General features: G+C 40.4%; 2 protein-coding genes across 5 annotated transcripts in view; both read right to left on the reverse strand.

The window, feature by feature from the left end:
• Positions 1 to 2,582: 2,582 nt before the first annotated feature.
• On the reverse strand, positions 2,583 to 36,873 carry mef2ca (myocyte enhancer factor 2ca). 4 transcript variants are annotated; one of them, XM_084745895.1, is made up of 11 exons: positions 36,642 to 36,873; positions 32,778 to 32,898; positions 23,698 to 23,857; positions 19,909 to 20,112; positions 6,820 to 6,963; positions 6,543 to 6,726; positions 6,393 to 6,437; positions 5,547 to 5,713; positions 4,249 to 4,378; positions 4,039 to 4,162; positions 2,583 to 3,584 (listed from the first exon to the last, which is right to left on the reverse strand). In XM_084745895.1, exons 3-11 carry the CDS (start codon positions 23,749 to 23,751, stop codon positions 3,236 to 3,238), a joined length of 1,401 nt encoding a protein of 466 aa, XP_084602021.1. In that variant the 5' UTR covers positions 23,752 to 23,857; positions 32,778 to 32,898; positions 36,642 to 36,873; the 3' UTR covers positions 2,583 to 3,235. The 4 variants fall into 4 exon arrangements, with proteins under 4 accessions (XP_084602021.1, XP_084602020.1, XP_084602018.1 ...); XM_084745894.1 differs by having other exon boundaries at positions 6,543 to 6,729; positions 36,642 to 36,872; XM_084745892.1 differs by having other exon boundaries at positions 6,543 to 6,963.
• Positions 36,874 to 46,974: 10,101 nt separating this feature from the next.
• Positions 46,975 to 51,162, reverse strand: part of cetn3 (centrin 3) — a 5,637-nt gene continuing 1,449 nt past the window's right edge. Inside the window, exons 2-5 of the mRNA XM_084745732.1 lie at positions 50,892 to 51,027; positions 50,242 to 50,356; positions 49,891 to 50,082; positions 46,975 to 47,512 (exon numbers count right to left, since the gene is read on the reverse strand). Coding sequence (XP_084601858.1) covers positions 47,469 to 47,512; positions 49,891 to 50,082; positions 50,242 to 50,356; positions 50,892 to 51,027 — 487 coding nt within the window. The 3' untranslated portion in view covers positions 46,975 to 47,468. The remainder of the gene's footprint in view (positions 47,513 to 49,890; positions 50,083 to 50,241; positions 50,357 to 50,891; positions 51,028 to 51,162) is intronic.

Consider the following 51,162-nt stretch of genomic DNA (forward strand, 5'->3'; position numbering starts at 1 on the left):
ATGTCCCCTCTCATTTTGTAATTCTGTAAACATCAAACTGTATTTTTCCTTTTTTAAACAACTTAACAGAAAACAGACATTAAAGTTTGGATTTCATATTAAATCTTAGCGTTTGAATGTTGGGGTCAGGGGTCAGAAAAAATACATATGAGGAGGAAAAAATGTTTTATTTTACTTTTTGAGAATCAAGTCAAAACATCGAGAATAAATTTTATTCTCAGGCGCATAAAAAATATTTATTCTTCTGTAAATTTGAGCAACTTCATTTTTGTTTTGTTTAAAATTAGACACTTTAACTTGTGATCCTTTCAAAACAAAAAAACCAAAACAACCTTGAAATCAGATCAACAACCTAAATTCAAAGTAAACTAGAATATTTGTATTTCCTGAAGAAAATGTTTGTGATTCTTTCTCATTTTATGTTTTATTCTATTTTAACTTCTATCTATTTTTTGTGTTGCATTTCTTTTGTCTTTAAGTTGCCTTATTATTGTAAATAACTTTATAAATAAACTTGTCTTGGATTTTCTTTTGTTTTCTTTTTTATTTGTTCTGGTTTTGTTCCATCCCTCATTATTTATAATGAATTTACTGTAATGCAGTTTATATTGACGTCTTTGTTTTAACTTTCTCCCACACAGGCTTTTATTCATATTTAATTCATTTGTTTTTAAATATGTTCATCTGAATTGGATGTCAGATAATTATTGGATCCAATATTCACATTTTTAAGATTATTAACATAATGTTGGAAAGTTATATTTTAATTACACACGCTTAAAGGAAGTTTTTTCTATTTTTGCATCATTTCATTTTTAAAACCTTGGGGCAATATTTTGTTTATTATTAAACTTTTCAGTTAACTTTAAGAAACGCTGTTGGCAGCTCCCTGTGCTTACAAATATAAGTTTGACTACTTTTGTTTATTTATTTTTTTTCTTTATAAAGCATTTTTGTTCTCCCTGCACTTTTTGTTTTAAGATAATCCTGAAAAGTTCTATTTTAATCCGTCATAAACTTAAAGGCATTTCAACAAAGTTTTGTTAGTGCTTTTCTAAATTTTGACACCACGATTTTCATTTTTACTGCGAATGTCTATTGGTTACAAATATTGGTTATCAGTTTCCCTGATTATTGATAAACAGTGCCAGCCATCCCTGAACGTGAACATCTTTGTGTACGTCACATCTTTTATAATGGTTGTATTTTTAGAGTGTAAATAAATACATATAAATAAACAGTAAAAAGTAATCAGTTGTGGTTATTTTTTTTCAGTCATTCAGTAACAGATTGAAATCTTTTCGGCCTTTCTTTGCTTCCATACATACGTCCGTCCGTTTGTGCGTCTGGATTGCATTCACTGAAATCACATTTTTTTTCTAACACAGCTCTGAAAATAACTCACTAACTCTGAAAAGCGTCTTCACATCAAGTGAAAATTGTCCGAAGCTTCGTCTCTATGCAACCTGTTGCAAAATAACTTTCCGATCGTTCAAACTCAAAACCTCCTCAGTCATCTTTTCTCTCTCTCTTCTCTCACCGGAGCTTCATCTCTCCTTCTCTTCACTGGACTTCCTCTCTCTTTCTGCCCGTCTTTATCTGCCGCACTTAAACCTTCCATACAATCATATTTAAATGTGCTTTTATGTTTAAATGTGCGCAAATATGTTGAACCTGCAACACGGCGTGGGCTGCCTCTGCACGCCATGAAACACACGCTTCTACACTCATCGCTCAGAGTACCAGACTTCTTCACTTTGACCTTTTTTGTTAGTTTGCATACGTGTGCACATACATGAATGTGCATGTAACATACCTGTTATGTATTTTCACCCCCCCTCCCTCCCGAACACACACACAACACAAGCAGTACATGTACACAGACTGCAGACTGTCCAGCTGCTTCAGTACATGTTTGTCTCACAGATCATTTATCAAACTGCTACAATCTAAACGGACTTCAGTGAAAGACGAACGTAAGAATCCTTCACTCTGACTCCGACTCACAGACGTCACAAGAACAGTGATTTATGTTTGAGAAGCTTCTGACAAGTTGCACAAAACATCAGAGTTTCTTTTTCATTCATTAAATCATCCTGATTTCTCGGCTGTGCGTCTTCCATCAGCAGAATTTGTTCTTCTGCTTCTTTTCATTTCCGTTTCAGCTCGTTTCTTATTACAGTGGAAACCTCTCACAGTGACGGGGGGGCACTGGGTTTAGCTGCTACACATCATCCTCAGCGACACCATCAGCTGATGAATGTGGTTGTTGAAAAAGTCAGATGCAAACCTTGAAAAACACTTTTAAAACTTTAGTGTTTTTTTTTTAACTTTACTCCCACGATACTTTGCCTTGCGGTACGTTGCCGCTGCAAACTGAAGAAAGTCATCAATGCAGAAGTTTCTGCAGGGTTAATTTAGCTTTTTAGATGTTGGTGTAGCAGCTTACATCCTTACGTCCTTTAAACAGACTGCAGAAAGTTGTATCTGCAGCTGTCTGTGCATGAATCTATTTGGGAGTATAATCCAGGCTTCACACAGTGCCTGTGTTTGGGCTCCTTTTATCGCCACCTACTGGTCTGTGTTCAGAGTATAAACAAAAAGAAATGCTTTTATTATAGTGATCAATTTGATCTGAACAGATGTGATCATGTGATCTGTAAGTGGTTTCCACTGTATTTATTTAATGCCATTTAAATATTATGAATATAACAGATTGATGCTTTTTTCCTGTGTGAACTGCTACTGAAGCAGCAAAATTAAATAACATGTTTTTGTAGAATAAAATAAAACTTTTTTGTAAAAGAATGCATCAGAAGTAGGGCAAATCCTTGTCTCTGATTGGCTGTTCCATACATGTGACTCATATTTTGCTGTGAGTCGAAGGAAGTCGGCTGATAATAAAAGTTTTGACTCTTCATTTTCTGTGAAGAACTTATTTAGTGCGACTGTTAGGAGTTTGATAAATATCTGTTTCCTCTAGTGTACGAGTCCAGCTACAGTACATGTTGTAAATACAGCAGAGCATCACTGTATCCATGGAAACTGTCTGACTCCGCCTCCCTCACGTACATGTTACCATTACACATATAGCACACCCACTCAGTACAAGAAGAATATGATAATAATAGTAATAATAATAATAATAATAATAATAATAATAATAATAATAATAATAACACTATAAGGTAACTTTACTAACGCCCCGCCCCCTCAGGCTGCAGACCGCCTCCCATCATGTCGCCCATCCCTCTGATAGCCTCATCCGTTTCACTGACGGGCTGTGGTGCTCCTCCTGACTGGACAGGGGTCGCAGGAGGAAGCTGTCGTTGCCGTGGTGATCCTCGCGCTCCTCGCTGCCCTCGTACGAGCTCCCGCAGCTGGATGCACTGTCGGCGGGGGAGCGGCCCGACTCGTGGGGACCCCGGCCGGTGGCGGAGTATCCGGCCGTGGTCACACCTCCTCCGAGCCCGGTGCCGATCATGCCGACGCCCCGGTCTCTGGGAGGGGAGGCGGGCTCGGACTTGATGTGCAGGTGCTGATGGGCGGACGGGAGGTTCAGGTTGGAGTTCTGACACATGTTCCTGGAAGACAAAAGAAAGAAAAAGACCTTTAAAACCTCAGAGTTGCTTCTGTTTCCTTTACTGTTGTAAATCAGAGTCGATAACAGAAGAAAAGTCTGTGAATTCTGAAGTGGAGGGTGAGAGGAGGAAGTTAACCAAGCCGACATTAATCATGGACAACACCCTGCATGAGACTTCACTGGATACTGATCTTTCTGGTCTCTGAGTTGTCTCCAACTACAAGCACGTCCTGTTTTTGGCTCTGAGGAAATCAAACTTTTGAGAACTGTTGCACCACCACAGATTTTCACAGCAGGGTGAAGACGACGGGACTCTGAACCTCCAACAGGATCTCGATCTAGAAAATCTAGGGATCTGTGAAATGTGTCTGGGTCCATTCGACGTGCAGCTGCAGAGAGACAGAAATCTGAACAGGCTCTGAAAGACGACACCCGGCGCACAGACAGATGCTCACCCCATGTGTCCGAGAGCTGAGTGCTGCAGATTCTGAATCTGCTGCTGCTGCCAGTTTGTTACTGATCCAAGACCAGAACCTCCAAACCCAGACAGAGATGACAGGTCGCTGCCGAGGGAGAACTCTGAAGAGAAAAACAAACACACAAACATCGTGAATCAGGTCCCACAGGTGATCTGAGCCTCCAGTCTGTGGCTCTGCTGTAATCACCTGTTCCATATGAAGAGGAGAGCGTGGACGGATACCCGCCCATCCCCTGTCCAGGAAGAGTCTGAGTGGCGATGCACACGGCCGGAGTGGACAACGTCTGAGCGCTCTGAGAGTGATTTATTCTCTGGTTCTGCAGAGAAAAGACACAAATATCAGACTTTACACAGACACACACAACAATACTCAAGTAAAAGTACTGTGAAAATACTATAAACACCCTGCATTCATGAAGTATTATCAGTAAAATGTCCTTAGTTACATTCCAGCAGGGGACAAATGGAACAAACACTGACTGTTTGTGCTCAGATCAGCTGCTGCAGGATTTAAACTGATACAGTGTGCGGCTGCGGTTTTCTGCGCTGTGATTGGCTGACGGACGTTCCCTCGGTGAGGTATGGGGTCACTCTGCTCTGTTTACATTCACCACATTCCAACAGTTGTGCAGCTCTGCACAGTTTCAGCTGCTCCAGAGAACAAACCAGGACAGGGAGGGTCCACTCTACAACTACGTACATTTATTACAAGTATTTTAATTTGATCTGCTTCTACTGCACCACATTTCAGAGGCAAATATTGTCCTTTTTACTTCACTACATTTATCTGACAGCTTTAGTTACTAAAACAACTAAAATCTTAAAGGGAAACTTTGGAATTTTGCAACCTGTTTCCTCATGTTGTTGTGTCTGACTAATGGAAACAACTGTTTTTGAAACTGACCCAGTATTGAGGGAGACGCTGCAGGGGCTGAACCATTTTGAAAAAAAACATCTAATTGAGATTATTTTGACTGATATTGCAACTGGGGTCTGGATGACGTACTGCCAGTCTGATATATAGATTCTGGTGGATTTGAGGACACACAAAAACATGGGAAAATAGAGTCCAGGTTGAAAAATACTGAAGTTACCCTTTAAATAAAGGATCCAGCTCTGGTTTTAATCCTACCTAAGATCAGCCTTAGTTTTCTTGATTGACATCTAATACTTTATGATCTTTGCATTTGCATCTTCACCACAAAGAACACTGCCCTTTATCTTTTCATTCATTCATTAATCAATAACAAATAAATTAAAACGATCCTCATTCACTGCTCATGTCTGACTGCATCGCTCTGCTGTTTGTTGTTGTTGTTGTCTTCTTGTGTGTTTTACTCACCAACATCAGATCAAAATCCTCACACTGCAGGGCAGCATGAAAACACACACTACAGTGAGTCTCCATGCACGATGAAGGACTTTGCAGTTAAAAATGAGATAAAATAAATAAATGATGATGATGAAACAGATGAAGGCACTCACAATAGTGGGCATGTTGTTGCACTTGTTGGAGGGGGGCATCAGCGTGCGGAGGTCAGGTTTACGGCTCATGCTCATCGAAGGAGGACTCTTCTCCTGCATGTTCTTGGAGACTCCTCCTGGAGACAGCAGTCCCGGGGAGGTGCAGTGGTTACTGTAGCTGCCGTTTACTGCACACAAACACAGGTCGATGTTAAAATGTGTAGTTTTGTAGATAAAAGCTGAAAATGTCAGACTGTACTTCAGTCTGACATTTTCAGCTTAAATCAGTTGTTAAAGTTGTCGAGACTCCGTCTATCTATGCTGGCAGTGCACAGCTGATCTCTAATAAACTTTATAACACAAAACAACTTTTTGTTTTCTCGTGTTAATCAGTTCAGTTCACAGTTAATTAAAAAAAAAAAAAATTCACAAGCACAACAATTCTCTGCTTTCTGCTCCCACCAGGTCGTATGACTCAGACCTCCTGAACTGGTGTCAATAATCTCCCCTCATATACATATTTATATTTCATATTTCTTATCAGTTTTTTGTAGGTAGCATTCATGTGGCTCAGATCCAGCAGGCGACACCTGAACCTGTTCAGCATCTTCCTCTGTATCAGAAACTTGCACGTCTGTCCATCTTGGACAGAGGATCCGTCCTCTGTGGCTCCTCCTTCCATTTTTTCCCTTTTAAAAAGTTTTTTGTGGGAAGTTTCCCTGACTTTTTACAGGGACTAAAGGACAGAGGGTGCTGAACACTACCACAGATTAAAAACTTGATTGGATAATGGGCGTCAAAAGTTTTTTTGACTTCCTCCCACAAGCCTTCTGATTGGCTGCAAGAATAGAAATAAAGCAGTCGTACCCACAGTGGAGACCACGGTGTTGGACAGCTCTGAACCCATCAGACCTGCAGACACACAGAAACACACAGAAACACACACACACACGGTCAGAGAGCAGAGAATAAAGGTTGGGATTATACAGTTTATGTTCTTGTATACTTCATACATACCTGCGTTTCCAGTGCTGGACGGCCTCTGAGGAGACATGCTGTTCCTCTGCAGGTGTGTGTGTGACATGGGCAGCAGGTTGTGGTTACTGAGGCCGCAGTTGATTCCAGGGTGAGAGTAGAGCAGACCGCCGGCGTTGCTGCCGGGGATGGACACTCCCATGTCGTAGTTGGAGGGAGGCAGACTCTGCTGGAGAACAAGAGAACACAGCTGGTTAATATCACAGATGAGAACACATGAGACCGACCGCAGGAGAAAGAAACTATAACGTGAACTTACACAGATTCTCTGTCTGTTGATCATCAGGTCGATGTCCTCATTGATTTTGCGGTATTTGTCGTCAGATTCGGGGCTCTGGCCGGCAGAGTCGTCGGCCTCGATGTCGGGGCTGTCGCAGCCGTTTAAACCTTTCTTACGCAGCGTCTGAGGAAAACAAACAAGACGTGTTGGGCAGGTAAAACATCAAATCAAATACTCATTTTCGATCATAAATGCACATATATCTGTAATTTATATGGTCCAAAATGTATTAAAAGACTTTAGAGCTGAAACTATTAGTCGATTCTTCCATTAGTCAGTCAAAAGAAAATTCATCAGCAGCAATTTTGATCATCAATTAAAAGCTGCTGTAATTTTTCAGGCAAAAATGACAAAGATTATGGTGAAGATTTTGTACGTTTCTTCCTTATATGTGACAGTAAATGAAGGCAAAGATCTGTACAGCTGATATCTCTAAAACTCTGCAACTCACACCAAAATAACCTACATGGATAAATAAGAAGAGAAGAAGAAGAGAAGAGAAGAGAAGGGAAGAGAAGAGAAGAGAAGAGAAGAGAAGAGAAGAGAAGAGAAGAGAAGAGAAGAGAAGAGAAGAGAAGAGAAGAGAAGAAGAGATGTGCTCACTCAGAGAAGTAGTAATGTTTATTTCAACCACAAGAGGGCGCCATCTGAGCAGATATCCAACAGTGACACCTCACAGTGTCATCACCCACGAACAGCAGTGAATAATGAACACAACAATAATCAGACATGACACACTCGTTTCAGTCGAGTTTCAAAGACAACAGCACAACCTCAAGACTTCAAGTGTGACCAACGCATGAAAATTATTTTGACTTTCTGTGGTTTTTCTGTGTGTAAACTTCACATTAAAGTATGGAAGTGCTGAAGCTGCATATTTTTTAACCCGAGCCCTTGATAAAAGTGAAACAGTAGTGGAATAAAAGTATGAAGAAAATATAAATACTCAAGTAAAGTTAAGTGCAAGTTACAAACAATTTTACTTCAAGGGTAATTCAAGTATTTTTAAATCTGGGCCCTATTTTCCTTTTACGCACTTTGACATCAGTATAAATGTGTGCTTACAATTATTTCTCTGCTTTCTCTTGCTGTCAGACAGACTTTTGATGGGAAACTGGCATTTTATGAGCCAAATATTGCTGTATGTGAACCCACCAAACTCCACTGAGAAAAACAGTAATTTTATCTTGTAGAACACAGGAGTTGCTGGTCTACTGCTGCCTCGATTGGTTAGTTTGTTTGTGTTATTGTGCAACTTTAGTGTTTTAATGTGTTAGTGTCGATTCAGAAACTCACACAATAAAACAAACAAACAAACAAACACATCAAGGTAATGGTAGACCAGCAAGTCCTGCGTTCTGTGAGGTGAAATTAGTTCTTTTTCTAAATGGAGTTTGGTGGCTTTGAGGAGCGTGACAATAACAACTGTTTCTGATTCAACAAAAAGGATCTTCCTCTCAAACAAAAAGCTCTGTCTTCATTATAAAGTCGTCAGACACTTGCCAAGCCTGTCAGTCACAAGAACAAGTACTTTAGTGGACACACTTTGAAGGACACGATTGTCCTTGAGTTTTATGTTGCAGCATGTTTTTGCAGCTTCCGGCTGAGGTTATCATCTGGATATTCCAAAACATTTTGACCCCAAATATGTAAAAAATAACAAATAAAATACTGAAATAACCTTTTAAGTAACATGTTGAGGTATTTCTACTGAGGTTTTTCCATTTTCTGCTATTTCATACTTTTATTCCACTACGATTTCGAAGGAAGTATTCTACTTTTTACTTTTTCACATAAAGGGTTTAGTACTTGTTCAATACTTCTTCCACAAATGTGTGTGTGTCTGTGTTGTACAGTATGTGGTTTGGCTCTGAGTGTCCTGCTTCAGCACTTCACAGCCCATTAGTCCAGTCTGTCACTGAATGATTGCCACACACACACACACACACACACACACACACACACACACACACACACACACACACACACACACACACACACGGGGCTCAGTGGTTGGCCCAGTGCAGATATCCCACTCATCCCAGTCATGTCCACCTGTTTGGCTTCACAGAGAGGGAGGGGCAGGGTGTGGGGTGAGAGGAGGGAGGGGGGGAGGTTGGGGGAAGAGGAAGGAGGAGGAGGAGGAGGAGGGTGAGGCAGCCACCACCAATACTAGCGTGGCTGCTGGAGGGATGGCCGTAGAAGGCTATTTTTTGCTCCTGTGCTCCTGTGCAGCGTTTCTCGTCACTCCCATCCCTCCCTCACAATCTGTCAATCTGGCTCGTCTATTAAAACATAAACCCAGAGACTCCGGTAGCCCACTTTCCCCTCCTCTCTCTCTCTCTCTCTCTCTCTCTCTCTCACACACACACACACAACGCACACTCCACTCTAGCACTACACACCCACGCTTTCCTTTTTCAATAAAAAGGAGCTGGTGTGGGTAACCTCGATGCAGCCAGGAACAGAGCCGGAGGAAGTATTTAGATCATTCCTGCAAACCTGAAATAACTGATGTTTCTTTTTTTTCCCAGCAGAAACAAGCTGTGAATACAACATTAATATATCATCGCCTCATGAAGTTCACATGTTGAACTTGTTAGTAATCAGTTGATTACTTCCACATCCTGCAGTTATGGAGCAACGTGAGCATTAATTTGTCATGTTAGTGATGAATTTAAGGGCTCTGTTTTTGGTCTCCACCACCTCCTGAGGGAAATATCTGGCTCTCTATTTTCACCACCTAGGTTCTAACCATGTCTGTTTGCTGCGGAGCAGATAGCGCACAGTGAGGTTTAGTACTGCAACTAATGATTATTTTCATAGTCAATTAATCAGTTGATATTTTCTCGATTATTCGGTTAATAGTTTGGTTCAAAACTGAGCAGAACGTCCATTACTGAGGGTTAGTTTCCTGTCATAATAGCATTACTGCCACACAGGCAGACTGAGCAGATTTCTTCTTTTAAGCCTCTGATACAGCCTAAAATTCTGATATTGTATTGAGTATGCAAGTTTATGCACAATCTGATATAACGTAATTTATTAAACCCAAAACAGGACACTGCTACTTCACAGCAGCATCCCATACCCCTTTTTCCCCAGGATGGTGAAGTCATGTTCGATGGAATTCATTCTCTGTATTAGTTCATGTTTTACAAAGATTTTAACCTGAGCATCAGTGCTGACAGAAAATCATTTAATTCACAAACATAAAATTGGTCAGCAGATAGACAGATTTTTCCTTTAATTGCTCAGGAGTAAAAAGAAATGTGGCGGGAAAAGCAGAATAAAATGGAAATATGAAAGCAAAATACTTAAAAATGTATCTGAGTAAACACTCTGGGTTGCCTTCTACCACTGACCAGGCAGGAATGTGTGTGTCGGGGTGTGTGTGTGTGGTGGCAGGTGGTTTGAGCAGCTTCCTGGAGGTACTTGAGACAGCTGAGGAGGGAGGGAGGATGCCATAATATCATATACCCCCCCCCCCCCCCCCCACCCCCCCAATCCATCCACACCTCCACCCTCACTGCTTTTCTTTCCCATCGATTTGGTTTTTTCTTTTTTCAGTTTGAGCTCCTTCCACTGGACTCTTTTTTTGTGGGTGGTCTCCTCCTCCACCACTTCAGATGATGCTACCAATACATGTGTACAGTGTACTTCAAGTACTCACAGTGCAGTACAATATTCCCTCTCTAGTTTTATACTATATCTGATGTTTTTACTCCTGTATTAATGTGTATATTGCATTTCACTGCTGCAGATGTTTCAGGTTGAGCTCATTTTAACTATTTCATATACTGTTAGCTTGTTTAATCTACAGCAAATCATCATGGTCTTTAAGCTCATCATATGTTTGAAGTGTGGCTGTCCTGTGAGATCCCTGAATCTCTAAAAAGTCTCTAAAAAAAAAACAGCCCGTTTTCAGCTTTGTGACGATGCATTTTCCAGCTGATCAAAGAGGGTTTGTTTTAGCTGAAGGAGGAGAATTTTCTGAACACATGAAGGAACACTTCATCCTTCAGTTTAACACAAACATTCAACATCAACACATCTGGATATACACGGTTTTCACATACAGGGGAATAAAAGGACATAAAGGGGAAGAAAAACTGTAATCTGAAAACTAAAAAGTAACTAAAGCTGTCAGACAAATGTAGTGGAGTAAAAAGTACAATATTTGCCTCTGAGACGCAGCGGAGCAGAAGAAGAAAGTGGCATAAAAATGGAAATACTCAAGTAAAGTATAAATACCTCTGTAGGCAAAAACAGAGCCAGAAAGACCAAGGAAAGAGAACCTAATCAACAAAATCTGAGCAAGTTAACATAATGTGCTGCTGGGTCCTGCAGGCGTGTGGAGGACGGATGCTTGGTGAAACTTTGATACAACACTACAAAAAAAATCGATACCTGATAGTTTTTTGATACCATGACAAAAAGAAAAAAAGTCCTCGGCTTTTAAATTGTTTTAAACAGTGGTGCTGAAAAGTATTGAAGTTTTGACTTCTGACAACATTAATAGCTAGCAATGCTAAGCTAATCATTAATGTTTATACCCTAGACCCCGAGTTCCTTCTAGTGGTACGTGGAGGAATGTCAGAAATATTTTCTTAAAATTAAATAAATTATTTCAAAAATACATTACACTATCAAAATGCAGCAAACTTTAGGTTGAAATCTGAGATAACTGAATGTAAATGTACATAAGTTTTGATGCAAGTAGCTCATGCATGTTTACCATGGTTACCACAGTTACAAGCTGAACAAAAAAAGCAGAGATAAAATAAAGAGTCTGAAAATAAATGCTTCAAAAACGCTGCAATCGTGGCTCCAGAAGGGAAATATTAGGTGGAGAAGTACAGATCAGGAGGGGAATGTTTTTGAGCTGCCAGGCTGAAAATAAAGTGGACGACAGTGAACCGAGTGCTGGTGGCGACTCAGGAAGCGCCAGTGAAGTCTCAACAGCACCTGCTACCACCAAATGGCATAAAACAGTTTGGTGGTGAGCTCAACATTTTCTCTTAAAAGTTTGAGAAGCGCTGGTTTGTACAGATAACTCGACAATGACAGTGACAAACTGTGAAACAGGATGTATGAAGTCATTCCAATGAATAATCACCACCAAGTTTGACCAACTCGTGACTCGGTCCACTTTGGAGGACGTCTTTTTATAATAGCAAGCAAGGCTTATCGACTGCTCCGTCTACCGGCAGCCACAGGAAACACATTTAATTTGTTCAGTCTGATCAGAAGCAGGGATGACAACATACAAAAAAAGGATGACCACAGGGGGACATCAGCAGACGGGGGGGGGGGGAACTCCCAGCATGTTAACTTTGCTGATATTAACATTTAGCTTCCTCGTGCCTCACAGAGCCGCTAGCAAGGCAAATTATAAACAAATAATAAAGAATTTTATATTAAATTTACATTGGCACTGACAGCACCCCCTTGGTCCACACTCTGAACTGCAATAATACATGATAGTCTTAACTTTTTACTGTAATGCAGTCCTTTTATTGTGTGTACAAGTAAATCATTTACTTCAACTGTTTTATTATCATGTATGTGACCCAGCGATGTGTTTTTGTGACATGAACATGAACATTTTTGATCCTGTATATGAACACGAAACAGTCCTTTTTTTAAAATAACGTGTATTAAAAGTGTTGCTTTAAAATACATCCACTCCTCCACTGTGACGAGATTTAAACTGGGCCGGTCGGAGGAGAAAAAAGGAAGAAGAAGAAGAAGAAGAAGAAGAAGAAGAAGAAGAAGAAGAAGAAAAAGATGATGATGAGGAGGAGGAGGTGGTGGTTGTGGGGAACTAAGACCTGGTTACTCAGCCTTAAGTTGCTTCTCTTCCTCCTCTTTATTTTCCTTCAGTGGCTCACACAGCTCCTTGTACACACACACACACACACACACACACACTCATCCACAGGCAAACCACAGTCACACACACTCACAGCCCCGTCACGGCTATTCTTAGCTGTGTACTGGGCTATTTTTAGACCACTACCGGTTTCCAGCCATTTAGCTGGGAGGGATCGCGGCCAACACAAAGGAACTGGACTTACTCTGTGAGCATATGTGAGCCTCAGTGTGTGTGTGTGTGTGTGTGTGTGTGTGTGTGTGTGTGAGCAAGTGTGTGTGCACGACTTTATTGAAAAGTTCATCTGTTTCTAATCTGAAACAGCGCACACACACACACACACACACACACACACACACACACACACACACACACACACACACACACACACACACACACACACACACACACACACACACACACACACTCACACAGAAGGAGCAGGCCAAAGCAAAATAAGGTTAACAGAGTAAAAGTGAGGAATGCAGAACTCCTCAGATTTATAAATAGCATCAAGGTTCCCAGGCTAAATGAACACAATACAATAAGCTGATAGTTATCTAGCATGTAGCCTGTACACACACACACACACACACACACACACGAAGGCAACATGCCAACCCGCCACATGAGGGGGAAAAAAAGATGACCAAAACAAAGGAGGCTCTCTTCTACTAAATTCCTGTCTGGCAGATATTTCATTGGTGCAGAGCCTTTTCACAGCTCTGTGGCCTCACTATCATACAGGCCTCACACTCCAACACCCATCCAGCTCTGCCGCAACTGAATAAAAACTTGATTTATTAATCGATTAAGTCATCTGACAGAAAAGTAAGCGGCAGCTATTTAAAAGTTTTATAACTGATTAATCTTTTAAGTCACTTTAAAGCAAAAATATCAAACATTTCTTTGTTCCATCGTCTGAATTTACACTTCTCCTGGATTGGGTACCGACCGAATCTTGTCGATGTTACAGAGTACCAGTTAACGTTAAATCAATCTGTGCCAAATTTCGATACCTGGGAGCGAATCTCGGTGACCAAGGATCAGAGAAAAATAGAGAAAAAGAGAAAGTTGGAGAGCAAACAGCAGCTTGTTCAGTCATACAGCAGAAAAAATGAGTCAGAGTGAACTGAAAGTGGTCACAAGTGTGGTTAAACTTCTCAAACCTCAACACAGTCAACACTTGTAACGTGAAATGCAAAGCTGGTGAGGAAAGCGTCGAGCAAACTCAGAAAACAGAAAAACTGAACCCTTGGCTAACGTTAGAACTAGGGATGTGTGCAATTATACAATAAATGTCGCCACCCTCTGCACCAGAAAAACACATTATTTTATTCATGCACGATGCCAGTTGCCTCTAAGCTGTTGTGGACCCGCCGGGCTAGCCCAGCATGTATGCCCTGATGACCCACCCAACCCCGGATGCTGTTATCAGTGAAGTTGGTCAGCTCATAAAACCAGCACGGCTTGTCAGTGTTTTGATCTGGAACATGAAAATAAGCTTCAGTGCAGGCTGTGACAGAATAAACTAATATGTAACCACTCGACTGGAGGGATGTGGAACCACATTCAGCACAGACACGGACATTAACCTGCAAGCAGAACAGCTGCTGCTAGCACTGCTAACGTTAGCCACACTGTGTGGCAGCTAACGTCAGCTCTGGGTAAACGATTTTGTTGCTGCAGACACTGTGATCCTTTGCAGTCTGAAAAGTTGAAGCATTTGGGGAGTTGTTACCAAAAGTGACACATTTCAGCAGCATTTAAAATAAGTTGGCTGGCTGTACCCCCCCCCCCCCCCAGTGTTTATCCCAAGCTAAGATAATAACAAAGATAGTTTTTAAAGATATTTTCTTGTGCTTTTTTTTAGCCTTTGTTGGACAGAAGAGGTTGGAGAGGGAGAAGAGAAGACGAGGACTCAGCTTCTGTAAACAGGTTGCATGCTCTTCCAGGTGAGCTGCCGGGGTGTCCGTATTCAGCCAAGACGAGTCCAAACACGCAGAGCTCGTTCTATGCACTCTGGCTCAGCGAGTGTGACCTTGGCACAGCCGCCTCGGCACCATGTTGTGCCATGTGTTGTTGTTGTTGTTGTCTTACCTTTACACATGCCTCTCAAAGACTTCCATCCCTCTCATCATCCAATCAGACAGCAGCCAGATTAAGTGTGGTGTGTTGGACAAGTATCAAACACAGGAACCACTGTGGAACCACGTGAATGAACAATACTAGTCTGAGTCCTAGGGAGTCCAATAAAACTAAATAAAGAGCATAACGTTTCTTGAACAGTGTTTGCTTTATTCTCCAGATGTCTGCAGCCATTTTGCCTTCGTATGAGTAGCTCTTGGTTTTACACTGTGTCCAGGCCTGCAGTGGCTAATCTGTAGAAACAGGAAGATTCCCAGTGGGCCGGACAGGTGAGTGACAGAGTCGATGAACACAATAACTTTATGAACAGATCATGTAAGCTACACCTGCAGAAGCCCAAGTCCACAACTGGAGGACCTTTCAAGCCCCACCCCTTTTCGCTCTTTGCTCCAATAAGAGTTGAGCAAGCTTCCTTTTCCTGTTCTTGGATATGCTGCATGCTCAGCTTGTCTATGTTGAAAAAACAACCAAATTCTGACGATGCTTAAAGAGGCTGCTGGGGGATGAAACACACATATATAGTTACATCTTAACTTAGCTAATGTTAGCAAAATGCTAGCTAACTGGCTAGCTTGTCTACATCAATCATTAGCTGGCTATTTAGTTTACATTTTGCTAATATTAGCTAACTTCAGATGTGAAGTTGTAAGAAATTCTGCTGGTTCTGGTTCTGCAATTCAGATATTGCACTTGGCCACATTGCGATTTTGATAATATTGGGATCAATTTTGCAGCCGGACTCCAAACCACATATGATGGAAATGACTCCGCTGCAGCCCTGACTGGTGGTACCTTTTAGTGGAACATAAATGGTATGTTTTTGTGTGTCACACAGCAGCAACATACATCAGTGAAGTAAGAATGACTGATTGAATGAGTCATATCCCAGTGGAACAGCAGGAACATGTGACATATCACTAAGAATTAACATATGACACAACAGCCGTTCACGACCTGTACATGACAGTCGACACGGTGAAACAGGAGTAACATGCTGTTTATAACAGCCGCAGTTTGTCATAATGTTGGTGGACAGTTTTATCTGTTGGTGGAACATGAGTAACACTTAACTCTTTAAAAGTGTCATAAGCCAACATACCAACAGACTGCAGCTGTATTGATAACTGATTAATCATTTCTTTCATTTTTCAAGCACAAATGTCAAACTTCTTCTCTGGTTCCAACTTTTTAAATGTGAGTACTTTGTCACATATGTGAGTAAACTTAATATATTTGAGTTTTGGACAGTTGGTTGGTTGGTTCTGGTGAGATAAAACAGGCATTTTTCACTATTTTCTATTGATAAAGAATTGACACAGGGTTCCTACACCTTTTGCAAAGTTAAATTTAAGCACTTTTCAAGAATTTCAAAGGTGCATTTCAAGCTTTTCCAGCACCTTGCAGATGTGATAAATTACATATTTCTAAACAAAAGGAAAAAAACAAGAAAATGAAATGAAAATGAGAAAAATTTCGCATTTTGTGTCTTATAAACAATTCATCAATTAATTGATTGTTAGTGTTTCAAATATGGTTAAGAAAAATGCACAAAATTTGTAACCGTAGTCTCAAGCACTTTTCCCAAAATCCAAGCCCTTTTCAAAACTTGAAAACATCATGTTGAAATTAAAAGTGTTTTTGATGGTTTCCAGCACCAGTATGAACCCTGTTAACAGATCAATTAATAAACAATCTGCAGAGTTCCATCATGACGTCACTCTGGTTTTATTTAGAAAACTCTGCAGAAATTTTACAACCCGCTTAATATTTAAGAGTCATAAATTGTGTCAACAGGAACAGAAACAAGATTAGGGTAGGAAGTCTTTAGGCTGGGAGGAAGTGTGTATTATTGGATAAAATATGGCTGCAACTAATGTTTATTTTCATTATTGATTAATGTGCTGATTATCTTCATTATTAATCATTCCATCTATAAAAATGCTCATCACAATTTCCCAAAGTGTCGTCTTAAAATGTCTTCTTTTGTGCGGCCAACAGTCCAAAACCCAAAGACTCTTCATTTACTGTCATTAATGACAAAGAAAAGTAGGAAATCCTCACATTTAAGAAGCTGCAACCTGCTGAAAAATGACAGAAGTTATTAATCAATAATCAAAATAGTTGGCAACTAATTTTCTATTTATTGTCTACCTGATTAACTGACTAAATCATTGCAACTTGAGATAAAAATTCATTCAGAAAAAGAGAACTGGTGAATGTAATGGAGTATATTTTCTAATTAATCAAACGCAGCAGAACACCCGACTCTCTGTCCTCAGTTTGGACTCAGGTGAAGGCAGAAGGACGAGACAAAAGGCAGGAAAAGGAAGCTGGAGAGCAGCAGAGAGGAAATGTCATACAGAGGTAAGAGTGAGCAGCAGCAGCAGCAGTAAATAAGCCAGCTGCTTCACGGTGTGTGTAAACGCTGCAGAGATGAAGAGGCTGCCTGGACAGATTAGAGTAACGAGCTAAACTGGATTGTGGTAGATTACAGAGGATTACAGAGCGTGTAAGCCTGGTCCTGACGGGACCGGCCAAGGGGCCATGTGGTGGGCCGCGTGGAGCGAAAAGATCAGGTACAACCACACACACAGTGTGTACATGTGCACACAACCAACACACTCAGGTTCACAACACCGTTCTCCTTCTTCTACTCAACATGAGGCCCTGAGCAAACTTCTTCTTTTATTTTGAAAAAGTTCACAAGTTTATAACTTGTATACTCTGTGACTGTGTTTTTAATAGTCAGCAATCTACAAAAATCTGAAATTATTTACATTTAATATTAATTTTTAATTGTTTTGTCTATAACAATGTTTGAAATGGTGAAAAAAGTTCAACTGTAAGGGTTGCCAATACCATTTTGAGAAACTGGCAACAAATTCTTGGCTTTCAGTTGCCATCTGTGGCAGCCACATTTTAATATAAAGAACAGGGACAGCAAACAGCACAAAGTACACCCCAAAACTAATACATCTTTCATGTTAGCTGGCATGTTAAAGGCATGTCAGGTTTCCAAAAAATGTTGCTGGAGAATAATAACCAACCAACAGCATCTCTCTTGGCTGCTAACCCCTCCTCCGAGGGCGTTCTCGAACAAAACATTAACACCAAACGTGCAGCTGTTCACTGCACACAACAGTGCAACAGTTCTTCATTTGACCTGGGTACGCAGCCGAGTCCTGCACGGGGACAGCTTTGCAAACCTGCTCAAGTCAAACCCGCAACCATCCAAAACTGTTAATATAAGCCCTGCAACCTGGCCCGAACCTGTGAATCAACACACATACACAGTCACTCACTCGTGCTCTCCACCGGCACATCGCCTGTCCTCCTGCAGCCGTCGATGTGTTTCCATAGTGACGACGAGCCTCACTTTTTACAAGCAGCAAAATCACCAAAATTGCACCAAAATCCTCTCAAATGTCCAACTTGACCTTTGATGGTCTGTCCATGATTTGGTATCCTCCGCTGGTTAATTTTGCCTTTACGCCACCCATTTTAGTCAGGGGCTAGCCTTCATCGCTGTCAGATCAAACAGTGATGTCCCGTTGTTTGGTAGGATGTGGGGTCAAAGGTTGTGTCGCAGACTTTCACTGCTGGCTGATTAGGCATGATATTACCGTATTAGCGGATATAAATGTTAAAAATACTGCACAATCATTTTCATCTTTGATTTCACAAGGGAAAAGCATATTATTGTATTTTATGTGATATATTATGGTTTTTGCCTGCAAACTGTCTGAAATTATTTAATCTTTTACCCGTGCCTGCACCCACGAATATATATATAAATATAGTTTAACAATGTTAAATAATGTTTTAGCTGGTCACCTGCCGGGTACCCGACCTGAAGTACTGTACAACACCGACATAGTGTGACAAAAGAATTATCTGGTTAATAAAATTGCTAATAAATACAACTACTAACAACTGTTCAAGGGCCAGTAAAAATTGACTCACATCCTAGAGAACCACAGGCTGCCATTATAAATCCTTTAAACATTGTTTTATGTCACATTTTCATTATTAAGTTGATGTAGTATCTTCAGTACTCAAAATACAAGGTGTGTTGAGTCGTGCAGGAGGACGTGTCACAGCTCCTTCCTCCTCTCACTGCATCAGACTCCTGCCTGACCTTTGACTTTTAACTGCTTAAGTTGGACCTCAGTGACACGATGTGCTTAGCCAATATCCACTGTGTGTGTGTGTGTGTGTGTGCGTGTGTGTGTGTGTGTGTGTGTGAGTTTGTGTGTGTCTGTGTCCACAGAGGTTTACACTGTCTATTGTGTTCTCCTAACACGATTACATAAGCCAGGGCAGAGTAAGGTTCAGTCTTGTACGCACTGTGTTGTAAACACACACACACACACACACACACACACACACACACACACACACACACACACACACACACACACACACACACACACACACACACACAAACAGGGTCTACAAGTGGATCTGAACAACACTACAACAATTACTAGTTTTCCGACCATTACAGAATTTTTCAGCTGCAATTATCCGTCCTTTTCATCATGAATTAATCTGCTGATTCACTTTCTGAGAAATCGATTTGGCCTGTTGATCTAATCCACTAAATGTCTGAAAATATAGAATTAGAATTTAAAATTGATTCTGATATACTTGCCACAAAATTTAATAGTAGACACATATCGATTAAATAAAAAAAGCTCTAATATTTAATTGTTTTGTTTGTGACAAAATGTGATAAATGGCCACAATAATTTCACAGAGCTCAAGGTGAGGTCTTCAAATGTCTCGTTTTATCCGACCAACAGTCAAAAATCTAAAAATATTCACTTTATGATCATAGAAGAAACCAGAAAACCAGCAAATATTTGCATTTAAGAAACTGGAACATTTTTAGGCATTCTGCTTAAAAATGACTTCATTTTGAGATTTGTTACCAATCATTTTATTGTTGATTGACTCATCGACTGATGGTTTCAGCTCTAATGCCTGTGTGTGTGTGTGTGTGTGTGTGTGTGTGTGTGTGTGTGTGCATATCTGTTACTCACGTCCACGATGTCCGAGTTGGTCCTGCTCTCGTGCGGCTCGTTGTATTCGGTGTATTTGAGCAGAACTTTGTCCATGTCGGTGCTGGCGTACTGAAACAGCTTGTTGGTGCTGTTGAAGATGATGAGGGCGATCTCACAGTCGCACAGCACGCTCAGCTCGTACGCCTTCTTCATCAGACCAAACTTACGCTTGGTGAATGTCACCTGGAGGAAAGGTAGAGAAAGGAAACCGTATAAAATATCTTTATTGGTGGATTTACAGGCTGTTTGTTAGTATCAGTCAGACAAATTAGGGCAAAATCACAAGAACAGCTGATTTGGTAGTTGCCAAGCAACTAGGCTTGGGCGGTTTTTCCCATACTTTTCTGACATTCCACCGGGGTAAATGGTATATGATATTTAATTTTTATTTCTATTTATTTGAAAAAACAAAAGTGGTGACAGAATTCATTACAGCATATTTGACACTGTCTAGATTACAATGGTTTGTGTCTGATATGTAATTAGCCTTCGTAGACAAGACTTGGTGGGTTCAAATAGTTTGAATAATGAATATATAGGAAATACGCGCCCTTATTCCATGGATTCATGCTAAAGGACTCAATGACACTTGTTGCCATGGATACCAGCACGTGATTTGGCTGAACGGTGATATTTACAGATGTGTCATGTGGCTAATAGACTGCTTTTGTAGTTGGAAGAAGAAATCACAAAATAAAGATATATGTGGCAAGATTTTAATGATTACATATGTGAATCAATTAGCTAGGAGACCCAGGCTAGAAGTCAGAAATGACCAAGCAATTGTTTATTGTCTACCTCCAAATAATTCTTCTGTTGGCTACGTTCCCTATTAATTTATTTTCCGTCAAAAAACAGTTGCAACTTCTATGTTTCAGGATTACTAAATACCCTGGATAGTGTGATACCTTGATACACCCCAGGCCTAACAACAATAAAAAAACAGACTGCACAAAACAAAACAAAACAAAACAAGACAAAACAAAACAAAACAAAACAAAACAAAACAAAACAAAACAAAACAAAACAAAACAAAACAAAACAGCTTCACCAAAAAAGGCAGCGTGGTGCGCTCTCTCTGATCGGACTCTCCTTTCCTTAAAGTTCGGTGTATTTTGTCAGCCTTTCCAGGCATCCATTTGTCTCCATTAATTTCAGGACAGTACCAGGTGATGCAGAGCAGACTGTTAGAATCAATCTGCACTTAAACAGCACTACCACATAAATAATGTAACTGAAGGCAGACTTGATGTTCACACAACTCATGCAAGTTTCAAGAGCCTGCTCATCGATTTTAACTCAAAAGAATGGAGATCAATGGCTGCCTGAAAACTGGATGAAAAAAACAGAAAATGGAAAGCAGCACCTGCGAATTACAACTTGGGTTTTATTTTGGTATCATAAGGAACTCACCAACTCAGAGCTAAAAATAGGTTCAAGAAACAAAAGCGGACGGGTTGTAAACAAACTGATTTCCATTTTTATTTAGAGGTCAAACTGAAAAAGAGTTCACCTGAGATGTCTGTGATTGCACAGGAAAACTGTGTGCACACTACTGCAAACACACGAGGTCAAAGGTCAAGCAGGACATCAGTCTGTGACGGATGTTTTCAATGAACAGTTTGGGTAATAATTTTACTTTTGACCGTTATTTCCTTTTTTAAATAAATTTAATTTGTTCCTAACATGTCCGACTGTCTTACTGCTTGTGTTTATTGCCCTGTTGTACCTATTTTTAGTAATATTCCCACCTTCCCAGCCCTTAACTTGTTAAATTTAGTGTTGTTATAACCTTTCAAAATAAAAGTCAAGCTGTAGTAAACAGTAGTTTTCCTTCAATCCTACATGACTGAACAAAGGAGCTAAAACTTCTAAACAAACTGGTGTGTTTCTTTAAAGATAAAGCAGCACAACACACACACACACACACACACACACACACACACACACACACACACACACACACACACAGTGTACCATCACACAGTCCAGGAGAGGATTGTGGCGGGGTCAGTCCTGCCCTGCTACGGGGGTCAGGAAGCACATGTGCCTGCATTTCCTGTCATAACAGGAAGAGAGGAACCGCTCCCCCAGAAAAGACCAGTGTGTGTGCGTGTGTGTGTGTGTGTGTGTGTGTGTGTGTGTGTGTGTGTGTGTGTGTGTGTGTGTGAGCCCCATTGACAACAAGCTCTCAGTTGTCGTATCTTTTGCATGGAGCTCACAGGCTTCGTTGACTCACATACAATCACACAGTCGCAGCTTGTGAGGGTCACATGACACGATTTCACCAGTTTAAGGAACTATAATTTGAAGAATGACATGAATGAGGCTGCGTCACTGATGGATTTGTGAACTTATTATGCAGTAAGACACATTAGTTCCATGTTCTCTCTCCTGAATTCCCGAATTAAATAGATTTTTTATTAGACACTAGACATTGAATTCTGCCATCTGCCAAGCAAAGAATGACAGGATGCTGAAGGGTAACATCAGTATTTTTCAACCTGGACCATATTTTTTTGCTTGTTTTTGTGTGTAAGTGACTAACTCCACTCTGGTATAATCAAACAGACGCTCCTTCACTTTACTCAGCAACTGTTGAGCAAGACACAGGACCTTTTTGAACTTTTTCTGCAGTGTTTTAGTGCAAAAACTGTACATTAACTGCCACGAGACAACTTCACCGCTAAACTCTGATCCCTCTACTCTGTTCTCATCTACTGCTGATGCTTTGAAGTGTGCAGATAAGAGGAATCTGCTTCAGTGTGGCGTTTGCGATGTTTGCAGCCTAGATAAAGAGTTAGATTAACAATCTGGTGTGTTGCACCAACTGGTCCTAACTGCTAAGTCAGTCTTAGTTAAGACCAGTCTTTAGAATGGACTTCATGCTAGTTACACGACCTGACTTTAGCTTAGTCTTAACTACGCCTGTTCTTAGCGATGCATGTTCAGGTGAAGGTTATGGCTGTTGCTTAGCAGCATATATTGCTAAGATACATTGCTAACAATATTCCGCTGTCTTGCTGATTTGTAGCTCCCCATTTCTGATTTGTGGCAACTTTATGGGCAATCAAAGATCAGAAGCATTAGACTTGGAGAGAAATAACTAAAAACATCAAAAAATAGATGGACAGATGTTTAGTAAGCACAATGATTTCACCATGAAACTAGTAACTACAATATCTCCAGACTCCCTTAAAGAAATCATGCAGTTTTGAGAGTTGTCGAGAGAGTTGTTGTTGAGAGAGGAGAAACATAATAAACTTTGTGAAACACTGTCTACGACAAATTCTTACTGATTTGGGCCTTTTTGTAAATTCTGCAAATGTTATTTAATTGTCTGACTGACTTGGCGTAAGAGAAGAAGGCTTAAGTCTAGATGGTGCAATCAATCTATCTTTTAGACTGGACTTGTCAAGTTAAGACCAACTTAACAAATCGTGTTGGTACAACTGACCCCTGTTTAGTGGATGCACTTTGATGGAGCACAGTTGCTCATGAGGTTTGCATTGCAGCCTGTCTCATGGGTGACGGCTGCACGGTTCTCGCTCAACATTGGACCAATTTTAAAAATTGTTGTCCCCATTAGTCCCTTAGGCACAAAAACAGAGGAAAATAGGGTCCAGGTTGAAAAGTCCAGAAGTTACTCTTTAATCTTTGTAAAACTGTGCTGCAGCCTTCATGTTAGTCTGACATTAATGTGAAACTGTCAACACCTTTACACAAAGAGGTTCAGGTCTGAAATGTTGAAATCTTCTGTATACTCACATGTCGGTTCCGTTCGTCCATAATCCGCGCTATCTGAATCTTTTTTCTCCCCATCTTGGCTCTTTTAGTTTGTTTTTCCTCTTTGTCACAAACGTCTTCTTCTTTGATCGACTTTCAGGTCCTCACAGTTTTTCACTTTCTGATCCCAAACTGCTGGCTCCTGCAAAACACACATAACATTTGAGGGTTAAAAAATATTAGAAAATGCATCAGTCACACGCTCCAGCACACACACACACACACACACACACACACACACACACACACACACACACACACACACACACACACACACACACACACACACACACACACACACACACACACACACACACACACACACATGGACAGCAGGAGGAGGATAAACTGGTTTTAGGATTCTGTGTCACACATCTGCACAGCAATGAAAACGACAAAACAAAAGTCAAAGAGAAACATGTATGAACACCGCTTTTAATTACCAACACTGGATTGCGTGTGGGTATCATGTCATGCTATAATGCAGAGTCTAACCGCCGTTTAACCGCCATGCACGCACAGACAGGCACCATATTATCTGTTTGCATGCTCGTCCATTCACTGCGGCTGTATCCCCCTGACACACCCAGAGAACCCAGCTTCCTCAGGGGGTTACCGTACCCTCAGGAGGAAGTGAAACAGCCGGGCACGTCAGCATGCAAATAATAAAGAGTGATGAGTTTGGCACTATCATACACTGTATTTAAAAAAAACAAACATCTGGAGGGTTTTTAGAAACCACATTTGCAGACAGGATCTCGTCTTTACCGCTCGCAAGAAAACTTCCTCTCTGGGTGGAGCAGAGACGGGGCGAGCAGGCGGGAAACACCTCAAAGATTCATATCATTAACAATAAAAACAAAACTTTATTTGTGTTTATTTGTGCAACATAACGAGCTTTACAAAAGATGAAAATAAATAAAGCTCAAAAAGACACATGGCCTATACACCAGGTAAAAAAAAATCAATAAAAAAGTAAAAAGTAATTAAAATACAACAAGTAAGTAAAATAATTAAAAGTTTTATTTGTGTGCATCATAGCCCATACTGGCCAACCTTGAGTCCTCAAAAATAGGGAGCATTTCTAAATCAGAGCAGAGGAGAAAATGAGTTTGCTGCATTCTGGTGACTTTTAAAGAATGAAAGTTAACATAAAAAGTAACGTGCACAGTTCTGCGAACAGATCTACGGCCACGGGTCAGCTCCTAGTCCCTCTAAATTTTTGCCGGTGCCTAGTTTTGAGTGTCCCCAGGCTAGCTATGGATGTCAAATCCCCTGAAAAAAGTCTCAGTGGATTACAGAGAATCTGATAGGTGTGTGTCCAGACTTTTTTCCTTTTTGTCAAAAAATTGTTCTTTTGATAGTGAAGGTTGCAGACCCCCGCTCCAGTGGATCAGCAGGTCTATTACATGCTTTGGCGTGATACTGGGCCGCCACCTTGGTCCCAAATCTCAGCCATTACTTTTCCAAAACTACAAATAACCAGTCTTTTCCTTTACAGCACTTCCACATTGGCTTCTGTCATGGTGCTGGCTGCTCAGATATCATGTGTGTATGACTAATGCTGAATTTTTGACCATATGGAGACAGCAGGACACATAAACACATTTTTCGTTTGAGGCCAAAAGCCCCTCGAGTTGAACCTTCAACCTCAACAATCCATTTAACTCTCCTCATTCAGACTGGTCACATTAAGACACTCAGCCTTTTATTACAGTGAGGAGGAGAAGTTTAAGAAAAGACGCCTCCGTCCTCTTGGGAGGAATGTGATATTCTCTATTAACAGTCAATAAATCTTTTGTTAATCAGCCACAGGGCATGAAACACAGGATGAGAGGAGCACACTGAAATATGTGTTGTACTGATTAAAGATGGACCTGTGCAGGACTAACAGAGCATGCAGTGTGTGTGTGTGTGTGTGTGTGTGTGTGTGTGTGTGTGTGTGTGTGCCATGTGACCCGTGTGTTGCTCCTGAAGCGGAGCTTAAGAGCTCGGGTCGCCGAGTTAACTGGATGTTCACACACGCTGAGACAGACGCACACAAACACAAACACACACGACAGGTTTTCTTGGCAGCTTTTCTGCCACCGTCACAGCGGGCGAAGAAAGAAAAGGCGTGCTCGCTTTCAGGAGGTGGCAGCCCTCGGGCTCACAGGATGAAATGGAGAATGAAACTGGGACTCGTGAAGACGTAAGAAGATGACGCAGGTGTGCTTTTGCACAAAAAGGGAAGAGAATGACTCATTTTAAGTCAGATAATGCTCTTTTGTTTTATCTCTTTATTAAAGTTATTAAGATTTTCATTATATAAGACGAGGGTGGCAACAATTGTTTTTATTATCAGTGAATCAGACAATTTTGTGGTTGATAAAATGTTTGAAAACAGTGAGAATTGTTCACCACAGTTATTGTGATGTAAAACAAGGAGTAGAGGCAAATCTTCACATTTGAGAGGTAACTATCTGATTTTTTTTTGATTAATTGATCTTCTGTCAATGGATCAATTAATCTGCAAATCGTCTCTGCTCTGTCCTGATCTGTGTATGGGAAGGCATTTTTTTCACCCACAGCCATAAAATTTATTTATAAAATAAACCCGTTCAGGGTGATTGAAGACCCACTGCACCGAACTGTTGGGGTTTATTTCACAATAATGACCTGTTCACTGTACATTATCCTGCTCCTGCATTATCCTGATGAATTGATATTTCTCTCGCAGGATTCAAATTCTGCAGACAAGTTAGCAGGTTCTACAAAAAGCAGCCTATGCAAGAGCGAGAGGTTACGGCTCATCCGAGGAGGATGCCATTAATGTTCACGTCCCACACTGTCACGACCACTCGTCCGTGAGTCGAAGCACGCTTCTTTCTGCATAATACGGTTAGTTCTTACATGAAACTGTCTGTGCATCATCTGCTGACTTTTTCAAATGATTTTTTGAAAAGAAAAATGTGGATTCTGGAGTGAACCGTCCCCTTAAAGAATAAGTCTGATGATATTCTAGATTTTTCTCATTGTCATTAAATGCCATTAAAAGATCACAGCCAACAATGAATATATCCTACAAAGGCCTCCTTGTTGATGATGGTATGTGGCATCTTCACTCTCTCTTCCTCCTCCTTTGAAAATCACACCGGTAACCAGAAACTATTGTGTTTTTAATGACGAGAAGAACAAGGAAGCAAATATAAGAAAACAACAACATGTGCGCTGTACAATGCCCACTGTGAAAGTTTTAACAAAGACACGACACAAATGTGGCTTTTCCTGCTTTCTCCACGGCTGGGTCAGAGAGCAACGGCAGCTCGAGCGAGGACGAGAGCAGGGGTGGGAATCTCTGGATACCTCACGATTCAGTTCCAGCTCAGAGGGCGACGATTCGATCATAAAACGATCCTCGATGCATCAAAATTTTAAGCTTTTTCTGAAGTAAACACGATGCACATGTTACATTTAGGGTTGGAATCTTTTTGTCAGACTTGATTTATCTATTCTTAACTGAATGATTTCCAGTCACTTTTGCGTTGTGGACAAAATGAGACATTTGAGGATGTTGTCTAAAGCGTTTTTCACCATTTTCTAACACTTCACGGACCTTGAGAAAATTATCCAACAGCAACTGCAACTTACGATTATTTTCATGGCCGATTACGGTCAATTATTTTCTTGACTAATCGATTAATAGTTGTTTGCCTAAAAAATGTCAGAAAATGGTGAAAAATGTCAATCAGTGTTTCCCAAAGCTCAAGATGACGTCCTAAAACATCTCGTTTTGTCCACAACACAAATGTATTCAGTTTACTGTCAGAGAGGAGTAAAGAAACCAGAAAATATTCACATTTAAGAAGCTGAAATCAGACTTTTTTTTTCTTAAAAATGGCTCAAAACGATTAATTGATTATCAAAATACTTGCCAATTAATAAAATACTTGTATAATAATCATTGTGGCTCTAATATTGACAATAATCAGCAGTCGCAGCCCTACAGTAACAAACTGCTCGGTGTATTTCCACCTCTCCTGTCTCAGTCTGCTCCTTGTCTCCTACAGTCACATAACGGATGAATATGAACCGACAGCTCCTGTCATGAAGTCATAATTGATGTGTTTTTGCCACAACAACACAAACACTTTGATAAAGCGGAGTGAGCGCCGTGATACGATCAGCATCGTCTGCAGCGAGCAGCAACATGCCGGCAGCCGGGGAGCGTTACATGAATATCTGCTGTCTGAGTCACGCTGCCTGTGAGCCTACCTCACTTCAGGAAAAACGGCACAAGGATCAACACGGTTTAAATTTAGAGCGCTCACAGACGAGCACACTCAGCATGTTGTCGTAAAAAGGGAATTTTAGGCCAAACTGAGACGTGAGATGTTGAGGGTAGATTGCGTAAAAACAATCAGAGCGGGTGTGTGGGTGTGTGTGCGCTGTTGTCTGTAGGTGTGATTTAATGCAGAGTTTGATCTTTTCCAGGATGACAGCAAATCTCCACCCAACTCACGCCCACGCGCACAAACCTCCCCGCTATTTATAGCCTCAGTGTAAAGCAGAAGGACTCCAAAAATAAAAGAATGAACTTTTTACCCCAAACAACAATACGACCGGTTTCTGGCTCGCAGACACAGAGAGCGACTGTTGAGCAGAGGAAGAGATGGAAATCAGCCATCTCACGCAGTCCTCAGCTGCTCCCTCGCTTTTTTCGCCACCTCGCCAATTATTTTCCAACACGGCGAAAACCTCAGAGCGTTGAGTTTGACTACACGAGTGCCTGTTTGCATATGTGCTGTACGATTTACAGAGCACGCAGCAGAGAGGAATAGTTAATGGGTGACATGTGGCGGTGCCCTTGTATTCCTTGGCAGGACACTCTGCATGTCTCGGTGTCGGACAGCCGGGGAGGGAGGGTGGGTGGGTGGTCGGCGGAGGGTGACGGGTCAGCGGTGGGGAGGCGGTGTCAGGCTCCCCTGCGCTGGGCTGACAGACAGGAGGTGGACAGACAGTTGTTAACTCTCAGGAAGCTCGATGTTGAGTCTCTCTTCGAGCTGGAACTGAGCTCTGAATCGATTAAAGCAGCGAAGGAGGCAAAACAAGCTTCTTTCTATGTAGCTAATTAAAATCAGGAAGCTAAAAAAAGAGCAGAATAATTAGAAGGGAAAATTTAACTGGGAGTTTGATGAGAAGATTAATGGAACGTATGAAGCTACCACCAGTATTAGCTTAGCATAAAGGCCGGAAACAGGGGGAAATACTATTTTTGATTAATCTGTTGATTATTTTCACTATTAACTGATTAGTTATTTGGTCTATAAAATGTAAAAAATTATGAACGTAAGAACGTAAGAATATTTTCCTGTATTTAATTAAAATAATACATCATAACATATAGGAAAACCTGTTCTACACGTAAGGTGATGTCAAAATATTTCAACAATATTGTTAAGTAGCTGATTACGTCTCTGAAAGTCATTTTCTTTGCACAAAAGTTATTCAAGACAACGCTGCCTCCCCCTCCTACAGTGTCCCCTATTGATTTCCACTAATACAAACAGGAACTTTTCCATATCGCGCCTTTTCACACATGCCCCGACAATACCAGAAAAGATGGTGCAAAGGGGCAGTCCGGCAGTTACGAACCACTTATGGATGCCAACCATCACAAAACTCAGCAAAAAAAGACGAACCGAGGCTGGGTGGGCGCGTACCCAGCGTAAGATTATTTTCAGGAATGTGCCAGGTGAGGAGCTGTTTTTCAGTCCCTCCAGGAAGTTCACACAAATTCAACCAATTCCCGTGAATTCTGGATGACCTTGCAATTTCGTCCAAAATCTGCAACTTTTCCGCAAATTGAACAGTCACTTTTTTTTGCATTAATTTTTTAAAAAATGTTCACAGGAACTGAAAAGAACACAAAGTTTGTGATTATTATTGACATTTATCAATGCTCCGCCCACTTTTATTTTATAATTTTGTGCTTGTTGTACTCTTCTTCACCTGTTTTGTTCAAGGTTTTGTAATTATGAGTCTTTTTGGTAAAGTTACTTAAAACTTTTAATGAATTATACAAAAAAATCACAACTTTCTTTTGCAATTTTCACTTACGCCCATAATTTAATTGCAGAAAAATGCCTAGAAACATTTCAACATGCGTCACAATTTTTATTAAAAAATTGCAAAATCCTGGAGGGACTGTTTCTTGCCTGGCTCTGTTTTTAAGCTTTTTGTGATCTACTTGAATCATGTGACACATTAGAAGCAACATTTAAAAAGTGGTGGATGTCTTTACATGCTTGCATCTGCAACGTTACTGCTCTCATTTAAAAAACAGTCATTTTCCCTGAAATGTTTTGAGGAAGTGAAGTGGGAAATCGGCGGTACAGATTTCCCAGAACATCAGCTCCCTTTCACACATGACCCTGTGCAGGAAATGTCCCTGAACACTTCAGGGAAAGACTGCATGCAAATTAATTGATTTATTATTCACTACATATAAATACAGACCATGATAAACACCGTAGGTGCAAAGATGAACTTTTTATGGCTGTATGGCAATCGTTGTTGTTCAAGTCAGCATGAGCTCTTGAATAAAGGCTAACAGTGTTTTTTGTCAGAGAGCTGCACTGAGTTGCAGAAGTGCAAAACGTGTATTATTCATGTTTAGAAGCTTGATATGATGCAGAGCAATGTGTCAACTGAGTTCAAAGTGTCTCATCATCTCAAAAGAAAAAAAAAACAAACAAACATAGGCTAAATTACTGTTCAAAGTCCCCTTTAAGGTCTCGGATGTTGAGGCAGGAACCTTGATCTAATAAATGTGGTTTGGTGAGGGATACCCCTCTATAAGCAGTCAGTGAGTCACTTTGTGGCACAGACACACACCACATGCTCAGCATACATGAATGATATCACAGTGACATCTGCAAAGTCTTTATAGGACTACAGCATCTCTCTTTATACCGATGAACTCGAGACCCGGGGCGTACAGTCATAATGATTGTAGTTCAAGAACTTCAACTTTTTTCATTTACAGTTTAATTCTTGCAATTTTTATTGATGTTTTCAAGTGTAACTTACCCATGTTTTTGTTTCTTAATGACTAATGGGCAACATTTTTTGAAACTGATTTGGTATTGAGGGAGAACACTGCGGCCATCAGCCGCAAAAAAAGCTGCCATGTAATCCTTCAGGGCAACTGCACCCTTCAAAGAACGTCCCTTAAAAGTTCTTTTATTTTTGCCGCTGACAGGCTCCGCTTGTTATTCTAAGTGTCTGACAACATTATGGAAAATATCTCTACAGAGATCGACCTTTTTACTAAAGCGAAAGAGTAGATGCTTTTTTTTTTAAACCAGACACAGATGATTTACCAGTTTCTCCAGGATTTTTTGCGAGCTTTGTTGGATTTCACTGCAGCTTGTCAAAAAATTTCTGACGTACGTTGCAATGTTTTTAGGCCTTTTCTGCAATGACCCAGTGTTCGTCTCCAATCCATGATACCGTACTGTTGACGTGCCAGAAAAAAGGACTGGACTGGGAGTCTCGCACAGAGCTGACAGACAGCTGCTGTGATCCGGGGAGCCCTGCAGGAGAGGACCTATGACAGACCAGAGCTTCTGATGCCGACGAGAGGAGAGCTCAGAGTTTATGTTTCAAAGTTTGGGGATTAAAAAACAGATTTATCGTCACTCTCACTTCTCAACCTGCCCAGCCGACCACGCTCGTCTGTCCCGCAAGATAATTAGTCTCTCTCTTTGCGTCGACTGCTGACCAGAGTTACGTATTTGACATATACTTCTTGAATGTACAAAGGAGAGGGGGGGGAAGAAGTGAGACAGGAGGGACAAAAAATCAAAAGAACTGGTGAGTGCTGTCAGAGGCTGACACACGCAATTACCAAGGTGAACTGCTGCATGTGTGAATGAAACGTGCACACCTGCATGTGCTCATCTGTCAGGTGGGGCTCAGGACAGAGAAAACAAAACTTAACTGAGATCGTGGAGATGAGACTCAACAATCAACTGTTTTCTTGGCCAGTGGTTCCAAAACTTTTTCTGACATGACCCCCTTACAAAAGGGGTGTGTTTAGCCCCTCAAAAATGGGATTGAAGAGGACAAAAATCAATAATAATTCAAATAAATCCAGTAGGGTCGTCACATCGTTTGGTGCTCGGGCACTAATACTTTAGCCCAAACCTGACGTAAGCCCATTAAACATGTGAGAAATACAGCCTGACCCGACCCAAACCCGTTGGATTCTGTCTGGTCCTGGCACAAATCTCAAGCTCTAATTTGAGCACCACAAGCTGAGTGCCCTCTATTTCCATTATACAACTGATATCTCCAAAACCTGGGCCCCCAAATCGCTGGGTCCGGCCCTGACTGGTAGAAGCTCTGCGCATACTGTGCATGTCAGTATGACCAGGACACTGAGCGTTATTCTGACGGATCATAAGGCAAAAACACCGGGAAGAACCGGTGTAAATTTCACTCTACAAAAACCAGAATAATCATGATAAAGTGCCTTCCCAAAAACAAGCATCCTTTAAAAACTTTCTCCACCTTTAACACGAGTTTTATCAGAGTTTAGTTCAGGTTCTCTTACCGAGTGTTGCTGTAGAAAAGTAACTTTAACTCCTCACATGTTCCGACAGAAAACTTCCAGACTGTTTCCACCTCCAGTCTCTGTCCTCCGCGGCTCCGTCCGTCCGTCCGTCCGTCCGCACAAACCGCGTTAACCGAGCTGCAGCTCCGGGCTCTAAACTAAACAACCTGACCGCTGAACACACCGAGCCGAGAACCATAAAGTTCTCCAGACACGGAACCTGACAAACGTTCTTCTTCTTTTTCTTGTTCTGCTGAGAGAACAGAACAGATCCACACTGAGGAGGAGAAGCAGGAGGAGCAGCAGGAGGAGGAGGAGGAGGAGGAGGAGGATTATCCCGCTCCTGTTTGTTTCCTGTTGTTGATCAGTCAGATGGCGTGTGAAGCCCGCACCGCACGCCCCGCATCACACACACACACACACACACACACACACACACACACACCCTGGAGACACAGCTTACCTCCTCTCAGCTCCGCATGTCCTCCGCGTCTGTCTCTGTCCTCTCTGCGTGTCTCCGTCCAGCGGTTCAGTCCATCGGTGAGTCTCCTCCTGGAGCACGAGCTTCTCAGGCTTGTCAGCACCTGGACGTCAGGAGGCGGCATCACCACACACACACGTGCACGCGCACACAGACACAGACACGCGCAGAAACACACAGAGGAAATAAACCGAAGATGAGAAATAGTTTGTGTGTGACATTAAAACCTGATGAAACTAATATGATACCAAAGTTAACAAATAAAATAGTTTAATAAGTATATTTAATAAATAAATCGTGTTTTCAACAGGTTCAAACTATGAGAATAAACATTTATTATAAAGAGCCGACATGTCTGATCAGGATCAATACCGCCTCCCAGTGAACACTATTCAAACTGCAGTTTCACTGATCAATGTTCAGCTGTTCACAGTTTGGCTGCGACTAACGATTCATTTCATTATCGATGAATGTGCCGATTATCGTCTTGATTAATTGTTCGGTTGTCTAAAACATGTCAGCAAATAGTGAAAAATGTTTTAAAAAGTTTCATGCAATGTCTCAAAATGTCTGTTTTTGTCCAACCAATAGTCCAAAACCTCAAAGAAGTTGTGGAAGACCAAGAAAACTAAGAAAGCATCCACATTTGGAATTACAACTGAAGGTGTAGCCACCGATCTTTTGCTATTTATGCCTGTAAACTGAGTAAGTGATTAATAATTTGGCATAAGTATGTCAACATATCATGAAAATTTTGAAAAAAGCTTCAGGTGACATGAAATGTCTGTTTTTATCCAACCATCAGTCCAAAACTCAAAGATATTCAATTTATTACTGCAGAACACGCATTTGGCACCAAGAAAACAAATGATGATAATAGGCTATTAACTTTATTTTAAAATAGTTAGAAATAATAAAATATAAAAATATTGATCAGTGCATCTTAAATCCTCCTTTAAAGACCTCCCATATCCATACACTTAAAGATATATGCAGGATTTTCCACTTCCTTAATCCATGAGTGTACTTATATAATATACTAATAGAAGTTAAAGAGTCTTTTGTTGCAACAAAGCTCATTAACTTCAGTTGTCATTTCTAAACTTTGAAAAGCTGATTTCACAAGTTTCAACAAACATTCTTAAGGTGATTAATCCACCAGTAAGACTTATTCTCCATCAGTCTTTACATCTGCAGTACAAGCTGTTAACTTTCCTGTCAATATCCCATCTTCTCCTCTGCTCTCAGGTTTCATTTCCTACATTAAGAGCCAAAAATATCATCTGGAAATGTATCTATTTAAATTTAATGTGGCAAAACACGAACGTTAAGCATTGAGAGTGATAGAAACCTTTAAAAACTGATGCACATAATAATATTATTTTTAACCGAAGCCAAAATCACGAACATAAAACAGTTGTGACGAGACACATAAGGTGCTCTTACTTAAGAGCTGCCTATTTGTATTCATGTTTTAAGTTATGTCACATTTGTATTTAGATTGTCTTTTAAATTGTATCTGAATCTCGGACATTTGCTTTAAATTCTCTTTTCAGTTTAAATTTCAGTTTAACAATCACTATTATTTGTTTGAACGTCTGATTTATTACATAAACTGTGATCTACTAATCAACCCAGAGAAAACTTTTTGTTTGTGGAAATTAATGTTGAAAATTAATGCCATATATTTAGTTAGATCTGCAGTTGGCTGCTATTTGTAGGAGCTTTGAAGCTGCCACAAACTGAACATTTCAAATGTAATTTGTAATTGTTGTGCTTGCAAATCTTATTTTTTTTAATGCTGAGAAATCCCAAATTAATCATTCTGTTATCTTGAAAAAATAACCTTCGCTATTTCGAGATGATCAAACTCTGATCTTGAGAAAACAAAAACATGCATAGACAGCATCTTGACAACTGCAGCAACTGATTTAAACTGGAAAACTTTTTTTTATTATTCCAGTCAAACAGCCGCCAATCTGGGCAGTCTTTTTTTCCTGGTTCCCGTTTGGCAACAATGGTCTTTTGGTTACAGGCAGACTGGACAGTATCATCTGCTTTAGTCGACCCACTGTGAGCCTGTCCCTGACAACAGTTAGTCATGATGTAAATACCCTCATATCAAATCACCAGCGAAAACATCCGTACAACAAATGGCAGCCACAAGTTCATAAAAAATTCATGTGGTCTGCTTTGAAACTCCCAAACAAACCCCACAGAGCAGTTGGTGTATGACATGGTCCTCTGTTGTGAGTGTTATGAAGTCATTTTCTTTTCATAAATTATGTTCATATCAAAAAATTGTTATGTTATCTTGAGCAAAACAAAACAGTTAAAGTGTGATCTTGAAAATAACAAAAGCAAGGCCACTCTGTTCTGTTTTTTCTTTGGTTTTTTAAACATATTTTTTTAAAACCCCAAATTTAGACATAAATCACAGCATTCAGCTTCACTAATGCACATAAATAACCAGGACAGAGAATTCAAATTCAAAACACAAAAAGTCAAAGCAAAATTCAAGTTCAGAAAACATATTTTACAATTATCTAACTAGTAGCACAACTTTTACTGCACAACCAAACCACTGACCTACTTAGAATTTCAATCACAAACTACGGCTGTCAGAAGTAAATACACATCAACAAGTAAATCCACCATACCACCAGCTACTGCCTCACAAAACAAACAATGACTGTCATTAAAGGAGCATTAAAGGGTCGCCCATAATGATGACAAACCCAGAGAATCAGAAGGGTCCTGAAAACGCAGACCTCCGCCAAGGCCAAGCGACCTATGTCACAAAGTAAAAAAAAATAATTTGTGTATCCACACTGTGATTCAGAGCCACTCCAAAATTTACTGGGTTCTTCCTTGGCACACGCTACATCCTTCCAACAAGTTTAATAAAAATCAGACCAGTAGTTTTTCTGTAATCCTGCAGACAAACAGACAAACAAACAGCACCGAAAACAGCGGAGCTAATAGCCACCATATCTGTAGTTCTACAGAGCATTTTAACATCTTTCAGCCCATTGTTTAGGGGTTATTTTCCATTTTCCAAGCTTATCTCAGATATAGCAATATCTACAACAACTTGCAGCCAGTGGGCCAGATGTGTTATGCAATTTTCTACAAAAAAAACAAATCAGCTGATACATCCTAAATATTAATATTGGCACAGATGAGCTGGTGAATGTAATGGAGGTGGTGGAGACCAAAAATGGAGCTAAAAGCGAGTGAATACTGGGTTTATTTATTCATTAGGCCTGGGCGATATTGCTGAAAACCTATCACAATACTCAAGTTTCATACCGGTTGATATTGATAATTGTTGATCATGTAGGTTGTGACTGACTACATGTTGTAAACTCCAAGGGGTGGAAGCAGTTAAGCTGATTAAATGAGCAAAAATCACAATATTTTTGACTAAATACCTCAATATAATGGATCCAAAATCTATGATGATATCTAGTCTCATATCACGATAGGATATAATACAGATATATTTTCCAGTCCTAATTTATATTTTATTGAATGACCAGAAAAATGACCCCAAATAAATGCTAATGTTTCCCTGTTGCTAACACATTAGCATTACAACGCTGTAAGATCACATTTTTGTTTACATCTTGTTTCTGCTGCCCCCAAGTGGTCAAAAAAATTAAAATGCAAAACAGTTATTACAACATTCAGTTTCTATGTCCAACATAAACACTTTTTGCTGTCTTGAGAACATATTTTCCGTCTGTCCTGCAACAAAATTTAGCAATAATCCAGTTTTCTTCAAATTTCCTGAAGATCTAACGCCCTTAAATCATCCAGCACCACCATCCACAGCTCACTCACCGCTGCTTTTTGTTCTGTCTTCACCTGGAAGTTTTCCCCAGCAGCTCCAGCTGTGGGAGTGTGCTCGGTCAATCCTTGTGTCAAACAAGAAGAGATTCTTTTTTAAAAAAGAAAGAAAAGTGAAAGAAGAAGTGATATTAAGCCAGACCAGCTGGCTTAGAAAAGAGGGCGACCCAGAACTGGGCTGCGTTTGGATCTGAGCTCAGACCGCACTGAGCCGAGCTAGTCTACACCCATCAGACCCTGACGCTCAAACACCACCCCCTCTGCCCCGACAACACACACACACACACACACACACACACACACACATACACACACACGCACGCACACACACACACACACACACACACACACACACACACACTCATACCCTGTGACCTCCTGTGTCCGAGCTGGCCCGTCTGTGGAGGAGCGCGGTCACCTGTCGCTGTCACTCGCGGTATATTTAGCTCTGAGGTGTCAGTGATGCTGCATGTGTGTGTGCATGTGTGTGTTTCAGTATGTGTGTGTGGCAGAGAAAAATGTGTTGCTGACACTCAGGGCCTCCATGGGCCTTGGTGCAAGAGCCCAGGATTACTGCTCCAAAGACCGGCGGCTCGACACATTACATCCAGAGAGAGACAGAGATCAAACCTGCGAGCGTGTCCCAGATTTCAGCACACTGAGCATCTGCTGGGCGGAGGATTACCCTCAGCTGTCCACTCCTGTCAGAGGAGGGGAGAAGAGACCAGCAGGGTCCTTTGACTTCAGTGATCTATGAATCAATCGAATATCAGCGCAGAAACATGGCTGACTCACTGACAAGACCCCAAACAACACCCCCCTGCTGGTTTCTACACTAGAGATAAAGCAGGACAGGCAGGCAAGAGAGCTGACACACATTCCTCTGGGTCAGTCTGTACAACACCATGAGGTTCTCATTGTTGGGACAAAATTCAACTGTGTCTTCACAAATTATGGCATATAATTGATGGACGACTGTAGATGGTGAGCTAATCACCGGAGGTGGGCCCAAGTCATTGTTTTGCAAGGAAGCCTAAAGTCTTTGCACTCAAGTTCCAAGTCAAGACAGACAAGTCCAAAGTCCTTAAATTTGAGTTTCAAGTGTCCACTCTCTTTTCATGAAAACACATTCGAGATCACAATCTGTCCGATTGTGGTGCAAGTCAGTCAGCGTCCTCGGAGGGACTACTGGCAGCCACAGTGAGTAGCGTCCATGGAAACGACCTGTCTCGAACAAACAAAGGCGGCTCCTGAAGAGGTTAGCGTAGATACTGTGATAGTATCAGAATTGACCCCCGCTCCCTCTCCTGTCTCACCTCTTCATTTCCTCAAAACAAAACAGAAACACTGCTGCAAATCGTTTGCGCAAAATGTGTCGGACAACAGAGTACAGAGCCACGAGTCTCCAAGCAGGCAACACGTAGCGTCACTGTTCCTCCACACCCCACTTTCACTACACGGTCAAATTCAATCAATACCACAGCACTCTTCATATGAAACACAGCAGCAGATTATCTTGGTGCATAAATGCATTTTAAACAGTTTTAAAGTTTGTTCACAGATTCTTATTTGGGCTACAGGATCTCATTTACACATCAGATTCCTCTCTGTCTCTCTTCTCACAGGATTTAGTAAAATTATTTCATCTTCAAACTAATCGTACCCTACAGATATAGCATTAAAAAAAATCACAATTAAAGATTCAGACATTGCATTGCACTGAATTGTATTGTATTGTGACAGGACTGAACTGTAACATACTGAATCCTTCGCAGGTGATTTTCCTCTGCCACTGAAAGCAGCCAGCAGGAACCACCACACTGTAGGTCAGTGAGTTTCAGTGAGTGAGGACCTGGTGATGGAAAGGAAACAGCTGAAGCGCAAACGATAATTCCACCTGAAAATAAATGTTGTGCATGAGTTCCCTCCTACAACACACGGAGACGGAGACGGAGGGCAGGTTGTTGGCGTTCAGGCTCGAAGGAATGTTTAAAATGTTCTGGTGTGTTAAATTTACGTGTTTTAATTTCCCCACCATTGGTTTGCATCCATCCTTCACCTCCTCCTGAAAAAGAAATATGCTGTTCATTTAGCCACCCCCCCCCCCCAACCAACGAGCTGTTTAGACTCCTGTCTGCACCATTTAGACCAGAGGAAAGGGGGAGGAAATGAAAAGAGGTGGGAAGGCTAACAGTGATTGTTTGTACTTCAGCCTGTCTTCAGGAAGCCGCTGAAACACGGGGCTGAAATTGAATTATGGCAGATTTAAGCTGTCAGGGAAGTCATTGTAGCTCAGGTCCGTTTAGAGGCTGAAACAAACCTCCGTCTCTTTCGCCCATCGCTACCTTTCACAGCACAAACCATCCATTGCAAGAGATCCATTTTTACTTAAACATGTTGACAAGTTGAGAGCAGGGAGGAGTCGTTCCCAAAGTACAAGACGTCCAATAAAGAGAGAGATTTTACTGGACCTAGTTTCTGAATCATTACAAATTTCTCACCTAATAAACATCATCATCCAAATAAACAGAGGAAGGAAGAAAGTCATCTCTGTCGGTATGAAAATGAGGAAGTAATGAACATTCTCTTGTTTTTGCAAACCTTCCTTAAGCCTTTAATTCAAGTGACCTGCTGGTACTGTAATTTTTATCAGGCGGTGAAGCCAAGTTGGACAGCAGTAGAGGAACAAACCCTCCAAAAAGCCTTTAGTTTTTGAGATACCCCTACATGTTGTAGAAACGTGAGGGACAAAATCCATATGATATGCATTTAATGCAAGTAGGTTCATAAGACATTTTTTAACAGTTTAAGATACTCCTTGTATATATTTTAACATATATATATATTAATTTAGTTCAAATGGTGGTGTCATTCTGATCAATATTTCCAGAGATACACATGATAAGAGAGATTATGTTCCTTTTGGAAAAGCTTAAATTTTCATTCTTTTTGGTTTTGGAGAAGATCCAAATATCAACCAAAAAAAACCCTTTTCAATAAAATATTTTTATACAACCCTCCTTTCAAAAACTAGACATATTAAACTTGGCCTTGGTTCCTCTACTACAGATTGTGTGTTTTGGCATCAGAATTACTACTTTGTTAAGGTTGGGAATGATCGTGGTCATGGTTAAAAGAAACCAACGCTGACAGTCGGGAGGAAACAGGAAACCAACATCCAGCAACCACGACCTCCTTCCTATGTGACTTTGTGGCTCGACAGTAACGCCACCTCTCGTCCTCCTTTGCTCCCAACAGACAAAATGCATAATTACCACCACCGCTGTTAGACGTCACTTAAATGTAAACAGTTTTTTTGCTGCATTTGCTGAAATGAATGATAGCGTCTCTAGAATGTAGTAAATAAACTACCATTGAAATACAGTTTTAAACAAAAACTCTCATCCAGTTTAAACTTGCAAGAGCTCAAGGGTTGTTGATCTTCCATAAATATCAGTTATGTCATTGTTTGGTGTATTTTGGTTACATATATATTTTTACATTAGTTATTTTCATTAACATTGATTTGTTTTGTATTTACACTGCATAAGAACCATGTTCAGTGCTGTTATGTTGACCGTGATGTTGCCTGAACTGCAGTTTAAGATCGTTAAATTCATCAGTAACAGAAGAACTAGGGTGTGGTCTATTTCCTGGAGGGTGTGACCATGAGCTAGCAAGTAATGCCACCCATCCTGTTACATCCATGTCATGGCGGTTGGACTGAAGCGATATGTTTTTGCTTTGTTTCTATGACAGCAATATCTTGAAAGTTCCTCTGATCACCATTGGTGCACAATCTAGCATCATCTCTTTGGTTTCAGCTATTCATATCTATTTGTTTGACCTTTTTTCACTGAGAGCACCAACCAGAAGATGTGCTGCCTTATTGATTGATTCCACGCGGCATGACATGCTGCGCCATGGTTTTGATCTGTCCTCCACGTGTCTGCACCAGCAGCGAACTTCTAAAGCCTCAGAATAATTCATGACATCGTGCTACATTTAATTCGTTAAAGATACTGCACATAAAAAACTTTGGAACTTAAGCACCTGTTTTCTGTAAACCTCAAATTCACTCAAAATAGATAACGCCTGCCTTACTATCCAGTGATGTCCTCTTATATAATGCAGCACAAACGAGAATTTAGTGAGGACCAAAAGACAAAAATCTGAGACTGAAAAAACAAATTAATCTAATTAAAAAGCCATTTTTTATAAAAATGAGCTTTTAAAAGATGACTCTGAGTTAGCTTGACCTATCTTGTCAGAGAGGACATTGAAGTTGAAGTTAATGACATCTATTTTGAAGTACACTTTTTAAAAGAACACTAAAGTATACTTTTTTTTTTTGTTTTTTACCTGCATGTTATCTAAATGTTAAATACATATTAAAGACTAAAAGGAGTAGACAACAAGTTCTGCATGTTGTAGTTTCAGGGCTTCAGTCTTCTTGTCTCAGCCCAGTAAAATAATGCGTGCATGTACAGTATGTACAGTGTGTGTGTGTGTGTGTGTGTGTGTGTGTGTGTGGAGTCCATATGTAATGTATAACCGTGTGCTCGTGTTTGCCTGTGTGCATCCATGCTTACTGTGTGTGTAGGCAGACAGTGTATGAGTTGGATGAAGGTGTTGGAGGAACATAAACAAGCGATGACAGAAGCAATAAGCTCAGTGTGAAGAGAACCAGATGTGTGCAGAGAGAAATATTATTACTGGAAGTCTTCACACATTCTCCTTCATCCACCTCTTCTTCAACTGACGGTTCGTTATGACGTCAAAACCGAGCGATACCCTTCAGAAAAGTCACCCGAGGAGGATTTTACCCCAAACTGCGACGGTGTGAGTCTCGCCGAGAGACTTCGATGTCTTTCAGTTTACTGAGCGAGGGATCAGGTCCGCTGCAGAGAGCTGTGGGCTGGATGAAGTTGGGATGTCGGAGAGATAAAGTTACTGCGAAAGCCATGAGCGTGTGTAAACTAATCCATCCTCACCCAACTGCCAGGCATAGTCCACGATCCACAGCATGTCTCGAGGCATTCCCTCCTCATGTCTGAGTCCGCTCCCCTTGAACACACACTCCATGAAGGAAGTCCAGCGTCTCTGTAAGTGTACATAACACACTTTATGTAATAATTCAGTACAAAAAACAGTTATATTGTTATTGCACACTCAGAAAGAGCAAATGGTGTTTACCTGACTTTTACAGTTTATGTTGTAAGACCTTAACAGTTATATTTTAGGTAAATTTAACAAGGAGATGCACTGTGAAGCACAAACACCACTTCTCAAAAAGTTGGGACATTGTGCAAAATGTAAATAAAAACAGAAAATAATGATTTGCAAATCTATTTAAACAAGTATTCGATTGAGTACAGTACAAAGACAAGAAACTTAATGTTCAAACTGATAAAAAAAAAAGAGGCCAAATGTTTAAGAACAACTTCTCTCATCACAACGCTGCAGGAATTTATAGATTTCACCATCTACAGTCCATAATATCATTAAAAGATTCAGAGAATCCAGAGAAATCTCTGCATGTGAAAACCAACACTGAATGTCTGTGACCTTTGACCCCTCAGGCAGCACTGCATTAAAAACCCACATCATTGTATAAAGGATACTACATGAGCTCAGGAACACTTTGGAAAACCGTTTTCAGTAAACACAGTTTGTCTCTGCATCTACAAATGCAAAGAGAAAGACATATATATCATATATATCAACAACATCCAGAAACACTGCAGACGTCTCTGGACCAGAGCTCATCTGAGATGGACTGACGCAAAGTGGAAAAGTGTGAACAATCTATGATCTTTTTTAATATTTACTTCTTTAGAGTTTTAATGAATAACTAATGTCGCTGTAATGAGTAAACACATAACTGCTTCCAAGTTTTATGAAGCGTGAATTGTGAAATTACTTTTTCTCAAAAAATTGAGTGTAAAATATACACAAAAAATACTTTTTTACTTTTTCAGGTAAAAAAGTCACATTTATTTCAGTATAATCTAAAGAGTAAAGAATGAATAATGAATAAAAAAAAACAATACATAATTTAAAGATTGTTATTTGACATTCAGAACACTGATGAGCTGTTTAAGATGCCGATCATTTCACAGCAGAGCTCCGGCCGCGGTGGCCGTCCAGGTTGAGGTCACTCTTACGAGAGGGGTCAAAGGTCACGGCCTCCCACCTGGACACTGGTGTCAGACTCCTGACACACGTCATAAACACTCAGCGTCATCCTACACTCTAACATCTTCCTCTGACGGGACGTTTTATTATTATTTACACTTAAAGGAATTTTACTCTGATTGTTTCTACTTGAACTGAGGTTTGTGGGTCAGTTTGAGTCGGTTTGAGTCGGTTTGAGTCGGTTTCTCTTCGTCACAGGACGATCCAGACCTGCCAGTAAACAGTCCAGCAGTGTTTCCTGCTCGTGGTCCCTGGTGTCACTGAGGGTCGGAGGGTAAGTGTTGTCACATGGTCGGCATAACTCGCCTAATGACTGACAGGTGGACGCAAGAGCTGAACCCTGGTTACCACGGAGACGGTTCAGAGGCGCCCGCTGTGCAAACAGACGGACACGTAACAGGGATTTTTTTCACACCTTCACACACAAAAAAACATAAATACACTTTAAAAATTTAGACTGTGAACAGTTCTGTCAGGGACTGTATGTATCATGACATCTCAAAGATAAATATTGCTCTTTTTAGCTGATATAATTAAAATCCACTGTTATATAAGTCAAAAATTACCTCTACACTCCTTTTCTGAAAGTCTACATTTTATTTATGGAAATTTTTCATTATTCCACAAACAGACATGATAAAGTAGAATGAAATGAAACAAACAGAATGACAGCTCACATAAAAGGTGCATGTATGCATGTCAATCTGTACGATGACTGAAGTGTCCACAAGTGTCCATTTTACTAAGATCAAGATGAAGGACAGAAAAAATGAGAACTTGGAGCATCAAAGCACAATACAATAAAATACAAGACATTACAATACAGGCCAATATAAATACAGCAAACGTTTAAAATTATATATTTTTTTATGTGTCTAAAATACATGTAACTGCTGACCCTGTCTTAGCCTACCAAAGTACCAAAACGCTATTAAAAATATCTAAATTTCAAGTTTCATATCTGTCAGGATATAATATTTTGTGAAATTATAATAAAGCCTTTTGTCAAAAGTTTAAATGGCATCTGATCTTCCAAACAGTTTGATTTTCTCTTTTGGTCCTTGGCTTTGGTCCCACAAATTGGGCTGATTTTGAACATTTATTGCGTTGGAACACATCAAACCAATCTGGCAACACTGATTATTGATATGAATCTACAAGATCCTCTACTACAGTGTTAAATGTTCTTCAGTTACTTTCCACCTGTGGTTGTTTCTCAATTGTTCCCGCAGCTGTTCAGGTTTTGAAAGTTGGTAAACAGAGTTCTTATAGTCAGAACGAGTCCAGAGTAAAACATCAGCTCTCGTCTCATTAGTCTCAAATCTAAATGTGGATCCTCAGCTAACCGACGCTGTTCCCTCGAACCAGAGAGCAATCAGACCCTGGCGGGGTCCGCCACACTGACGTATTTTTAGAAGTTTCATCAACACAGATGATTACAAGTAATAAAAAAGAGTGTGTGTGCGTGGGTGTTGGTGTGTGTGAGTGTGTAACAGACGCAGAGTGTAAACCACCGGGGGGCGACGGTGAGGTTGTAACTGGGGAGGAACTGGGTTGGTTTATTTCTGGAGCGTGTGGACCAACAGCTGAGCATGTGCCAGAGCAAGGACAAGTCTGTCTGTCCCCTCCTGTCCTGCAGGACGGACCAGATGTAGGTTCTGATAATCAACATTGCTGCTGCTGACCTTCACACACACACACACACACACACACACACACACACACACACACACACACACACACACTCTGCAACACAATCCCTGGAGTGTGTGTGTGTTTTACACTCTTAGAAATAAAAGTGCTAACAAGAACCATAAAATGTTCTTTGGATTGTCCCCATAGGAAAACTTGTTTTGGTTCTAAGTGAAACCTTTTAGAAAGGTACCCTTATATCCCAAGGCTTTTATCTAGAACCTTACAGGAGTGCACTGTAGAGAACCCTTACATATTCAAACAATTTCATCTAAAACCTTCCCAGGGTGTTCTACCAAGAACCCTTTATATTCCAAGGCTTTCATCTAGAACTTTATAGGAGTGCACTGTGGAGAACCCTTATATCATCAAAGGATTTAATTTAGAACCCTCCCATGGTGTTCTACTGAGAGCCTTTTATATTCCAAGGGTTTCATCTAGAACTCTCCCACAATGTTCTACTGAGAACCTTTATATATTCAAAGGGTTTCATTTAGAAGCCTCCTAGGGTCTCCTACTAGGAACTCTTTTTATATCCCAAAGGTTTAATGTAGAACCCACTCATGGGGTTCTACGAATATATTCCATAAGGGTCTCACATACATGTTTAAATCTTTGTTTAAACCGAAAAAACATCTTGTTCGAAGAACTTTTTCTTCCAAAAAGGGTTCTTAATGGAACAAAGAACTACTGACCAACGCATTCTTTAAAAAAGGGTACTTCAGAAGCTAATTGTTCTGTGTAGAACCTCAGCCCTTCTTGGAGTCTTTATTTCTAAGAGTGTGTGACTGCATCACTTTCATTTGTGTTCCTTCAGGATCGTCTCTTACACACATGAGAAAACCGCCGCGGCGTCCTCCACTCTGTCATTGTGTGATTGGCTGAAGTTATTACCAAAGCAAACTGGGAGAGTTTAACCACAGTCCTCTTCATCATGTGAGCAGCAGCAGACGGACGCTGAGGCTGATGAGAAGAGTTTTCATCTTCTAAATCAACATGTAGAGGTCTGCGGGAGACAAATAACAGGGAGCTCACGAGGAGACGCCTAAACTCTCTGTGGTTCTGTGGTCGGGTTTCTGTGACAGCAGCTCTTACAAACGGTTCTTTATTATTACAACACACGTATCTTCAGCATCAGATGGGATTTCACAGCGTTATTCGAACGTACACTGTGAGGATCTGACTCACTCGAGGTTTTAAACATCCACTCAAGTGAAAAGTTCCCCTTTATCACTTGTTGTTGTTAATGTAACACCACTGATTAATGAACTTATTAACCCTTTAAACTAAATTACAAAATGAGATGGAAGCTGGAACAAAAGAGAAATCTCTGCACTGATTTGTGGACAATATGATGCAAGTTGGTAAAAAAAAATCTAATGTTTTTTTGTCAAAAACAGACAATAATTTGAAGAATTTTTTTAGAGATAACTTTTTTTTGGGGGTTCACTTTAAGAAGAGTTCCCTAAAAGCAACGCTGTGCCATAATTTTAAGGAATGAAAAAAGAAAGTTATTGTTTAAAATGTGAAGAAAAACAATTATGATACTAATGGAAAATATTCAATAAATATCTACCGGTTTAACATTCATGCCATCGGAAAATTTAAACATTTCATTTCAAAATTAACTCTTTTTATAAGTTTGTCTGGATGGTGCCTTCAGGCAACCCTGTACCAGTATGGAACAGTCTGTAGGAATGAAAGTGTTAAAGAGTGTAAGCAAACTTTACATCAACAGTCTTTGAGACATACAGGAAGTGGCAACCATTTGTTGTGTTGCTGCTGTCTTTGTTGAAATGCTTATGAGTTAAAATACAATTAAATATTTATCAATGTATTTTACACCTTATCTTATATTGGTTATAAACCTAAATACCAAGTATGTCATGGTGGAGTTCATAATGGTACGATGTTACTTAAAGGTGACATTTACATTTTAACAGTTTTCCATCACTTAATTATCAAATAAACAATTAAAAGTTTAACTTGAATGTGAGACAAAATTTTCCAGATTGTAAAATGTCAGAAAAAGACATTTTCAGATGGCTTGTCAAAGGTTCTGCAAAAAGTAGTTTTGTTACCTAAAAGAACAGGATGAATAGTTCATGGTGGGAATGATCCTCTGATCAGCTGTTCAGTGTCACTGAGCTGCATGTTTCTACTTTAAGGAGACTCATGAATGAGCAGCTCCCTCTGCTGAACAGCTGACATACTGCAGGACGGAGGTTGGGTGCAAAAGTATTTAATGGGTAATAAAATGCACAGATGTAAATATGAAGGACATGTCAAGACTTCATGTCCTGAGGAGGAGGAGTTTTACACCCGAGCCTGGAATGTGTTTCTTCACTGGTGGACCCTGTATGGAGTCTGAGGGAGTGAAGAGAGGGTTCTGTTTTCAGATGTAAACTAGAAATAATAAATAAAGCGTCAGAGAAAGACTTGTTGGCAAACATTTATTTTGTACAAAATAAATAGCACACTCAACCATTTACATGTGAACTGCAAAAACAGTCAGACATGATAATCTAAAATATGAAATATCACTTCTTTTCTCCTGAAGAATATAAACAGACAGAATCAAAGAGTCACTTCGGGAATGAAGAATAAAATTTGTTATCTGGATGTGACAGAGATCAACTCATCAACTAGACAAACAACATCAAACTGACATGTTCTCTGTGACACTTCAGAGGTGATTTTACAGCACGTTTTATTAAGACACAGACATGTAAAAGTCCACAACACGCACAGTAATTATGAATAAAATATCAACAGATTTATCTTCAGGCTGACTCGAGCAACATGGCAGACAGTCCGCTCCTTTAATGAATCAAGTATAATCCACAAGGCCAACGAGAACTTCAAGTCCACTTCAGAACCTCCAGAGGACACTTGTTGATCACTCAGCTTCCATCAATCCAAAACTCTTCATCAGGAGTCTCCGGTCATGATGGAGAGAAACTCCTCCTGGTTTACTGGAAAAGGCAAAACAAGTTCAGAAGGAGTCGCTGAAATGATAATATATGAAAAAACTTATCAGCATATCCACATCAGTGAACTGAGCCCAGTATGGATCTTAAAACAAGTTCTGGATCTATCACATCTGCTGGTGTTACTGATCTCTAGGGGTGGGAATCTTTGGGCACCTGCCGATTCGATTACGATTACGATTCAGGGGCTACAATTCGATTATAAAACGATTATTGATGCATCTTTATGTATATTGATGCACTTTTTCACAAACACATTTCTTTTTGTCTCACTGAATAAGCATTCGTCACTTGCAATTTTTAAAAACAGCGCATTTGTAATAAGAATTCATTTCGATTATATTTTATTAAACAATTGGAAATATGTGCAAACTGGAAAGTACCAACAGTAGCCACTAGTAGCCACAGCAACAGCAGCCTGCCGTCTCCCCGACTCCTCCGTCGGGTGGAATCGAGTTACGGCTTCTCATGTTTGTTGTGTTGCCAAAGTATTTTATTTTAGCTCGACACAACTTACATATAACGTGGCTCTTGTCCAGTTCGCTTCCGCCGTCGACGTTGTAGAAGCCGAAGTGTTTCCACACGGCTGCTTTTAAATTAGAAGGAGCTGTTCGGACCTCATGGCGAGGTGGCTGCCGGTCGGCCATGTTTGTTTTCCGCTGTGCGCGTGTCGCTCCAGGTGCGCGTCCCAAAGTGTCCCGGCGATGACGCGTACCGCGCTTCTTAGTTCCACATTATTTAGAAGGTTCTGTATCACTTTAATTAACAGATTTAAATCATCGAAATTTGGACGTTTGTGAATCGATTCAGATTCGTCCACGTCCGAATCGCGATGCATCTAAGAATCGGAAATTTCCCCCACCCCTACTGATCTCTAACATTTATATTGACCTGCCAACCGTACAGAACGTCTGGTATCATTAATTCTTCTTACTGTCGTATTCCTATTGTCAAAAATGTTAATTAGCTGAACACATTTCTCCTTTTTAAAATCTTATGCAAGCATTTTATTCTGGGGATAAAATAGCTACTGTTGCCTTTTATGTTGTAATCTTTCTACTTTTGATCCACAACATCTGGTGATACAGAAACACTGCTCTGGAAATGAATGTTATCTGATGTTCAGTTACCTGCTGATCTTTAATGACTGTTGTCACTATCAGTGCTGCAGACTGCACAGTCTGAATGGTGGGGAAGTCTTGGCAGGAGTTGCAGAGGCACGCCCAAATTTCCCGATAACTTTCTAGGAATTTCTGCAGTACGTTCACTTCCTTTTTTTCCACCAGCGTTGCCGTGAGCTGCTCCTCTCATTACGACATACAGATATGCTACCAAATAAAGATTTTGTAAACCTGAATGACTTGTGAACAGGCATGCTAGCCTGCAAATACATTCATGTTGTTAGGCTTATGTTAACTTCTCAATTCATGATCTCAACTTTCGACAAAGTTCTCACTTGAGGAACCAGCCAGTTAGAGTGAGGAGGAACAAGAGGGATAGAAGTCATGCTGAAGAGTCTGCTGTTGATTTGCAGATCCTAGCTACTGTCTCTTAAAAGGATGTCATGATACCAGAAGTGTAGCACTTGATACTAGTGAATGTCTCTATACCTAATTTGATACTACAGACAAAAACAAAAAACAGAACCATTCTTGTTTCTATTTGCTGCCTGAAGCAAAAACTCTTCTGTGGTTTTAGAACAAAAGACTGAAGGAGACATTTAGTCACTGTCAGGGGATCATGCTGCTGGAATGTAATGCAAAAGTTATTTCTGCTCACATTTTAAGTCTGTTGCTTTTTCTCTCTCATTCCCTCCCTCTTCTTCCACTTCTTATTTCAACAGTTAACTTTAACAGAACAGTAGCACACATCTGTACGTCTATACTGTATGTATCAGCCTGGTGTTTGGCTGCACTGTGTAGAAAAAAAAAGAGTTCACAACTCAAGATTTAACCTATTTCGTTGTGCTTTGAGTACCAATCAGCTGAGCTGACAGAGCGCACTGGATGCACTGCTGTGGCCAATCTAATTTTAGGAAAACAGTCATAGTATAAAGAATAAACCACCATGCGCTTAATTTTTTATGCAACCAGAAAAGTGGAGATGGATAACAACACTGCAAACTAGCGGTTGAGAGTTTAAAGACAACACAAAATTAATCACCGCCATGAATTTCTGCATGTATCACAATATCATGATACACTTCTTTTGTGAATTGAAACAATATCAGGAAACATAATACTGTGATACTTAAGAGTATTTAAATTTTCTTACACCCCTAATAGATGTCTTGAGGTTTTGGTTCCCTCTAGTGAAAAGTTTTGAGAGAGATCTGATGAAGGAACTTGGCAGTGATCACTTACTTTCACCGTCGCCGTCAGTGTCGAACTCGTCTATCATGCTGCGCAGCTCCTCATCGCTGATGTTCTCCCCGAGTTCTCGAGCGACTCGTCTCAGGTTCCTCAGACTGATCTTTCCTGACTCATCGTCATCAAACAGCTTGAAGGCCTTCATGATCTCCTCCTTCGGGTCTCGCTCCAGGATGCGATCAGTCACTGCAGAAAGATATGAACACATTAAACGTTTACTACACAGCTTCAGTCAGAGTAACAGACGTAGTCATATTTCATGATTCATCCCTTCCCTCCTGTCAGCCAACGCCGCTCTGACTCTCTCTCTGCAGAGAAATTCAACCCAACTGAAAGTGAACTTACCAACTTCATTGAAATCCTCAAATCTTATTTTGCCGTTTCCCTCTCTGTCGTAGTCTTTTAGAATCTTCAAAACATCCACTTTCTTCACTTCAAAGCCGAGTGCACGCATCGCCACCTGTTGGCGTTTTTAAATAAGCATAATCAGTGATTGTGTTTACATGCTTATTTAGTATCCTGGTTTTGATCTTTTTCAGCTGTTTACATGGAACATGGAGGAACCTGGTTATTTATATGCCCTGATTCATGAAGTATTTTAGTTTCTGATTATCAGTGCAGGAATGTCTGTTTCTCTACAGCTACGCCCACTGACTGAGTTCTCTCAACATTTGAGAATTTACTTGTTTCTGTCTGTTTGAACTCTGCTGGATTTAGTTTCACCACCTGATCACTGTTAATGAAATATATGAACAGAAACACAATTTATTCTAAGCTTTACAGATGGGACTGGGTATCAGTAACCAGTACCAAGTAGTTTCAAAACTTCTCCAGTCAAATGATACCTGCATTCAATACTTCTGAGGTAAAATATCAAACCATCTTAAATCATATTTAACTGTAAATATTAGGACAAATTTAACACTTTAAACAGTCAGCATGTTGACTGTAAAACAACCTCTTTTATTTCATCATAAGAGTCCTTTATTGCTCACCTTTAACTCATGGTAGTCAATTTCTTTATCTTTGTCAGTGTCAAACAAGTCGAACGCTTCTTTGATTTCATGTTTCTGATCCTCGGTCAGCTCTCTCCTCTTCTTGCGCTTGTTTTTGTCTGCTGCGAGGTCAGTTCTGCAAAGACAGATGCCAATGTAAATGATGTGACACAGTCAGGAATTTTTAGCAATATTATCTCTGCACATATTTTAATTACCCTTCACCACCACAGGCCACGTTATAGCAGCTGTTACCAAAAATGGAACCACC

Source organism: Lutjanus erythropterus, chromosome 20, assembly GCF_056507025.1.
Source record: "Lutjanus erythropterus isolate fLutEry1 chromosome 20, fLutEry1.hap2, whole genome shotgun sequence".
NCBI classification, from domain to species: Eukaryota; Metazoa; Chordata; class Actinopteri; order Lutjaniformes; family Lutjanidae; genus Lutjanus; species Lutjanus erythropterus.

What these genes read in the sequence shown, in the direction of transcription:
- mef2ca (XM_084745892.1), bottom strand. Translation starts at nt 23,751, where the DNA reads ATGGGGAGAAAAAAGATTCAGATAGCGCGGATTATGGACGAACGGAAC. An exon ending in CCAACTCGGACATCGTGGAC is followed by an intron (nt 6,964 to 19,908) that starts GTGAGTAACAGA and finishes TGTTTTCCTCAG; the next exon opens with ACGCTGCGTAAGAAAGGTTT. An exon ending in CACCGTGGTCTCCACTGTGG is followed by an intron (nt 5,714 to 6,392) that starts GTACGACTGCTT and finishes GTTTGTGTGCAG; the next exon opens with TAAACGGCAGCTACAGTAAC.